General features: G+C 36.4%; 7 protein-coding genes, 1 long non-coding RNA gene and 2 pseudogenes across 14 annotated transcripts in view; 4 read left to right on the forward strand and 6 right to left on the reverse strand.

Moving 5' to 3' along the window:
- The window catches only part of LOC137734935 (ACT domain-containing protein ACR12), a 7,147-nt gene extending 4,650 nt beyond the window's left edge, over positions 1 to 2,497 (forward strand). For both annotated transcript variants that reach the window (XM_068474268.1, XM_068474269.1), the window contains exons 5-10: positions 12 to 96; positions 217 to 276; positions 1,245 to 1,300; positions 1,650 to 1,755; positions 1,834 to 1,902; positions 2,120 to 2,497. In XM_068474268.1, the coding sequence (XP_068330369.1) occupies positions 12 to 96; positions 217 to 276; positions 1,245 to 1,300; positions 1,650 to 1,755; positions 1,834 to 1,902; positions 2,120 to 2,182 (439 nt within the window). In that variant the 3' untranslated portion in view covers positions 2,183 to 2,497. The remainder of the gene's footprint in view (positions 1 to 11; positions 97 to 216; positions 277 to 1,244; positions 1,301 to 1,649; positions 1,756 to 1,833; positions 1,903 to 2,119) is intronic.
- Positions 2,498 to 3,896: 1,399 nt separating this feature from the next.
- Positions 3,897 to 4,799, forward strand: LOC137735181 (germin-like protein subfamily 3 member 2). The gene has a single exon (XM_068474576.1). It carries the CDS (start codon positions 3,990 to 3,992, stop codon positions 4,629 to 4,631), a length of 642 nt encoding a protein of 213 aa, XP_068330677.1. The 5' UTR covers positions 3,897 to 3,989; the 3' UTR covers positions 4,632 to 4,799.
- Positions 4,800 to 4,930: 131 nt separating this feature from the next.
- On the reverse strand, positions 4,931 to 7,209 carry LOC137735180 (protein trichome birefringence-like 36; annotated as a pseudogene).
- Positions 7,210 to 18,488: 11,279 nt separating this feature from the next.
- LOC137733800 (diphosphomevalonate decarboxylase 2-like) lies at positions 18,489 to 24,030 on the forward strand. Its single transcript, XM_068472988.1, has 10 exons — positions 18,489 to 18,871; positions 19,622 to 19,820; positions 20,515 to 20,578; positions 20,894 to 20,957; positions 21,081 to 21,161; positions 21,952 to 22,038; positions 22,363 to 22,520; positions 22,647 to 22,695; positions 23,287 to 23,411; positions 23,565 to 24,030. Exons 1-10 carry the CDS (start codon positions 18,656 to 18,658, stop codon positions 23,776 to 23,778), a joined length of 1,257 nt encoding a protein of 418 aa, XP_068329089.1. The 5' UTR covers positions 18,489 to 18,655; the 3' UTR covers positions 23,779 to 24,030.
- Positions 24,031 to 24,368: 338 nt separating this feature from the next.
- Positions 24,369 to 26,573, reverse strand: LOC137733802 (uncharacterized). The gene is made up of 5 exons (XM_068472993.1): positions 26,305 to 26,573; positions 25,586 to 25,877; positions 25,282 to 25,493; positions 24,906 to 25,179; positions 24,369 to 24,800 (listed from the first exon to the last, which is right to left on the reverse strand). Exons 2-5 carry the CDS (start codon positions 25,844 to 25,846, stop codon positions 24,504 to 24,506), a joined length of 1,044 nt encoding a protein of 347 aa, XP_068329094.1. The 5' UTR covers positions 25,847 to 25,877; positions 26,305 to 26,573; the 3' UTR covers positions 24,369 to 24,503.
- A 5,573-nt stretch (positions 26,574 to 32,146) lies between these two features.
- Positions 32,147 to 36,631, reverse strand: LOC137733801 (uncharacterized). 4 transcript variants are annotated; one of them, XM_068472992.1, is made up of 6 exons: positions 36,503 to 36,631; positions 34,904 to 35,079; positions 33,331 to 33,626; positions 33,033 to 33,244; positions 32,661 to 32,934; positions 32,147 to 32,566 (listed from the first exon to the last, which is right to left on the reverse strand). In XM_068472992.1, the coding sequence occupies exons 3-6, from the start codon at positions 33,589 to 33,591 to the stop codon at positions 32,273 to 32,275; spliced, it is 1,041 nt and encodes a 346-aa protein (XP_068329093.1). In that variant the 5' UTR covers positions 33,592 to 33,626; positions 34,904 to 35,079; positions 36,503 to 36,631; the 3' UTR covers positions 32,147 to 32,272. The 4 variants fall into 4 exon arrangements, with proteins under 4 accessions (XP_068329093.1, XP_068329092.1, XP_068329090.1 ...); XM_068472991.1 differs by having other exon boundaries at positions 33,331 to 34,180; XM_068472989.1 differs by having other exon boundaries at positions 34,873 to 35,079.
- A 311-nt stretch (positions 36,632 to 36,942) lies between these two features.
- Positions 36,943 to 38,715, forward strand: LOC137733803 (uncharacterized). Its single transcript, XR_011068530.1, has 2 exons — positions 36,943 to 37,251; positions 38,185 to 38,715. It is a non-coding gene; the product is annotated as an uncharacterized lncRNA (long non-coding RNA).
- Positions 38,716 to 43,178: 4,463 nt separating this feature from the next.
- On the reverse strand, positions 43,179 to 46,130 carry LOC137733620 (uncharacterized). Of its 3 annotated transcripts, XM_068472757.1 has the most exons (6): positions 45,947 to 46,130; positions 45,129 to 45,206; positions 44,363 to 44,659; positions 44,065 to 44,276; positions 43,693 to 43,966; positions 43,179 to 43,598 (listed from the first exon to the last, which is right to left on the reverse strand). In XM_068472757.1, exons 2-6 carry the CDS (start codon positions 45,135 to 45,137, stop codon positions 43,305 to 43,307), a joined length of 1,086 nt encoding a protein of 361 aa, XP_068328858.1. In that variant the 5' UTR covers positions 45,138 to 45,206; positions 45,947 to 46,130; the 3' UTR covers positions 43,179 to 43,304. The 3 variants fall into 3 exon arrangements, with proteins under 3 accessions (XP_068328858.1, XP_068328859.1, XP_068328857.1); XM_068472758.1 differs by lacking the exon at positions 45,129 to 45,206 and having other exon boundaries at positions 45,947 to 46,129; XM_068472756.1 differs by lacking the exons at positions 45,129 to 45,206; positions 45,947 to 46,130 and adding an exon at positions 44,966 to 45,122.
- An 877-nt stretch (positions 46,131 to 47,007) lies between these two features.
- LOC137733599 (uncharacterized) lies at positions 47,008 to 49,344 on the reverse strand (annotated as a pseudogene).
- Positions 49,345 to 53,398: 4,054 nt separating this feature from the next.
- Positions 53,399 to 56,463, reverse strand: LOC137733621 (uncharacterized). Its single transcript, XM_068472759.1, has 5 exons — positions 56,439 to 56,463; positions 54,668 to 54,961; positions 54,366 to 54,577; positions 53,989 to 54,262; positions 53,399 to 53,889 (listed from the first exon to the last, which is right to left on the reverse strand). Exons 2-5 carry the CDS (start codon positions 54,926 to 54,928, stop codon positions 53,596 to 53,598), a joined length of 1,041 nt encoding a protein of 346 aa, XP_068328860.1. The 5' UTR covers positions 54,929 to 54,961; positions 56,439 to 56,463; the 3' UTR covers positions 53,399 to 53,595.
- Between the last annotated feature and the right edge of the window lie 13,216 nt (positions 56,464 to 69,679).

Below are 69,679 nucleotides of genomic sequence, written 5' to 3' on the forward strand. Positions count from 1 at the left end.
GCGAATGCTAGAGACACCGGGCGCAAAGTTGAAGATCCTGATATGTTAGAGAGAATTCGACTTACCATCATCAACAATCTTTTGAAGTATCATCCAGTAAGAATGCTCAATCATAATATTTTATGTGAAGTGTGAGACAGTTCATTGTATTTTTAAATTGTTGTCAAATGATTTGTTGTTTTCAATTTGATTTGCTAACTTTCTGCTTGACTATAGGAATCTAGTCAGCATCTAGCAATGGGTGAAGCATTTGGAATAAAAGCTCCAGAGAAGAAGGTGATGTTCTTAACCTTTTAGCCTTAGGATCATAACTTTTTCAGCTCTATGCCCGTTTTACAGTTCTTATTTGTTCGTCTCTACTGTGGACGTCCCTCTTTTGGGCTTACCTTCCAGTGCTGAACGGTGTATGTCCAAATGAAACTCAATTATGGGACTGTCCTGCTGGTCACTCTTGGCTTTTGCTCTGATGCCATAATAGTCACAGGGTTGGAAATATTATGCTTCCATAGCCTATCTATCTCCTTTATCGGGCCAAATTGAATCTGCACCGCACAGAAAAATCTGCATGCTATATTGTAGTCAGCTTGTCATCAGTTGTTGTCTCAATGGCTTTATATGATTCCTTTAAGGCTGAAAAGAAGTTGATTGCTTTTTTGTGGTTCTATTTATTTTTCAAGATAATCTTAATAATAAAATATGTTTGAGGTCCTGTTGCCAAAAAAGTGTTTTGTTTTTTGTTTGCCCACTCGCTCTCTCTCTAAGTGGACTAATTTTTTAGTCTTTTTTTGTAGGGAGTGTGCTGATTGTATTATATGATTTTGTTTGGTATTGTTGTATTAGCTGTTGGACTTGTAGTCATTTCACCTTGTATTTTCTTCACTTTGTGTTTATCATAAGAGAAAAGCCAGGATCACTTTTAGTCATCTCACTTTGCGTTTTCTTATGCTTAATATGATGAGAAAGACAGGATCTCTCTCTCTCTCTCTCTCTCTGTGTTTTTTAAGTTCTATAACTTGCTTTGTTCTCAATTATGTGTAAGCAACTTCATTTTAGTACTAAATGCTTTGCAGCCAGTATTTAGTTTTTGTGTCGAAGACTCAAAACATTTCCACTGTAATTAAGTTTGTTTTACTTCACTGCAGTCAAGTATGATTTTATTGTTGAGACGCTTTTAGTTCATACATGTTTGTATATCCTTTTTTATGACAAACTTGTTTGTAATATACTGATATTGTTGATTGCAGCTTGATGTGGATATTGCAACTCATATACATGTGAAGGAGGATGGACCTAAGAAGAGGTTTGCAACATATAATTGAGAATAGCATTTAGCATTACAATTTCATTTGTTATCTTCTATTTCAGTTTCAGTGTTACATTCCACACCACATTGGGTTGCGGAATGAGTACTCTCATCTCTGAGAAATTTTTCAGTGTTCCCGCAATATGGAACACGGGCCGGTACACCACATATCATAATGCAAGCGGAGGGGCACTTAAAAAAAAACGTCTCTCCGCTTATATTACTGGCTCGTGTTCTGGGCACATGAAGAAACCTCTCGTCATCCCTAAGCTTTCATTACATTTGTTTATCGTGATGGTTGCTTGATTTAGATTTGCTCATGCATTTATATTATCCATATCACCAGCTTGCTTTACATAGAGACAGCAGATCGACCTGGGTTGCTAGTAGAAATCATAAAAATCATTGCTGATGTTAATATTGACGTGGAATCAGCCGAGATTGATACGGAAGTATGCCCTTCCCTAATTGCTTTCTCTCCTCCTTTCCTCCCATTTACCCGTGGTTAACTTTCTTCTCTCGTCTTATAGGGGTTGGTAGCCAAAGATAAATTTCATGTTAGCTACAGAGGGGCAGCATTGAACAGTTCCTTGTCTCAGGTAATTGATTTGGTTTTGTCTTGCCAATTCAGATTGTGTGACCATCCGATTTAACCAATATTTATAGCTCCAATCGTCATTGAGAGAGCTGTTGATCACCTTAAAGTTTTAGGTTTATTAATTTGAATTCTGCTATAACCGGAAAAAAAAAAATTCGGGTTTTGCATCGTAAGAACCTCGTGCACTATCTGTTATAAGATTTTTTTTGAATTTTCAGGTGTTGGTGAACTGTTTGCGTTACTACATCCGGAGGCCAGAAACAGATATAGATAGTTACTAATACCTGGATAAACTGCATTTGTTCGTAAAGCAAACTGTAGCAAACAGTCACCTCAAAGTGACTTGCTGATGCGCTAGTTTTCGAGATTTTGAGTTAATGTTGCTGCAGCATGGGGGATTTTCTGTATGAGCATCCAGTGATTCCTATGATTTATATAAATGTTGCTATGCATTTGTCTTCCACCCGACACCTTGTCGAGTGGTGATCAAGCAGTTCGAATATGAACTTTTTCTCCTTTCAATTGATGTATTCAGCCTTCTATGTGTCTACGCAGCAAAGACATGGTTAATGATTTAAGAGGTTTTTTTTTTGCTATTTTTGATGATTTCGTATTAAAGCTTGGAACAAGCTTTTTAGTAAAACGTCTTACAAATCGAAACTTGGTCTTTTAAAGCATAATTCAAAACATGCAGATGTTATTTTCCCGAAGACTGAAAACACACCATTAGCTTATTTCGTGGTCTTGTTCGAATCTTTTATTTTCAATTATCGCTTGTATAAAAATGAAAAATAAAACAGAATTAGCTGCCTACCATGTCGTAAACCACCATATGTGGTCCACTCCATAGCACCTAAAAAGTGAGAACAACATTTTTGGTAGGCCAAGAAAGTGATTTTCTGCTCCACTATCGCTTGTATAAAAAATAAAAATAAAAACAAAAATGAAACACACAATTAGCTTCCAATCATGTCATAAACCACCGTATATAATGTACGCACCTAAGAAGTGATAACAACTGTGTTCTAGGCCAAGTAACTCTAAAGTGAAATTGCCTTCAAGGCACTAAAAATGCCATCTTGTTTTAAGAGTAGCAGGTACAGGTCAAGACAGAGGAGAGGAATACACGAGATTATGTAAAAGTCTGCGAGTTTTTTATTCTTTCTTTGGTTGCTTACAGTGGCAAGTTCAGGAAAATTTCTTGGGAAGGAAGAGGGGGTCAGTAAGGAAAAAGTTGGTGCCATTTTTTGGCCGGAAACAACACGTGAATTTGTCAATGTGGCATTTCGTTGATAGGCCATAATCATTTGCAAAGCTATGGTGTGCAGGTGTCATAGAGATGCCCACAACGTTTGAGCGAGTCTGTCGATTGATATCAGCATAAAATTCTATCGTTTGATGTTGACAAGCTAGGTCATGTCGAGTCTCACTCATGCATTTTGTCCGTATGTGCACGAATTGGTTACTACCCGGACAACCAATGGGTCATCAGAGGCAATCCACAACTTTTCCTGCCGCCAGGGCGTCAACTGACCACGTTGACCTCTTGGTGGATCCGCCACTGGTTGCTAAGTGTGGATTCTCTACTATGTTCCGGTGTATCTTACATGTCAGAATTTTCGGCTATTAGATCTTTAGACAAGGATCCAATGAGCAAAGATCTAACCGGAGCATAGTAGAATTTTCAGACACGTAGGATAGTTATTCGTGCTAAGCTAATAAGACCAAACTTTAATGATAATGAGAGCCATAGGCACAGGTCATCCCCCCACTAGAACCAACTCTAATCTCCACCAGAAACAAGAAGAAAAATCAAATTACATGTTGGTGGATGCAGTCATTTCTGGCTAACTAATTAATCCTCGATTCTCACTTTATTCCCAAGCAAAGTTGGTACATGTAAAAGGCCTAAAGGGCAGGTAGAACCACCAACTCTATTATTTTAAAATTATTTTTTAGTGTTTTGTTTCCTTATCTAGCCACAACATTTGTTGTTTGATGCCATAATTTTCAGATCAAAGTGGTTGAATGTCTGAAAATTGAAACACCAGTTCTCCTCCTTCATTCTTGATTTTTTTTATACCAAAAATGGTTTACAAAACGGTAGTCCTTTTCGTTGTCCTCCTCTTCAACATGAGCTATGTGATTTTCGCTTCTGATCCGGATCCGGTTCAAGACTTCTGCATAGCCAACACTGAGCCTGCAAGCCATTCCAGCCAATGCAAGAACTCATCCCTCGCAACTGTAGAAGATTTTGTATTTTCCGGCATTAAGGTTCCTGGAAAGTTTGGTCCTACCGGGCTTTCTGGCGTTTCGGTGAACTCAAATGTCTTTCCAGGACTCAACACACTCGGCATGTCATTTGTCCGAGCTGACTTTAAAGTTGGTGGAGTAAACGTGCCACATTTTCACCCGAGAGCCACGGAGACTGCATTCGTGCTCGAAGGAAAGATTTATTCGGGGTTTGTTGATACGAATAACAGGATTTTCGCCAAAGTGATCGAAAAAGGTGAGGTGATGGTGTTTCCAAGGGGTCTACTGCACTTCCAAATGAATGTTGGCGATACTCCGGCAACTATATTGGGCAGCTTTGACAGCCAAAACCCCGGATCCCAGAGAATCCCCGCTGCAATTTTCGGATCCGGTATCAAAGATAAGCTCTTGGAAAAAGCTTTTGGATTGAGTTCTAAGGAGATTTCTAAGTTGAAAAAGAAGCTTGGTTCACATTGATTGAGCTTGCTAGAAGAGTACCTGCAGTTTCTTTTTTTTTATTATTTGATTTTATTAGTTTGAATGTGGTGACTGCATGTAGTATAATTATGTGAGCAAATTATAAATTGATGAAATAAATGATTCAAATAAGGTATATTTTTTTAGGACTGTTGGCAAAGGCAGTACGCTGGCCTCTTGCGCCTGAGTTTGATTATTTTCGTGAAATACTGTAGTATAAATATCATGTCTGGTACTCAACATGATAAAGATTATTTCTTACTGTAAAAGCAATTTAAATAAATGTCAATTATTACGAGGTCATGGCTACAAAAGTGAAGATAACATCTCTTGCCTTTTTGAATTGAAAACTTTGGTTCTTCAACCTTTATAATCATAGCCAGCCAGCATGCTTTGTTAGTTGCTCACCTCTCCCACTAGTAGCCTAGAAATTTGGTTATAAATTATTAAATGGATGCATACATGAGCGTAGTCGAGTTGGCTAAATCAGCAGGTGCTTTCCCAACCTAAGTTCGATCCCCCCTCCCTGTAGCTTAGGTTAGATTCGAATGTCGGTCAAATAAAGAAAAGAACAAAAAAGGCAAAGAGACTTTGCTACCAAGCATATTATGATGAGCGAGGACCATCTCACATTGTTCTACAACCACCCCACCACAACATCATAATTAGCATTACAAACTTTAATCTGCAGAAAAGTAGAGTTACTCTCACACTCGACCTAAATTTTTAATCAACACAATTAATTAAGTCATACTTAAAGCAAGGCACTCAACATCTCATTCCAACTATCAGGCACCCCAGGAAGGCACCAATGGCTGCAGTCAGAGGATAAACCTCCTGGGTGCTGCCTCTCTTCTTGCCCCATGGCCCTTCTGTAAACAGAAGGGTGCCCGTCTCTTCGAAAAGCCGACATGGTAGTTATGTCCTGAAGATATACTGGAAATCTCATATTTCTCAATACAGTTTGCAGCACTATCAATGGCTCAGGAACATGTTGGTGACTGAAGTAAGCCAGTGGCTGCTTCTGATTATAGCATCTCCAACCATTTTCTCTGCCGAAAAAGCGAATAACACATAGAAGTATGTATAAAAGAATTCTGTGAATTATATAATTGCATCATAACTGCATTAGAGATCTCATATTATGTACCTGTTGTGCCTAGGCGACATGCTTCGAAAAATCACTCGGGTTTTTCGAGGATCTAGGTTTAAATCGATCCATTTAGCCCATGTAGTGAGTCCTTTTTGGTATGCAACCATTGGATTAATGTTTGTATACAGAGAGTGCCCTTCCATGTAATAATCCCACCTGAAACATGTTAGAAGAACTCTTCAATTAAGATCATAATTAAGAACATCCACAATGCTACCACTTCTGAAGCAAAGGAAATGAGCAAAGGTGACTCGATGAATGCGAATTTTCTCTTACGAACTCGATTTGTCAGAGTGAGTCCACCAGTGAGCAGAATCAAACACAAGAACATCAACCCCTCTCCAGTACTTTGCATTCTCTTCTATCAAGTCCAAATGCAAAATTCTCTTTTTGTCAGCTCCTTTGTTCAACTCCACTAGGAGTGGAGCCCATGAAAACTCAATTGATGTCTCAAAATCCTGTGTGTGAATTACATTTACTATTTATGTTAATGCAAGATTTAATAACAAGGATCAACTTTTGAGGCTTTCCCTCAAAACAATGTAAAACAATTTAGTTAATGAAAACTGAAACCAGTTATAAAACGAGTTTTCAGTTTTTTTTTTTAAAAAAATGAAAACTAAAATCTGAAAATTAAAAACGAAATGGTTATAAAAAAAATACCTAAAGTTCCAAAATAATAATAATAATATTAATAATAATTGTACCATTGCATGGAAGGCCATAGAAGGACCATTGTAGGTCACTCTTTTTCTGCCAGTTGGAACAACTCCTTGTACCAAGCACACTAGAGATTCCCACTGATTCCTCATTATAGAATCACCCACCAGCATTATTCTTTTCCTTCTCATTTTCCCAAGAAATTTTAGTGCATCAAACCTTCAATGAAACAAAAAACCAAGAAATCACATTACTAAATGATTTTAAATTACTTGGATGCAGAGGAGAGCTGCTCTAGCAAACTTGGCTAAGTTCATGCATGCGGATAGATTATTTAGTTAAGTTTTGGTTTACCTTGGAATGGAGCAGCTGTTTGGCTTCCACCTCCACTTTTCGTAGTCGGAATCCGGCCTTCCATTCTTTTGACAAGTCACTGCAGTGCTAAGATATGGACAAGTCGAGTCATAAAGAGGGTACGATTGATCGTAAACCCATTTTCCGTCAGAGAGCTCACATCTACTCCTTGAATTTTGGTGGCTCTGAACCATGTTCACTGCATCATCTTCATCGTCAAGCCAAGAGTCATCTTCTAGCTCAAGATGTGATGACTTCCCATGAAAGAAGCATAGAAAGACAATGAAGATGCTGGAGAAGAAGAGGAGTTGAAGCTTTGGTTTGCTCATTGATTTCCGAATTCCAAAGCTAGGGAAAGCTTGAAGTAGCTAGTGTCCCCAGTGAAGAAAACAAGCATTTTATAAGCTGCATGCAGGTCCCTGATGATTGTATATGATTAGAACTGTAGCATCAAAGGCATGACTTGCGGGGTGGTGGCACCATATCCAATTATCTATATGCAATGCTTTTTGAGAATGACTTGTATGATACAAATACGCTATCATAGTGACATTTTGTATCAATAATAATGTGTTAGTTTTTCTCTACTTATAATCCTATTACTAACATAAAATATTACTAGAATGGTGTTCTTATATTATTGACATGAAACGTCATTGCGATAATGTATTGATGCCACAAATTACTCTCATAGTGAGGAGGGGTGGTAGAAAGTCGAAACAAGGGATAAAAAGTAAGAAATTAGGTACCCGTAACTGGCGGATGTGTAGGCCATGCACATCAATGGTTTTGCTTTTCAAAAGTCATAAAGGTTAAAGAGATCATTTGACCAGTTTACTTTGCAAAAAATTAAGGATCGTTGCACCAAATATAAACACCAATATCTCATAAACAGTTTTAAAAATCCCCCCGCCTGGTCATTTAAAAATTAAGAAAGGATGCCTAGACCTGCTGAGGCACCCCGCTAGACCAACTACGCACCCACCTAGTCAACTGCCTAGATTGCAACCCACTTAGATAGAAAATAAATAACTTTTCTTTTGCATTTTATTGTTTCTAATAAATTGTAAGAGACTTATTGAACACTTAAATAAACACACATTATATGATTATATGTTTGCTCCCCATGTTGTCATTATGTTCCAATACTTCATAATATATATGTCATTCTATTTTCTAGTTTATGATGAAATTATATATATTTTAAGTATAAACAAATACTTATTTACACAAAATACAATGTATTTACTTAAATCCGCCTAGGCGCCCATCTAGCCGCCTAGGCGCTAGGTTCTAGTCTGCCGCCCGACTAACGCCTAGCATATTTTAAAACCTTGCTCCTAAATATCGACGTCAGATGAATAAATATTTAGCAAATATCGACGCTACATCAACAATGCCACCCAATTGTTATAGAACCTTAACCTTGCCAAACCCCTCGTTTTCCTCTACCCTCCAACTCTGGTAGCACAAATCCACTGAAACATTAGCACCCCCAAGACGTACACAATACTGAACAACTAACAACAAATCCATCAAGCATGAGTGGAATGAGCTGCCGCTTCAATTCGGCCTCTTTCTCGCGAATCTTCTGCATATGGTGTGCTGTTCGTTCTTGCACTTTCATGGGAGGCAGAACTCAGCCTGCTTGTACATCTCAACTTGTATAAATAGAAAAGTACCTTGTAGTCATAAATCACTTTCGAAGTTTCAATATTCACATATGACCATACACTTGTTGATGTTTAGGATTGGTTTGGCTTGAACAATTCACTAAATTCAATGATTTTTTTTTTTTTTTTTTTTTAACAAACGCTATTATTATGAGGAGAGCCTAGCCTAATTATGAATTAGGAATAATGTGGTTCAAATTTGCTTTTGACGAGAATCATACCTAAAACATCTCACTTACAAACGAAGATGAATGCCATTAAACCATAATACTAAATTGCAAATTTAATGAATGTTGAATGAAAATATAGATGCCAACTTACATGGTAAAGATATAAAATGGTGAAATCATTTAAAGCTCCATATTCATAAGAAAATATAGATACCAGTTTTTTTAATAAATACAACCATTTAAAACTTTATATTAATAAAAAAATTAACATTTGATAACTTAGTTGGAGAAATATAAAATTTGACATAAAACTTTAGATTACCATATCACCCAACAATTGTAATTTGACTATTATAATTTAGCATTTTCGATGATTTTAGAGCATCTCTAAAAAGATGTCAAAATATCTAAATCAGCAGTAACAGTAAAAAAAAAAAAAAAAAAAAACATATTTTCCAACCGAGAAGCCAAATCTAATGTAGCATGACATGAAATGTTAGCTCTCTCTTGCTGTCAAATTTGACAGCTTCAAGTATTTTTTATTATTTCTTTATCTACAACTCTCCTCCTTCAATGGGGTCCATGGCCCCTTCTCGAACATGAACGGGTGGTGGCCGATGGCGCTAATCTGAAGGTGAACGAATATCGAAGCCTCGATCCAACCGCATGCCCAAGGAGCTGCGCATCCGGAGCTGAAGAAAGACGAAGGAAGCCGTACATTCATGACGATCTCGAACTCGGCTTGTGTGGTTCCTCAACTGACGTCGCCTTTCCCTCAGAATTCTTGCTCCTCCGTCATTTCCATGTCCGCCGCCAGTGGGTACTATAAGCTCACTGAGCTTTCAGTTTTGTTCATTTCTTTCTGGGTACTCCAAACCCAGAAAATAATAGTTTAATAAAATAAAAAGAAAAAAAAAATGGTATAATAAAATAATATTTAATTTGATATATCGATGGAGAGTAACATCTTAAAAGATATCAAAATATCACATAAGCTGTCAAATTCAAATTTTATATTTAAAATTTGATATCTCTTTTGAAGATACTTTAGTATATTGGAGATGCTTTGAGCAGCCTAATAAATAAAGAAAAACTAAAAATAAGGGTAAAATAGGAAGTTGGTTGAGATATTTTATGAAAATTCAAGTGGCGCGCTTATATAAAAGCTTCCCTCGCCTCTCCTCCCTCTCTTCTTCTATCCTATTTTCTGCAAACTGAAACGCCATTTCCTTTCACTTATTTCTCACTCAAATCTACTCAATCTTGTCTTTGTAATCAATTATTGACGATGGGTAGAGAGGCCGATGAGGATGTTGGTGGTGTTGGTGACAGGTTCAAGGACGCCGAAGCACTCAATCGCTACAAGAAAAACTTCCGACTGTGTTTTCTGAGGACCGATTGGCAAGAGTACCTATTGAGCGATTTCGAGGATTTTGGGATTCCCTCTGTCTTCGAATCACACGGTTGGCTCTTCGTTGTAGGACGTGCAGAGCCTGCTAATATCCAGATTATTCAAGAATTCTACTCCAACATCCCTCCTCTTACTGCTGATCGGCCATTCCCCGACTCTTTCGATGTCTACCTACGCGGTAAGACCCTTAATTTCTCCGTAAAAAGCATTGCCCGGCTGCGTAAACTTCCAAGCCGGATGAACCCGGTTTCGATTATCATCAGCTTGTTGCTAAGCTTGACATGAATATTTTCAGGCCTACCTTAGTTGGCCCCTATAAGAGATTGCAAGAACTTTACTCTGTAACCCGTCTCATTGACTTCTACAAAATACATAACTGCATTGTGGTTGATAATATTGATTCTCTTCCTCTTCTTTCATTACTCCTGATAGAGTGCGCCTCCTTTATGCTATTGGGACCAATCTGCCAATTGATCTGCCCACCTACATTTTCTGTGTAAACTGCCGATCTGCAAGTTTTACCTATGGCGACTTGCCTTTCGGGTCCTTAATAACTCGGTTCGCCATGGATTCTCAGGTGCGAATTGATCCTACGGATAGGCTTCGATGTTCTTCTGTGCCAGCTCTGAAGTTGGATTGTATACCTTATGTTAAGAGACGTGTCCCGTCTTCTCCTGCATTTAGACCACGCGCACCTGTGCCTCCTATTAACAACGTGATGCTTCATGGCAAGATAAGTGTACCATCTTCTCCTACAGTTAATCCAGCACCAACTGCTTCTGAGCCAACTCCACAGCTTAATCAGCCTCCAATCGTGAGGCAAGACAGGACTAGGGATGTGCAACGGTTATGACAGACTGGTAACCGCGGTTATTTACCCATAACAGTTTATGTTCATGCCCGCATGATCGTTTACTCGTTGGGTAATTGCATAAATGGTTATATCATACCCATAACCGTTTATAAACAGTTAACCATACTCATAACTATGTATCCATTTAAGCATAACCATTTACCCATTTTTGAACCCGTTTATCCTTTTTTTAAACCCATTTATCCCTTTTTTTCACCCCTTTACATTTTTTTTAACAACTTGGAAATATAAAATTTAAAATTTATCATAATTTTTGTTTTCTGGCAATTAAACATCGTTATAGGTACATTTTAGCATGCATTTTCGTATTTTAATCATTTAAATCCTCATACATTTTCAATAATTGAAATAATAGCTTACGAATGATATTTTTCGAAAACTAAGCAAGTCTTTAATTATAATTCATATGATTACAAAGTAAAGCTTCTAAAAACAAAAAGTAGTCATTATCTTGAATACTAGATAATTCAAAACTTCAAAATATTATGAAACTAAACACTTTCGAATACTAATGCTTTACCACGTTCAAAGTCTCATCAATTCGTTGTCACCAAAAGAGGCCTACAAAAGAAATAGGGCAAAAGACTGTTTACTACCCTTATGTTTCATGGTTTTCAACATTTAGTACATCAAGTTTTTTTCATCCCAGAGTCATATCTAAAGTGTAAATTTTGGAACAGTCTCATACATCCGTTAGTCAAACTGTTAAGTCTCCCATTAACTGTGACGTGACGCTCATGTAGACAATGACTGAGCACTATGTGTCATTAAAAATATTTAAAAAATTAATTTAAAAAATAATAAAAAAAAAAAGATAAAACCAAATCACCACCCATGCCCACTCACCCGTCTTCCACCTCCTTTCCTTCTTCCCTTTGCAACACCTTCTTCAGCTCCCCCTTTTCTCTCCCCCATTTTTATCCCCCCTTCTCCACAACCACCACCTCCTCCACCATTCCTCTCCTAACCCCACCCCTTATTCCTCCTCCTTATCCTGCACCTCGTACGCAAATCCCATTTCCCCAAATCCAATTGATTTTACAACCACCCAATTTCCCAAAATTTCAAATTGAATTAGAAAAATAAATAAAAAAAATAAATTTTTTGAGCTGCTTTAATGGCGTTGTCGGAAAACATGGTGAGCATGATGGCGTTGGCTTTCCTTCCCTCAACCCCTGACGCACTCAATTTAAAAAAATAAAAAAATAAAAAAAAAAGGTTTCTGGGCACCCTACATCCTTTCTTTTCCCTGAATCCATGGTGACAGCTGCACTGTAAGCTAAGGAAGTTCCAGACCCTCGCGGTCCGCGGCGTTGAATGATTGCTCCAGTTCAGGTCATGGTGATGAAGACGAAGGAGGAAACGACCTCGCACTTTGAAATCGTACGGCTCAGATCTGGTCATGGTGATGAAGACGAAGGACGAAACGATGTCGCCGTTCTTCACGACGCTGTCGGAGTACATCGAGAGCTCGAAGAAGAGCCAGGATTTCGAGATCCTGTCGGGTCGGTTGGCAATGGTGGTTTTCGCAACGACGGTGTTGGTGGTCCTGTGGAGGTGGTGACCGGTAGGGGTGAGTGCAAAGGAGGTGGGGAGAATGAGGGAGGGGGTCGGTAGGGGTGAGTGCAGAGGAGGGGAATGAGTGGGTGTGCGGGGAAGAGGGGAAGAGAAAGGAAGGAGAATGAGGGAGAATGAGGGAGGGGGAAAGATGGATGTGCAGAGGTTGGGCAGGTGCAGAGAAGAGAAGGGAGGAGGGGTCGGGGTGGGGAAGACAATAGGGTTCTGGGTTTTTTTATTTTTTTATTTTTAATATTTAATTAATTAATTAAATATTTTAATGACATGTGACGTCTAGTCATTGTTCACATGGACGCCACGTTATCACTTAACGAGAGAATTAGCAGGTTGACTAATGGATGTATGAGATTGTCCCAAAAAGTAACATTTTACGTATGACTCTGAGACAAAAAAAAAAAAACTTTATGTAGTAAATGTTGAAAACCACAAAATTTTAAGATAGTAAACAGAGTTTAACCCAAAGAAATAACTACTGATATGAACTCACGACATGCTGCAGGTGAGGTGGGCAGCTTAAATCCTCCAGAATCCAAAAGGTTTAGAGCAAAAAGAACAGGATTGTGATTCCACAAAAAATGAATGTATTTTAGTTCCTGCAGATGGAGGCCTGCCAGATAAGCAATGCCTGGAAACTGGTTTGATAAAACATGAAGGGAAAAAGACTCATCTCGACCTTTGAAAATCAAAGAACAAGATGGAGCTTATCGTTCCTTGTCGTGCTTCAATGAGACTAGCTGGAGAAGAACGGGGACGGGGCGTTTGAGACTCTAAGTCAGATGGAGAGATTGAAAATTTAGGATTTTTATTTTTATTTTTTAATTTTACATATATTAAATTAAATAGGTAAATGAATATCCATTATAACTACGGGTAATACTCATAACCGACCATTTAAATTTCATAGATAAATGATTATACCCATAAGCATTTGTTCTTCTAAACGGTTACTCATAACCGTAATCCTGAACTTTAAATGAACGGGTAACCGCGGTTACCCAAATCCATGGTATTTTGCCCATCCTTAGACAGGACCCAACTTACCGTCGCAGAGCTCCGGGGTGATTCGTCTGCCGTTTACGCACACCCCAAATCCCCATCTCCAATTAATCTGCAGCAATCTACAGGTCAGTCAAATATTTAGCTTCATGGGCTTGCTTGACTGTAATTATGGCTTTTTGCTTAATTTTCCCTCTATCTTGAACTCTTGTTTGTAATTCATTGACGATGTATGAAATATGAGCGTTTAACATAATCTATTTATGAAATGTTAGGGTTTAGCATTACCTGTAACTATTTATCAAATGAGAGAGAGAGAGAGAGAGAGAGAGAGAGAGAGAGTTGAGCATTATATACAAACTTGGACTACATGTAAAATGATTATGATGCAAAGGTTTACACGTTGTAGCTAGCACCCTTAAGATTCAAGGGAATTTGGCCTGTAAATGGGCTTGAGTTTATTAATCTGTATCTCATGTAAAAAGGTTCAGCGTTATTTATTAACTATTTATGAAATGTGCGTGCGCGTGCGTGTGTGTGTGTGAGAGAGAGAGAGAGAGAGAGAGAGAGACGTGGGCTTGCGTTTTTCAACAAGTGACTCGCATCCAAAAAAGAAAGCGAAAAGAGATCCCATCGCGGATGCAATTGGTGAGATGGCAAAGTCAGTGAAGGAGTTTTTGGCAAGTGAAACCGCGAGCGAGACTTGAAAGAAAGGAGGTACTTGATGTTGTTTTGAAGGTACCAAAACTTAGTAGACTGCAAGTTATGAAGGCTGTACGCATATTACTGAATGGTAATCCAGAAGAATTCTCTCTAGTGAAATCTCTTAATGATTCCCCGAAGAGGGAGTGGATACTGTTTATTATTACTCAATCTGAAGTATGAACCAAATGAAGAATCAAAGTGGCATGACTTCAAAATCTCTTTAAAATTAGTTCTATCTCTTTCGCTGTTGTTTTCATTTACTTTATATCTAGTGAAGTGCTGGTTTTCTTCAATGATTAGAAACACTTGCATGTAAATGTGTATTTGTAAGCAGACATCTTTGCTGATATATTATTGTACTGTTCTCTAAGTGGTTGTTTTTCCCTTTAGTTTATTTATTTCACTTTTTTGAAAACTGAAACCCGTTCGGTTATTACTTTTAGTTTTTAATTTAAAAGAAAAGAAAACTGAAAATTACTTTCTTGAGTTTTTAAAATTTAGCTGTCAGATTTGGTTTTTAGTTTTCATTTTTTTAAAGTAGTTAGCAAAAGAGTTTTCAGAAAACTAAAATGGTTATCAAATGTCTCATAAATTTAGTTGCAAACTTACAATCAATTTATTAATAGAAAAACTATTGTCCATCTAATAATCATTTTTATTTTAGCTTTCCTATTTTTGTGTGTTAGAGATAGAAAGAAAGTATATGAAGTAAAGGTGGGATATAGAAGAGTGAAAGGGCGGTGGGATGGAAGAAGAAATGTAAAAGAAATGGCACACACAAACAAAACAAAAACTCAAAACCATAGATTTAGGTCAATTTCCAATAATGTGATGTTACAGTTGCTCGTATCTAAATCCATTTGTTGTCAACTTGAAGGAAGAAAGGAGCACACAAATGGATCCTTAATTTTAATCAAAAGTCGACCTGTTTAGTGTTTAGCAACCGAGTTAGGTCTGGGCGCCGTGCAACTTTGAATGTTCAAACTCAAACCACAAGCAAGCTTCGCTGTATATGCCTTGTGTGGTCCTCTTCTTATTCAAATGCAAGGATTAAGATTGCTCAATAAATTACTTTTTCGCTCTTTTGCTCTACCTGTTGGCCAATTTAACTAATATTTTGATACTAGAAGTAGATTGTATCGTGTAATGTGACGAGTGAGAAGTAGAGAAAGAGATATATTTGAATTACATTCAAGATTTTATTTTTTTTAGGAGTCTTGTCACAGGATATTTATTTTCGTTCATTAATTAGTGTAATTGTCAAGTCATTGATTCCTCAATTCAATAAGTTTTGATTCTTCAATTGATTTCTCCTTGTTAAATTAGGAGTATTTGTGTAATTTTCTAGGATAGTTAGTAAAAAGATTACTATACCTCACATATATTCATACATATCATGTACTTTTTCCAATGAGAGAACTTTAATATGAAACGAAGTGAGTGGGTTGAAGAGCATATACTGTCATGAAAGTTGATAATTGAATTATTATTTAAACGTTGATAAACGTGCTCATTTTCTATTAGTGACATATCATTTAATTTGTAAATTTTATCTACAAACTTAGTCTCTTCAGTATTACTCTACTGTCAATATTCTGTATGATTAAATGTATATAAATAAGTAAGATAGATAGATAAATAAATAAATAAATAGAAGTTAGTGAGAGGCGTCCTAATGTATAATATCCCATGTCAATGATGTCGTTGTCAATATAAATTAGAAGAAAGCCAACAATGGAGGGCTGGCTGCCTAGGCTGTCGTATTTTGACTGAGAAAACCCATTTGTATATTTTATGACAGCACTTGCTGGTTGCTGCTGAGTGATAAGAGACACATTCGATGCAGCCAACTTGCTGACTGTTGAGCACTTGATTAATTATTAACTAAGAGAATCAAGTTTGTTACATGAATAATGAAGACGTTTTGTACTTGTGTTAAGTTCGATACTAAATTAGTTGTTGAAATATTGTGTGACTTAACGCAATTTCTCACTTTCTTTCCTTTAGACTAGAATATCATTGCATAAAAAATATGATATATTGACAATGTAAAAATGAAATTAAAAACTGAAAACGAAATGATTATCAATAAGAGTTGGTTGTTGGTCTACAACCTTCAACTTATGAATGAACGATTATACTACCTAACTGTAGTATTTAGTGACGATTAATAGCCACTTAGGTCTTAAGCATACTACTAGCCTTCTTAATACCTCTTAGTTGGCTAATTAGCTAATGAACCTCTCAACAAGGAAAAGACTAATTTTCGAATGTCCAAATATTTTTTTTTTGCCAAGTTCGAATGTCCAAACTGAAACCAACATTTTGGGCTCATCAGAAAAATTGGCTTTGGTTGACATTTTTTAATGTGTTATCTTGGTTGACAATAAACTGGAACATGTATGCCCACCTACCATGCATAATTGCACTTATTTTTTGAGAAAACTTATACTCGTATTTTAGGGTTTCAATTACAATAGTACGTACTACTTAATAGTACGAATTTTATGCAAAATTTTACTATTATTAAATTCTTATATACAATATTTAGCTGTTAATTTACTCAGCCATACGTACCATGAAGGAAAATTACATTTTTAAGTTTGGTCCCAATAGCTTACGTACTATATATATATATATATTTGGGAGCACCTGAAGAATATTATTAAAAGTTAATGGACAAATATACATGTGGTGAATCATTCCGCTTGCTTTGTTGAATTTTCTTGGTTGGACCTTCAAATGCTCATACAAATCACGCATGGTTGGGATACTACTTAGCATTTTCAACTCTTTTACTTTTGGAGTGAGAGTATATATCATATATGTATATCAATATGTATAGTCTTTAAGGGAAAGAATTTCCTCTTCTTTATTTTTTCAAAAATTAGGGTTGGTTGTGGGCTCACACCACATCAAACTTTAATGATTTGTACCTTATAGATTATCCTTACAAAATATTAGCCAAATTGGAAATATTTGAGATATCTAATTAAGTTCAAAGAAATTGACGAACACTATGGTCTAAGAATCATCGAAATTTCATCGTGATAATTGAATAGGCAAATGGTTTCGGATTGAATTGAATTTTCACAAGGATGATTTATGAATTGAGATTTACAACATAGAATGTTCGGATTGTTGAAGTTTAATATGGAGTGGGTGCCATAACTAATCTCCATTTTTTTTCCAAAAAAATGATGATTCCTTTCCATAAGGAGCATGTATTTATATATATGGATGTGTGAGTATACCGTTCAGACTAATATATTGCACTAAATTTGGTCAATTTTCAGATTTTCACCAACCTACCAACCTTGAATTCTTCCATATTCACACCCACTTTGGTAAAAAACATTGTTTTCATCTTTACTTATTCCCCCAAAAGAGAGAAAAATAATGTCAAAGATTCTACTATTTGTACAAGGACAAGTGCCAAGAAAAGCCCATTAATTTAAATGTAAATTAGAATTGCTAATGGATGAGAATTTTTTGAGCATTTTTCTTTAATTTAAATGCAACGATAATATGATCTCAGATTTGAGTATTTTTGGTAGATATGATTTTTGAGGGAAGATCGGAAAGATAGACGATTCAAATCGTTGAAACATTACAAAATGGGCCACACAAAAATGTTTTTAAAAAATTGTGTAAAAAAAATTGGTATCACGAATCCGTCCCCTATATATTTATATTTATATGAAGTTTAATAAATGATAAGTGGTGAATTGCCTAAAAAAAAAACTTGAGTTAATTTGGAGAGGTTTACAAGTGGTGAATTGTCTTATTAGGTAATGACCAAGAGGAATCAAAGCTAAGACGTAGAGTAAATGATGTTATTCACTTGAGTTACAATAACTTTGCTCTAATTGAACTAAAAAAAATTGTTTCATAATTAGCTGTTCTAATGATTCTATAACATTATCACTTACTATTACGATCCAGTGTAGGTTTAATTTAGCCAATTACCCTAAAATATTTCAACAAAATGATAAAAGTAGTTATTCATATAAATTTATATCATTTTTTTGTTTAACAACTTTATAATCATTTTGTTGGAACTGAAATTTAGTCAAAGTTAGGTGAACATTTTTATTTTATTTTTCCGTTCTTTTGGCTAAGAAAATTAAGAATCGAAGTCCAAGAAGGGCGTCCAAATCCGAAACCCAAATCCCCATCCCATTGACATTGACAGCGTAGCCTAACAGACAGCGCCCAGGTGGGCGCCCACCACCGATGCCTCTCTCTCCTACAAATTATATCTTTCAACTGTGAAGTATAAATCCTTCCATTTGGCTTCTTCCTCCGCCCGCCACTCCATTAAACTGCACCACCAACTGCCAATTCCCTCTCAGATTCACATTCCTCATTAGACCCATTACAATTTAGATCTCTCTCTCCGTCGCCCAGCTTTTTCCCGGAAAATCTTCGTGTTTTTTCTCAGCATTCAATGGCGGATGAGACGCAGAAATGGGTGCTGATGGTGACGGCTCAGACGCCCACCAACATCGCCGTGATCAAGTACTGGGGGAAGAGGGACGAGAAGCTCATCCTGCCGGTCAATGACAGCATCAGCGTGACGCTTGATCCGGCCCACCTCTGCACCACCACCACTGTCTCCGTCAGTCCTACCTTTGACCAAGATCGGATGTGGCTCAATGGCGAGGTATACCTTTTAGTCGCCTTTTCTTTTTTCTCTTACAAGTTTCTTTACTTCTGTTTGGTTCCCGGCAAAGAAACAGGAGCACTTGTTTGGGATCAGGGGTTCAGAGAAGCTCTTAACTTTGACATAAACGACTTGGTGGGCCTCCATGGGGAGCCATAATTTTGTGGGTTTTACAAACTCCATTTGGTCACCAATGAAAGGGAAATTATAGAATTTTAGATACTGAAAGTTAATGATTATCAATTTGTAAGAGATTGAGGAACAGAGTCTTTTCACTATGTAGCAGCTATATCACTGATATTGGGGGTTTTGGTTTTTTTTTTTTTTTTGGGGGGGGGGGGTGGGGGTGGTGGGAGAATTCGAAGTGCCTCGGGTGTAAGGGAGAATGCTCTTAGCGAAATGAGCTACAAGTCCATCGCCATTGTGTTTTATCAATTTAGTTCGGATTGGCTGTTGAGTGACAGTAGGTGATGAAATGAAGAGATTAAAATTTGAAACTTTGAATAATGTGTATATCTTTAGATCTGTCTTCAGGAAACAAGAGCCAGTTTTTTTTTTTTTTTGGCTAATTAAGTTGGGTTTTTCATGTGTTGAAAAACGATGGTAGTTGGATTTTACAACTTGCACTGTTGGTTTTTTTCCCACAAAAATCATCAGGGGTTTGATGTTTACTTTCCACATAGACATGAATCATGATCCTTTTGGAATTTCACTGATTCATTGCTCTCATGTTTTTTCCGGTTAGTGTAGGAGATATCCATTTCTGGAGGCAGATTCCAAAGCTGTTTAAGAGAAATTCGCAGTCGAGCTACCGATGTTGATGATAAGGAAAAGGGAATCAAGATTACTAAGAAGGATTGGGAAAAATTGCATGTACATATCTCTTCTTATAACAATTTTCCTACTGCTGCTGGATTGGCTTCCTCAGCTGCTGGTTTTGCTTGTCTAGGTAATTAATAATTACCCTAATTTTGCCCTATATTATTGTTAATTTCTTGTTATATGATTAATGCTTAATGGTGTCTTTAGTTTGAGAACTCACGACTGTATTAGTAATGATACATGGATTGCCCTAAATGCTTAAGTAATTCAAGGTCATCCGGGATTTGCATTCTTTATTATTTATTTTACAGGAGATTTTTATCCATTATAACTTGGAAGTAGTTTACCTTAGCAACCAAATGCGTTTTGTGTTTTTTAGGCTGAATTTTCTTTTCATAACTCAACTGCTTTTTTGTCTACAACGATACATATCCAAAATACGGGCAATCCAACTGACATTACTGCATAATAATCCAAAAAAATAGCAATTTGAGAAAGTGGAAGGCTGGTTGTACAAATTGGTATTACTGGATGAAATTTTTTTAGAATACATAAGTTCCACGTATCTAGATGCACATATATGAATGTTATATAAGTTTTAGTAAAAGATATATAAAGACTCTGACAAGTATCTATTTTCTGCTCTTACCAATATCTTTTGGTATTAACACTTAATACTTGGACATTTCTTTTTATCTTTTCTTAATATTTTGGAATACTTTTTTTCCTTTCAGTTTGTAGATTACTCTTTTTTATCAATACATATACATAGTAATTAACAATGAGCATATGATAGCTAAGTGTCTGTTTATACTTTGCAGTTTTTGCCCTCGGAAAGTTAATGAATGTGAAAGAAGATCACAGCCAGCTTTCTGCTATTGCAAGGTAGTTGAGAGTTATTTAGATATCTCATTTCCAGGGTGCCTGTATCTTGTTTCAGTTATAATGATTACAATTGGGAACACCTTGCACTTCAGGTTCATCTGTCGTTCTTGTGGTTGTTAATGGAATTTTACGTTACATAAATATCAGCCACTATATAGGCCTCACTGAAGATGATTTACTCTGTTGCTTTATTTTTCGTTCATCTTAGAGGTTGTGTGTTTAAAATCTATGTTCTTCTTTATTCATATGATAGAGATTCTAGTATGCTGGTTGTAGTTCGTGGGAATAATTCCTTGAATTTGTTTGCTCATACAGGCAAGGTTCTGGTAGTGCTTGCCGCAGCTTATATGGGGGATTTGTCAAGTGGATCATGGGGAAAGTAAGCTTAATTTATATTTTCGATTTTTTTATTTTAATTTATCGTTTTCATTATGTCCTCTGTTGAAAAGCAAGTTTTCCAATGGAGCTTTAGTTCTGATTCTTGGTATCATGATCTATTAAGGATGATAAGGGAACCGACAGTCTTGCAGTCCAACTTGCAGATGAGAAGCACTGGGATGAACTTGTTATTGTTATTGCTGTGGTATGTGTTGTCTTTTCTTTTCTCGTTCTAGTAAATGATTGTATTGGTAAATTTTGGCCAGTGGACATTACTTTTATCTTGTCATTTTGTGTTCGGTTCTTCAAAGGTTTTTTCTGGGGTCTTTTGAATTTTCTACTTTCCATCTCTGCCATACATTTGTATTTTGATGCTTATACAGTACTTTGTATCTGTTCATCTCTGCATGTCTTCCTGGTTTGGTAGTATAAATTCTATGGGTCTTAAATGTGTATCCTTGGGCGATGATACCTTTTAAGTTATGCAAATACTGCCTATGAACTTAACTAGTTTGCTTAGTCATATTTCTATTCTAAGCTTCTTGATGCCACCGTTCTCTTCACCTGTAGTATTTGCATGAAAATTCGAGGAAAGTGGGAACTACATTTTTGAAGTCAAAATGTCAAATGTATGATATACGTGAAGTGAAGATGGTATCCTTTCACACAAAGAGTTAGGAAGATATTAAGTCAAAGTCAAGCATAAATTAAATTAAATAGAAAAAGAGTGAAAATTGCATCTAATAGAGTTAATAATTTGACAGACTGATCAGTTGTCACCATCTTAAAGAATACGTTTTTATAAGTGGAGTTAAGCCAGATAACTTATGATGTCATTAAAGTCCGATAACTTATGTTGTCACTAAAGTCCTATATATATATATATATATATATTCCGGGTGCTTATAATAGGTGCACATGCTTCTTCTGGAATGTTGAGATGCTACAACTGCAAAGAATCCTGTTATTTACCTTCTTGATTTTGTTTATTTCAGGTAAGTTCACGGCAGAAGGAAACAAGTAGCACTACAGGAATGCGTGATACTGTTGAAACAAGTTTGCTCTTACAACATAGAGCAAAGGTACGTTCTCACTTTCCTTTTCACTGTCCATCTTAAATAATAGGATTTGTCTTCGGTAGCAGCTGGTTGAGCGACTGAGCTCCATCGATTTACATCCAATTATGCTCAAGAGGTTAACTACTTAAGAGATTTATAGATTGTGGTTTAATTTCTGTCATTTACAAATTCCTCGGAACTTTTAAACTACCCCATCCAAATGCACTGCTATTATAGAAGAAAAAGGTGTCTAATTTCTTGTATGGTTTTTTATTTTTCTACTTTTTTGGGGTCATTTAAACTATGATCTAATTTGTTTCTCCTATCTCTTTTTTGATACTGTTACAGGAAGTAGTGCCAAAACGCATATTGAAAATGGAAGAAGCCATAAAAAATCGTGATTTTGCTTCTTTTGCACAACTGACTTGTACTGACAGTAACCAGTTTCACGCTGTCTGCCTGGACACATGTCCACCCATCTTCTACATGAATGATACATCCCACAGGCAAGCCCCGTTGCATTTGTGTCACTTGAAAAGCTTAGCAAGTAGATTAATTCATATATTTTTTTCGTTCATTGAGGCGATGCTATACACGTGAAAGTTAATACTGATGAAGTGCCTATGTTTCAGGATAATAAGCCTTGTTGAAAAGTGGAACCGCGCAGAAGGAACACCTCAGGTTTGAATTTTCAGGAGGAAACTAAATGATATTTAATGAGTATAAAATACTACTAATTGTTTGTCTTTCTAGCATGATACTCATCTTGAATTTGGCATTTCTGATTACGTATATTTTCAGTATTAGACCAAAAGTGATTATAATTTCAGTAGAAGTCCTTATGTCTATATCTTAAAGAGATTAATCTACATGGAGCTTCACTGCACATGTTTTCTTAATATAATGCCTCAACTAACACAACTTGCACAGCTACATATATGAAACAAATACAAGCTCTTAACGACTTACAAATTTTCTCGTGGAAAAGAATTTTTTTTTCACTTTGGTTTGACAAGTAATTTGGATCAGACTTTGTTCTCGTGATAAACCTAGTTCAGAGCATGCTTCTAAATCTGGACCTGCTTCTTCCCTTCTGGCACTGCTTCTACTTTTTATAAGTTTGTGGCATATAAGCATGCTACTAAATATTAGTTGGAAAATGATTTTACGCTTAAACGAAAATAATAATCTCAACTCTATAAGCTCTTGTTTGAGTTGCATACTGTTTATATTATTTGTTCGAGTAGCTGACAATATTGTAATAATCGATAGGTGGCTTATACATTTGATGCGGGGCCGAATGCAGTTCTAATTGCACGTAACAGAAAAACAGCTGCCCTTTTAATTCAGAAGTTGCTATTCTGCTTTCCACCAAATTCTGGTGCAGATTTGAACAGGTAATTTGAGTTTAGATGCTATCACGCTCTCATATCATCCACAAAGTTTTAAGAGATTCTTGTTTCTTCGAGTTTATGCATCAAGGATTTTTCTGACGGTGCCAACCCTGTTCTTTCTTCCTTTAATAATTATTTTCATATTTCATTTTCCAGTTTCGTACTTGGTGATAAGTCCATTCTAAAAGATGCCGGGGTTGAGAGCCCGGAGGATATTGAAACTTTACCCCCACCTCCAGAAATCAAGGATCCGTCCCAGAAATTCAGAGGAGATGTCAGTTACTTTATTTGCACAAGACCTGGGAGAGGTCCAGTTGTGCTGTCAGATGAAAGTCATCTTCTCAACCCTGAAACTGGATTGCCAAAGTAAGCGCAGAAGGTTTCTCTCGTTTGTTTCATAATGCTATTCCTTCTCAGGTCTATTCAAATGACTATGGATAATGCTTTTAGGCTGAACCGAGAACTTGGCTTGAAATGATTTTCCGAGTTGCTCGCAGTTTGACAGTTTCTGTTGCTTGTTTCATGCATTTGTAACTTATTTTTTGCTCTTTATTCCAATTATGGTCTTTGTACTCAGTCTTTGACACAATAATGAATAAATTTATCTTTTGTTCATTCAAAAGTATGGCGTTGCATCTTTCACTTTTCATAGGAATTTGAGATGGAAGATTGATAGACTTCACTGAAAATGATAGCTAGCGGTTACTAAAGGCTGGAAAATGGTGATCGAAACTTCTACAATAATTTTGGTGAGGAGGGAGTTTCGAACCAAGACGCATGGGAGGAAATCCAACACCCTATTCTGTAGTTTCAATTGTCGTGTTTCTAAAGAGATGCTTTACCTTCCAGGTGTTATATTTGCAGGAACCGCATTGCATCTGTCATTTATGTAGTTCCAACTTAGCCGTTCGTTCACCTTCTAGGTGTGAGTTCGCTGAATGTAACCACAAAAATGGCCTGAGCTTTGGAACATCACAATTGCCAATTATTTCGTCTATTTGAATCTGTAACACTACAAAGATTTGTCTGGCAACATAATTTGTATATAATGTAGCATCTCTGAGAGAGCTCCTCTGCATCGACGACGCCTATGGTCTACTTCTCTCCAATTAGAAGTGCCCTTAAGATGACCTCACTCATACCATCTGCAGCTGGCAACAAATGTCCACCACCTGGTACCTCATGGTAGTGAATCCATGGAAGCTTTTCAGCAATATAGCGTTGCAGCTCAACTGGGACAAGCTTATCTTCGTCACCCTGCCATAGATGGACCGAGCGTTCATTGCTGGCAAAAGGGTTCTTCAGATCCGTAGGACCAAATTCCCAGCTCCCAAATCCAACAATCATGTCGCGAAAGATGGACTCAGCTTCTCCTTGCTGCGTGACATGTGCCTGCCCAAACAAACAACAAAACAAAACAAAACAAAACAAAAATCATCAAAGCTGCTGAGTTTCGATAAAAGTCTTAAACACTTAGCGATCGAATAAGGAAAGTACCTTGTGCTTTTCGCTTCCAGAAACCTTTCCATTCCTAACGATTTCCCAATCTTGGCGGGAAAACACATTCTCTGGTTTACCGGATACAACGCTGGATGAAGGAAAGAATTTCTGAGTGTTCCACCAGTAGGTTAACCAAGGTATATAGTGAGCAACTCGAACCGCCCATTGATCCTGTGGAGGTTGCTTCTTATAGGCATAGGATGACAAGTTGGCAGGAAGTCCTGGCCACCAGTAATTGATCACAGGAGCGATTAACGCTGCTCCTGCTAGCCTGTTGTAATAAGCATCCCAAACATATCAAACTTTAGAGAAAAATTTCAGTACCGAACGATGCATCATCTGGTACCAAGGGAGGCTGGTTGTGAAGTCTTACCTATGAGGGATGTACTTGAGACACTTCCAAATGACCTGTCCTCCCATTGAGTATCCAATTACATAAAATTTGGATCCGAGTTCCAGCTGATCACCAAGCTCCTCTATATCTAACGCCAAGCTCTTCGCTGTTCGCTTAGGATCCGGATCACTTTCACCGTACCCTGGTCTGTCGAAAGACACAATGTACACACCTAAATCTTCAATAACTTCCTGAGAAAAAAAACAAAAAGACAACATCCGCCACGAAATCAACCAATATAGAGTTGAACTGAAGAATGACAGAGAACCAATCAAGGTAGTACCGGAGAGACAGATGTTGCAATGACTGGATCATGTCGGGAAGTACCGAAGGGATGAACAAAGATAATCTTATACTTGGCCACTTGTTTTGGAACACCATGTTCCTTGTAGGCCAAAAATCTTCCATCCCTTAGCCTTACTCTAGGCGCTGTGACGGGTGGACCGCCAGGCGAACCACAGATGTTCGGAGGGGGTGGTCGGGCGGCCTGATACTCCCACGCCAGCAATACAACCAACAAGATGAATGTGATCCTCTTAAACATCTTTGAGAACGAAGTACGAAACTTTGCTCAACTGCAGTAAAGAAGCAAATTCAAAAATAACATTACGCTTGAGGACATTATATAATAAGTTCTAATGGTATATTCCCCTCAATTGGATCACTCAATTTTTTAAGAGCTCAAATAAAAACAGGTCATCTAAATCAAACAACCATCAGAAAAAAGGGTGTAACGTATAAACAATACAAATACAAACACACTTTACATTTATCGAAAATGATATTCTAATATCTAAACAACAAGAGACGGATTCCAATATTTAAGAGAACGCGGTGTTCTAACCAACTTGGTTATACTAATTGTTTCTATAGCGACCACAATCAATAAATAAGTTGGAAATAAAAAGATGCACTCCTTTGTTTAACCGAAACCACAAGAAAACAGATCATATGCACATAAAAAATCATACTTCCTAATGTGCTTTTTTGGTAAAAACTTACCACCAACGCTCCTCCCTCTGTGATAATTATATGTTTATGCTGAAGAAAATGGCAGAAACGGGCTGAGTGAGCAGCTGCTTTTAGCTTTTGTGTGGTGCTGAAGCTGCCGATGTCGGTGGGCTGCTTGTTTTCGTATTGACAAACGAAGAAGATAGAGAAGTTATGAAGAAAATTTGTCCATCACAATGATGAGAAATCAGAAGGGATATAATTTTGTTAGACATTTTTTATTCATTGTGGTGTTTGGTATCGCGTTCCACCTAACACAACTAGCCACACAGAAAAATCCATCTACCGATGATTTTGGCCTACTTTCCCAGCTTTCCTTTTCACTTTTTTATCTTTTTCTGTATTGGGATTTTTATGGGTCATCAGTCATCACAAATGTGGTATTGGTTAATGCACTGCCATTAAGGGCACGTTTGTTTGGCTTCACTTACCTGAACTGGATAGGACTAATTTCTAGTGTAATCCTTTGTTTGTTGGCTACCAGGATTAAGTTTAATGGTATTAAGTGGGACTTGCTTTCACTAACTCCTTCGTTAGGTGGTCCTAGCGAGACCCCCCAAATACGAGCGGACTAGCTAAGATTGTCATTGTCCTCCTACTCGCTCGCCTCTTTGTGTTCGTCCTGTTCGTCCTGATTGATCTCATCCTGATTGCTGGACTAACTACATCGGCGACGCTCGCTCGCTCGAGTAGGCCAAGAAATCGTCAGTCTCTCTCTCACTCATCATTTACAAATTCCATTTGTTGTTTTGATTATGTGAAATCTAGATTGCTTTGATTTTGTGAAACCTAGGTTGGTCTTATGCTATGAAATTGCTTGTTCTTCAATGATTTTTGCTTCTGGGTATTTTATGATGTGGTTGTACGGATTTGATTTCTGCACTGTGAAATTGCAAATTCCATTTGCTGCCACACTGTAAGTTAATTCATCTGTCTCTCTTGATTCAGTCTTTGACTCCTGATACATTGTTTAGGGTGGCTTTTAAGCTCCTGCATGGAGCTACTTGATATTGTATCTGTCAATCTATGCGAGGTCCAAGGTTTATCTTTCTATTTACTAATTTATCTTTGGGGGGAATTTTGTCATAATGAGTTAGATAAGGGCGTTCTTGGGCTTATTTAGCATTATAATCAATTAATAAATGGATCATATGGATCATTATTGTTGCATAAAGTAGTTAATTGGTTATCAATATCATCTGTAAGGAGTGATGTCTGGATTAAGCTTGCAGCTATGTTCCTTTGTTTGGCAGTTTTGTATAGGTTGGATGTAAGTATGAATCCTGGATTGTAAGATTATGGTGCCCTTTAACTGAAGCTTGTCATGTATTTGATTGAAATAATATGAATTAAGCACAACAGGTTGCTGATGGTGATTCAATGTAGTTTTTGGGACCTAATGCGACAATGCTCTGGATACCTCAAACATCAGTACCGAAAATGAAACATGATTGAGAAAGTCTTAGAAAAACATCCTACCTTTATATATCGGTACATCAGATAGGCACACTCTTTCTTTTGCTTTATTCTTACAACCAATTCTCTGTTTCTCTCTGATAGAATTGATGATATCGGAGCAGTGATCTCCTTAACCTCCTTTCCTTTAATGATTGACTATACTTTCTGATGATATCAGAATAGGTTTTGCAGAAGGGGTATGGATGGTGGGCGTGAATTATGAGATTACAATGCCTGTTATGGAAACCAACCAAAACCCAATATTAGTTGACACAAAGACTTGTGTGAAAGATACACTTCCTGCCGAACCACAACGAAGAAATGGAAGGTATGCACCTTTATTAGCTTCTGTTTTGGGTTGATGTTTTGTTGCCGTTGATGAGGAAATACACCAAAATGAAGTGCAGAGTCTGCTGACTATACTAATACACCAAGTTAGAGAAAAGCAGTAGCATTGGTGATGTTTCAATCAACATCCTCAGTAAGTGTACAAAGAAGCACAATTCTTGGAGTTGCTTCTTTGGGGTAATTGCTGTGTTGGTTTTGCCATGAATGTATCGTTCATGTTGTATCGTAGCCGTTGTTTGATTCAATTTTTGTAAGTTATTCTTTGGACAAAATCGTTAAACAGGAGTTGTAAAATTCAATTGTTTTGCATGGAAAGCTACGCTCAAAGTGCAAAGGATGTCTCTCTATCAAATTTAGCAAAGTCATATAGTGATGTTACAATTGTATGTTAAAATTGGGATGAATGAATATGGTATTATTCATGGATTTTGGGAGGCTGTGAAGAAGAAATCGAAATTTTCTTCCTCCAAATTTGTGGTATGATAAATTAGAGTTTTTAACAATTTTGGGACATTTGGGTTGCTGAATGTTTACAAATTTCTCAATTTTAGAGGCTTAGGGGGATTTTAGACCAAAAAGTGAGAAAGTTTGATGTACTGATTCCGAATTCCTATGTTGTAGGAAAGCGCTGTTTGTTTTTGCAAATTGCAATGCTACAATGCACAAAATCTCAATATTTTCTTTCATTTCCAAGCAATTGCCGTTGAGTTTAATGTAATTATCATTTGATTTGACTGTGGGTATTTTGCAGTTGAGTTGGATGTAATTCTATCGTTAAAATTTGTAATTTCACTATTTTTCATTATCCTGGTTTTTAGTCCGACATTGCACCTAAAGCTTCACTAAATCAGTCCAGCTTAGTCCCTGAAGCTAGTCCAGTCTGAGATAGTCTGGTGCAACAAACGCACCCTAAAGCATCTCTAAACATGTTGTGAAACAAAAAAAAATTTATTTTAAGGAGTCAAATTTAAAAATACTATTGTTGTAGCAAAAAGCTGTCTTTAGTCTTGACGAATTTGATCAAGGTCAAAACCATGATCAAGGTTAAAGCCATACACATGCCCACGAGGTGGGGGTTTAGCCAATAGATCTCAGATGCCTAATCTAAAAAAAGTGAGTTTTTAGAGCTTAAGTGTGTAGCAAAAAGCTTACCAAAAAAAGGTGTAGATGAAGTATTTATAGGAAGGTGGGTAGCCATAAGGTTAGGGTTTTTCCTTACATATGACGATTTCTCATTGGCCACGGTGTGATATCCATAGGATGGATAAGGAAAGATTTATCCCGAAGATATTAAATGAGATAGTATCTTGGGATTATCAAGTATCCTTGATTGCTGGTGATGAGAATTCCTTACTTGTTTGAGTTGATTTTCAATCAGAAATGTATTAATGATGGAATTTGGTGACTAATCCTATCATTAATGTATTTAACTTTTCCATGTTACAACAAGAAACTTGGTGATGTTGTAGTCAATAGCTCAAGCCTCTAGGGATATTGAATTGCGCGTGTGAACATTTGTAGGCCCTACCCATTTAATGAGGGCTTTCTGGGTGTGTGTGTGTGTGTTTTTTTTTTTGAAATCCACATGTCATTTTCAGGATTTTTAGAATTATTTTTTGCTCCACACATATCTCTAACCAACTACATAAAAGAGTCTCTATTATAACATAAAGAATAGTCACTTTTCAAATTTATAGAGTAACTGTCCATCAACTAAATATTTAAAAAAAAAGAGAGTTGACCCTTGAGCAACGAAAAAAGAAAGAAAGAGATGTTGTAGAAATGGTTTTTTTACACAAGTAACACTTGAACTTGTAAGCATGTGCGATAATAATACCTAAACTGTCAATTTTTATTTGTTACCACCTGGACCCTCTTAAGTGTTGGAATATACCACGTATGTTACTTTTCATCTATATTGCTGTTAAAACATGTCACCTGAAGAGATTTTTTCATCAATTAACTTTATGGGGCTAGTTAGAATTAATAAGCTCCAAAATAATAGTGTCTGAGTTAATATTGCGCTAAAATTGCGGGTTTGTACAACTACAGTTTGGCAATTCCCTTTATAAAAGTTAGAAAAATTAATATTTGTATAAATTAAGATAAATCACACACCCACTTGCTGATTTAAAAGAAATAGTGAAAATACATTGTAAATGAAAGACTAGATTTTGTACAATTTCACTTCAATTCTTCAACAGTCCTTGCCAAAATCAAATCATAAATCAACTTCTTCTTTTCTCTTCATGACCTAACTCCAAGTCCGCTAAAAATTTGCCTAATAAAAATGAAAGTTCATGTGGTATTGGCGCACATGCTTGCAAGTTCAGGTGGTACTTGTACAAAATCCTCAAAATAAAAATAAATGAGTTGGCGTTGAATTGTTAATAACAAAATATTCAAAGTTTGTTAAAATGAAGAGTGTTGATAGAGATGGAAAGTTAAACTAAATAGCTAAAATAGTTTTTTGGCACTTTTGACTTGCTAGTTAATAAAAATTTAGAGTTTTTTTTATAGAGATGTTTATAGTGTTAGAGCATCTTCAAGAGACTTTTTAACATAACTAGTGGCGGATCCAAAATTCTACCATCGGATGGTCCTAATCAAGGCACGCTAGGATAGGCGCTACTCAGGTGGCGGGTTGGGGCCTCGCACCTATGCGCCTAGACGGGGGTCTAGGTGAACTAGGCAGATTCAAATAATCTTTTTATATATCATATAATAAGTGTCTATTTACACTTTAAAAAACTATACTTATGTTTAGGATTTGAGTTTATTATTTTAGATAGGTTTATTATTTGACATATAACATACAAAAACATCGGAATTTTTGCTTTAGTAATTTAGTGAATTAGATGGTATGAGATGAAAGTTTAAGTGATTATGAGATGCAGTATTTTACAAAATATTTTTTAAATGTCATATCTATAGTTAATTTTAAAAGAAATAACGGTATCAAACACGTGTTATAAAAAATATTAATTTAGTAATCCACCATCCCTTTATTATTTTATTCATTAAAATGATAGGTGGCACAGCCTAATTAGAGAACAATTTTTTAAAAGAAAAAAAGAAAAAAAAAAAGGAAGTTGGTCACGGGGGAAATGGAAAAAGAACGTTTTTCTTCAAATTGGGGAGTTGGTCACGTGGGATGTGTAGAGAGAAGGTTTTTCTTCTTCATTGGAACCAAGTCCAAGAACAGAAGAATCATGGCGGTATTCTCTATGTTCCTCTTCGTTTGAAATTAGATACTTCTTCTCAACCCTGAAACTAGATTGCCGAAGTAAGCTCGGAACTCTTTTGTTTCACAACACCCTCAGGCCTATTCAAATGGCTGTACGGATAATGCTTTTAGGCTGAACCGAAGAATTGGCTTGAAATGCTTATCCGAGTTGCTCGCAGTTTGACAGTTTCTGTTGCTTGTTTCATGCATTTGTAACTTATTTTTTGCTCCTTATTCCAATTATGGTCGTTCTACTCATTGTCTTTGACACAATAATGAATAAATTTTCTTTTGTTTATTCGAAAGTACGGCATTGCATCTTTCACTTCTAGCAGGAATTAGAAATGGAAGATTGATAGATTTCACTAAAAATGATAGCTAGCAGTTAGTAAAGGCCGGAAAATGCTTATCAGTAGAAGAACTAACAGAGTGGCGCTGGCATGTAAAAAGTTTGATTTTGGTCTCTATAGTTTATTTTTTAAATTATTATTAACTGGAGGGGGAGGTTCAAAACTATTACAATAATTTGAGAGAGGGAGGGGTGGAAATCCAACACCCTATCTACTAGGATATATTGGACCACATGCAGGTATTACATGGGTGGAAATCCAACACCTTGTCCCTGCAGTTTCAATTATCGCGTTTCTAAAGAGATGCTTTACCTTTCGAGTGTTACATTTGCACGAATTGCATTGCATCTGTCATTTGTGTAGTTCCAACTTTGCTGTTCGTTCACCTTCCAGGTACGAGTTCACTGGATGTAACCATAAAAATGGCCTGAGATATGGAACATCATACAACTAATTTCGAATCGACTCTCATTATTTCCCCTATTTGAATTGTAACATTACAAATATTTCTCTTGGAACATAATTTGTATATAATGTAGCATCTCTGGAGCTGCCCTGTATCGACGACATCAATGGTCTACTCTTTAATTAGAAGTGCCTTTAAAATGATTTCACTCATATCATCTGCAGCTGGCAACAAATGTCCACCACCTGGTAACTCATGGTAGCGAATCCATGGAAGCTTTTCGGCAATATAGCGTTGCAGCTCAACTGGGACAAGCTTATCTTCGTCACCCTGCCACAGATGGACCGAGCCTTCGTTGCTGGCAAAAGGGTTCTGCAGATCCATAGGATCAAATTCCCAGCTCCCAAATCCAACTACCATGTCGCGAAAGATGGACTCAGCTTCTCCTTGCAGCGTGGCATGTTCCTGCCCAAACAAATAACAAAACAAGACAAAAATCATCAACGCTGCCGAGTTTCTATAAAATCCTAAACAATTAGCGATCGAATAAGGAAAGTACCTTGTGCTTTTCTCTTCCAGAAACCTTTGCATTCCTAACGTTTTCCCAATCTTGGCGGGAAAACATATTCTCTACTTTCCCGGATAAAGCGCGGTGCTTAGGAAAGAAATTCTGAGTGTTCCACCAGTAGGTTAACCAAGGTATATAGTGGGCAGCTCGAAGCGCCCATTGATCCTGTGGAGCTTGCTTCTTATAGGCATAAGATGACAGGTTGGCAGGAAGTCCTGGCCACCAGTAGTTGATCACCGGAGAGATCAATGCTGCTCCAGCTAGCCTGTCGTAACAGGCATCCCAAACACATCGAACTTTAGAGAAAAATTTCAGTACCGAACGATGCATCATCAGGTAACGAGGCTGCTTGCAAAATCTTACCTATGAGGGATGTACCGAAGACACTTCCAGATGACCTGTCCTCCCAGTGAGTATCCAATCACATAAAATTTGGATCCGAGTTCCAGCTGATCACCAAGCTCCTCTATATCTAACGCCAAGCTCTTCGTTGTCCGCTTAGGATCCGGATCACTTTCACCGTACCCTGGTCTGTCGAAAGACACAATGTACACACCTAAATCTTCAATAACGTCCTAAGGAAAGAAAAAAAACACCCACCACGAAGTCAACCAATATAGAGTTGAACTGAAAAATGACAAAGAATCAAGCAAGGCAGTACCGGAGCGACGGCTGTTGCAATGATTGGATCATGTCGGGAACTAAAGAAGGGATGAACAAAGATAATCTTGTACTTGGCCACTTGTTTTGGAACACCATGTTCCTTGTAGGCCAAAAATCTTCCATCCCTTAGCCTTATTCTAGGCGCTGTGACGGGTGGACCGCCAGGCGAACCACAGATGTTCGGATGTGGTGGTTGGGCGGCCTGATATGCCCACGCCAGCAATCCAACCAACAAGATGAATGTGATCCTCTTAAACATGTTATGAGAAGATGGAAAGTACGAAACTTTGCTCACTTGCGGTAAAGAAGCAAATAGAAAAATAACATTACACTTGAGGACATCATTGTATAATAAGTTTTAAAGTGCTTTTAGATTTAGGTAAAAAAAAAAAAAAAAGCTGTTTTCAGAAGTGAGTTCAGTAATCTAATTAAATGTTTTTATACTAATTTTACCCTTTTGGATAAAAATATTTAAATTCTTTAATTAGATAATACAATTCCTAAGTATTTAAAATAGAAAATCGATTTACGTGGTAAGTAATCAAATGATCATATATTTAAAACTAAATATACACCTTTTTTCGTAGGCATAAAAACATTATGATACATTTTGAGAAAGGAGATGATGGTTTGTGAGAGAAAAGAAAGATTGAAGATGTTTGAAGTTTGAAACGTGAGGAACAAAAACACAAAGATACAATAAAATGAGTTGATTAAAAAGAAAACAAGAAATAAAAGAGGAGAATGCTTCCATGGTGCTTTGGTGCCACCTGTCTCATATTTGTTGGGTTGGTTGGAGTGCTTTAATCAGACTTGACCAAACGAGATTCAATAAGGGGAATTCATTTCTACATTTAAGAACAAAGCAGTAGCAGATGCCATACAAAAATGAGAAAGAAGAACCAAAAAAAGAAAAAAAGAAATGCAAATTATTCTCACTACTCTATTTATTATCGTAAAATTAGTTTAAATTTTAGATATGTGTAGTAAATAGATACAGACCTCAAAATTTAAATTCATTAAACGATGGTAAATAGAGTTGTGAGTGTTATCATCACTTGATAATGATGATTTGTGAGCAAAAATGCACCCGAAAAGAATTTATGAAGATAAAACGAGCCGTGAGAAGTAAGTCAGGAAGAGATTTAATTCCTAATCACTGAATTTATTTCAACAAGTAAACTATTCTTAATAACAGTTTGAAAAATTAGACTTATAGCAAGTTTTCTCGAGTTTTTTAATTTGCTACTTCCCCTCAATTGATGAAAGGTCATTTAAATCAAACAACAACCAGAAAAATGGACAATCAAGTATAAAGAAAACAAATACACACACACTTTACTTTTATCAAAAACGATATTACAATATCAAAACTATAAGATGCGGATTTTAATATATACGAGAGACACAGTGTTCTAGCTAATTTGATTATACTAATTGCTCCTGTAAATGCACACAATCAATAAATAAGTTGCAAATTAAAAGATGCACTCCATTGTTTAACCAAAACCACAAGAAAAGAAATCATAAAAAATCATACTTGCTAATGTGGTTTTTTGGTAAAAACTTACCACCAGCGCTCCTCCCTCTGTGATAATAATAAGTTTATGCAGAAGAAAATGGCAGAAACCAAGCTAAGTGAGCGGCTGCTTTTAGCTTTTGTGTGGTTGTTAAATTACGTGATGGAACCCACCTTCACCTATTTCAGGGCTCGTTTCTTTTCTAGAACTGGCTTGACTTGGACAATCTGCTGGATTTAAAAAAAAAAAAAAATAGAAATATGAAAGTCAGATTGCATAATTTGTCAAAGTGACGAACGTAGATGGAGACGCGAAGAAAAATTGTCATCTTAATCTTAAACTTTTTGTAAAGATTAGGAGGAATAAGTTTTGTTGATAATTTTAATGAGATATTTGTCGATCTCCTTCGTTCTGAACTTGTAAAAAGTTGTTAAATTTATGTATAAACTTTAATTTTAATCGATTACTCGTCTGAATTGTTATAATTAGCTAAATTTTCCCTTAATGTTAGATTTTGGAAATTTCTTCTATTTTGGTCACAACAAATGTTTGTGGGCAATAAAATAATTTTATTCTTGATGTGGACATCAAATTGCTTTTTGTTTTTTCCTTCTCCACCTTCTCGACACGGTTCACTCTCTAATTGAATTAGTAGCTGCAAAGTATTAGCTTTGCACCCAATTTACCAAAATAAAATTACCTTTTGGCCTTCATATAATTGTCATATGTTGTTTGCGTGATCAAAATAAAGAAAAAAATTTAAAATCTAACAAGGAAAAATTGGTTATTTATAATAGTTTAAAATAATAATCAGTTAAAATTAAATTTCAAAAAAAAATTTTTGCATAAAAGGTCGGAGGCAAATCAAGAAATATGTCAATTTTAATTAATGGCATATTATAAGTCGGCAACCTTCCTCTTCACTTTTAATTCTTTTTCTCTATTGGGTTGGGATTTTTATGAGTCAGCACTGAACAGGCAGGCAGAGGCAGGGGTGGTTGTTGGTTAGTCTAATCCAAAAGTTGGAGTATGCTCAACAACACGACATAATAGACGACATAATAGACAAGTATACATGCGGGGGTTGTTAGTTGTCCTAATAAGAGTAGATAAATGCTAATGAAATTCTCTTCAAAGTGAATTTTTTTTATCGATTGTTTGACATTTTACAGTTTAACATCAATTATCGTGCGAACGTTATAAAATATTATGTAAAAAACATGAAGTATAGAGAGCCCATTGAAAGTCTTACTATTGTTTGACATTTTACAGTTTAACATCAATTATCGTGCGAACGTTATAAAATATTATGTAAAAAACATGAAGTATAGAGAGTCCATTGAAAGTCTTACTCTTGAGAGAGTTCCTTTATCATTTCTATAAAATTTTGGTTATAACCATACCATTAGAGCATCTAAAAAAAAAACAGATATTCTAATATCTAAACAACAAGAGACGGATTCCAATATTTAAGAGAACGCGGTGTTCTAACCAACTTGGTTATACTAATTGTTTCTATAGCGACCACAATCAATAAATAAGTTGGAAATAAAAAGATGCACTCCTTTGTTTAACCGAAACCACAAGAAAACAGATCATATGCACATAAAAAATCATACTTCCTAATGTGCTTTTTTGGTAAAAACTTACCACCAACGCTCCTCCCTCTGTGATAATTATATGTTTATGCAGAAGAAAATGGCAGAAACGGGCTGAGTGAGCAGCTGCTTTTAGCTTTTGTGGGTGCTGAAAGTTGCCGGTGTCGGTGGGCTGCTTGTTTTCGTATTGACAAACGAAGAAGATAGAGAAGTTATGAAGAAAATTCGTCCATCACAATGATGAGAAATCAGAAGGGATATAATTTTGTTAGACATTTTTAATTCATTGTGGTGTTTGGTATCGCGTTCCACCTAACACAACTAGCCACACAGAAAAATCCATCCACCGATGATTTTGGCCTACTTTCCCAGCTTTCCTTTTCATCTTTTTATCTTTTTCTGTATTGGGATTTTTATGGGTCATCAGTCATCACAAATGTGGTATTGGTTAATGCACTGCCATTAAGGGCACGTTTGTTTGGCTTCACTTACCTGGACTGGACTGGACTAATTTTTAATGTAATCCTCTGTTTATTGGCTACCAGGACTAAGTTTAATGGTATTAAGTGGGACTCGCTTTCACTAACTCCTTCGTTACGTGGTCCTAGCGAGGCCCCTCAAATACGAGCGGACTAGCTAAGATTGTCATTGTCCCCCTACTCGCTTGCCTCTTCGTGTTTGTCCTGTTCGTCCTACTTGCCTTACTTGTCATGCTCGTCTTGATCGTCCTGATCGATCTCATCCTGATTGCTAGACTAACTACATCAGTCAGGCTTGCTCGCTCGAGCAGGCCAAGAAATCGTTAGTCTCTCTCTCACTCATCATTTACAAATTCCATTTGTTGTTTTGATTATGTGAAATCTAGATTGCTTTGATCCTTTGAAATCTGGGTTGGTCTTGCTGTGAAATTGCTTGTTCTTCAATGATTTCTGCTTCTGGGTATTTTATGATGTGGTTGTACGGATTTGATTTCTGCTTCTGTGAAATTGCAAATTCCATTTGCTGCCACTGTAAGTTAATTCATCTCTCTCTTGATTCAATCTTTGACTCCTGATACATTGTTTAGGTGGCTTTTAACCTCCTGCATGGAGCTACTTGATATTGTATCTGTTAATCTATGCGAGGTCCAAGGTTTATCTTTCTATTTACTAATTTATCTTTGGGGGGAATTTTGTCATAATGAGTTAGATAAGGGCGTTCTTGGGCTTATTTAGCATTATAATCAATTAATAAATGGATCATATGGATCATTATTGTTGCATAAAGTAGTTAATTGGTTATCAATATCATCTGTAAGGAGTGATGTTTGGATTAAGCTTGTAGCTTTGTTCCTTTCCTTTGTTTGGCAGTTTTGTATGGGTTGGATGTAAGTATGAATCTTGGATTGTAAGATTATGGTGCCCTTTAACTGAAGCTTGTCATGTATTTGATTGAAATAATATGAATTAAGCACAATTGGTTGCTGATGGTGATCCAATGTAGTTTTTGGGACCTAATGAGACAATGCTCTGGATACCTCAAACATCAGTACCGAAAATGAAACATGATTGAGAAAGTCTTGGAAAAACATCCTACCTTTATATATATCAGTACATCAGATAGGCACACTCTTTCTTTTGCTTTATTCTTACAGCCAATTCTCTGTTTCTCTATGATAGAATTGATGATATCGGAGCATTGATCTCCTTAACCTCCTTTCCTTTAATGATTGGCTATACTTTCTTATGATATCAGAATAGGTTTTGCAGAAGGGGTATGGATGGTGGGCGTGATTGATGAGATTAAAATGCCTGTTATGGAAACCAACCAAAACCCAATATTAGTTGACACAAAGACTTGTGTGAAGGATACACTTCCTGCCGAACCACAACGAAGAAATGGAAGGTATGCACCTTTATTAGCTTCTGTTTTGGGTTGATGTTTTGTTGCCGTTGATGAGGAAATGCACCAAAATGAAGTGCAGAGTCTGCGGACTATACTAATACACCAAGTTAGAGAAAAGCAGTAGCATTGGTGATGTTTCAATCAACATCCTCAGTAAGTGTACAAAGAAGCACAATTCTTGGAGTTGCTTCTTTGGGGTAATTGCTGTGTTGGTTGTGCCATGAATGTATCGTTCATGTTGTATCGTAGCCGTTGTTTGATTCAATTGTTGTAAGTTATTCTTTGGACGAAATCGTTAAACAGGAGTTGTAAAATTCAATTGTTTTGTATGGAAAGCTACGCTCAAAGTGCAAAGGATGTCTCTCTATCAAATTTAGCAAAGTCATATAGTGATGTTACAATTGTATGTTAAAATTGGGAAGAATGAATATGGTATTATTCATGGATTTTGGGAGGCTATGAAGAAGAAATCGAAATTTTCTTCCTCCAAATTTGTGGTACGATAAGTTAGAGTTTTTAACAATTTTGGGACATTTGGGCTGCTGAATGTTTACAAATTTCTCAATTTTAAAGGCTTAGGGGGATTTTAGACCAAAAAGTGAGAAAGTTTGATGTACTGATTCTGAATTCCTAATGTTGTAGGAAAGCACTGTTTGTTTTTGCAAATTGCAATGCTACAATGCACAAAATCTCAATATTTTCTTTCGTTTCCAAGCAATTGCCGTTGAGTTTAATGTAATTATCATTTGATTTGATTGTGGGTATTTTGCAGTTGAGTTGGATGTAATTCTATCGTTAAAATTTGTAATTTCACTATTTTTCATTATCCTGGTTTTTAGTCCAACATTGCACCAAACGCTTCACTAAATCAGTCCAGCTTAGTCCCTGAAGCTAGTCCAGTCCGAGATAGTCTGGTGCAACAAACGCACCCTAAAACATCTCTAAACATGTTATGAAACAACAAAAAATTTATTTTAAGGAGTCAAATTTAAAAATAATATTGTTGTAGCAAAAAAGTTGTCTTTAGTCTTGACGAATTTGATCAAGGTCAAAGCCATGATCAAGGTTAAAGCCATACACGTGCCCACGAAGTGGGGGTTTAGCCAATAGATCTCAGATGCCTAATCTGAAAAAAGCGAGTTTTTAGAGCTTAAGTGCGTAGCAAAAGCTTACTAGAAAATGGTGTAGATAAAGTATTTATAGGAAGGTGGGTAGCCATAAGGTTAGGGTTTTTCCTTACACATGACGATTTCTTATTGGCCACGGTGTGATATCCATAGGATGGATAAGGAAAAAATTATCCCGAAGATATTAACTATGAGATAGTATCTTAGGATTATCAAGTATCCTTGATTGTTGGTGATGAGAATTCCTTACTTGTTTGAGTTGATTTTCAATCAGGAATGTATTAATGATGGAATTTGGTGACTAATCCTATCATTAATGTATTTAACTTTTCCATGTTACGACAAGAAACTTGGTGATGTTGTAGTCAACAGCTCAAGCCTCTAGGGATATTGAATTGTGCGTGTGAATATTTGTGGGCCCTACGCATTTAATGAGGGCTTTCTTGTGTGTGCGTGTGTGTGTGTGTTTTTTTTTTAAATCCACGTGTCATTTTCAGGATTTTTAGAATTATTTTTTGCTCCACACATATCTCTAACCAACTATATAAAAGAGTCTCTATTATAACATAAGGAATAGTCACTTTTCAAATTTATAGAGTAACTGTCCATTAGCTAAATATTTAAAAAAAAAAAAAAAAAAGTTGACCCTTGAGCAACGAAAAATGAAAGAAAGAGAAGATTGTTGTAGAAATGGTTTTTTTACACAAGTACCACTTGAACTAAACTGTCAATTTTTATTTGTTACCACCTGGACCCTCTTAAGTGTTGGAATATACCACCTATGTTACTTTTCATCTATATTGCTGTTAAAACATGTCACCTGAAGAGATTTTTTCATCAATTAACTTCATGGGGCTAGTTAGAATCAATAAGCTCCAAAATAATAGTGTCTGAGTTAATATTACGCTAAAATTGCGGGTTTGTACAACTCCAGTTTGGCAATTCCCTTTATAAAAGTTAGAAAAATTAATATTTGTATAAATTAAGATTAATCACACACCCACTTGCTGATTTAAAAAAAATAGTGAAAATACATTGTAAATGAAAGACTAGATTTTGTACAATTTCACTTCAATTCTTCAATAGTCCTTGCCAAAATCAAATCAGAAATCAACTTCTTCTTTTCTCTTCATGACCTAACTCCAAGTCCGCTAAAAATTTGCCTAATAAAAATGAAAGTTCATGTGGTATTGGCGCACATGCTTGCAAGTTCAGGTGGTACTTGTACAAAATCCTCAAAATAAAAATAAATGAGTTGGGGTTGAATTGTTAATAACAAAATATTCAAAGTTTGTTAAAATAAAGAGTGTTGTTAGAGATGGAAAGTTAAACTAAATGGCTAAAATAGTTTTTTGGCACTTTTGACTTGCTAGTTAATAAAAATTTTGGGCTTTTTATAGAGATGTTTATAGTGTTAGAGCATCTTCAAGAGACTTTTTAATATAACAAGTGGCGGATCCACAATTCTACCATCGGGTGGTCCTAATCAAGGCACGCTAGGATAGGCGCTACTCAGGTGGCGGGTTGGTGCCTCGCGTGTCACATCCCGACCCGGGGCGGATCACTTCCCGAGCCGGATCACTTCCCAGGCCCACTCCACCACCGTAGCACGATATTGTCCGCTTTGGGCTTACCATTCCCTCATGGTTTTGTTTTTGGGAACTCACGAGCAACTTCCCAGTGGGTCACCCATCATGGGATTGCTCTAGCCCCCCTTCTCGCTTAACTTCGGAGTTGCTACGGAACCCGAAGCCAGTGAGCTCCCAAAAAGCCTTGTGCTAGGTAGAGATGAGAATATACATATAAGGATCACTCCCTTGGGCGATGTGGGATGTTACAATCCACCCCCCTTAGGGGCCCGACATCCTCGTCGGCACACACGCGACCAGGGTTAGGCTCTGATACCAAATTGTCACATCCCGACCCGGGGTGGATCACTTCCCGGGCCCGCTCCACCACCTAGCACGATATTGTCCGCTTTGGGCTTACCATTCCCTCACAGTTTTGTTTTTGGGAACTCACGAGCAACTTCCTAGTGGGTCACCCATCATGGGATTGCTCTGGCCCCCCTTCTCGCTTAACTTCGAAGTTCCTACGGAACCCGAAGCTAGTGAGCTCCCAAAAGGCCTCGTGCTAGGTAGAGATGGGAATATACATATAAGGATCACTCTCTTGGGCGATGTGGGATGTGACATCGCGCCTATGCGCCTAGACGGGGGTCTAGGTGAACTAGGCAGATTTAAATTAATTTTTTATATATCATATAATAAGTGTCTATTTACACTTTAAAAAACTATACTTATGTTCAGGATTTGAGTTTATTATTTTAAATAGGTTTATTATTTGACATATAACATACAAAAACATCGGAATTTTTGCTTTAGTAATTTAGTGAATTAGACGGTATGAGATGAAAGTTTAAGTGATTACAAAATATTTTTCAAATGTCATATGTATAGTTAATTTTAAAAGAAATAACGGTATCAAACACGTGTTATAAAAAATATTAACATACAAAAACATCGGAATTTTTGCTTTAGTAATTTAGTGAATTAGACGGTATGAGATGAAAGTTTAAGTGATTACAAAATATTTTTCAAATGTCATATGTATAGTTAATTTTAAAAGAAATAACGGTATCAAACACGTGTTATAAAAAATATTAATTTAGTAATCCACCATCCCTTTATTAGTTTATTCATTAAAATGATAGGTGGTACAGCCTGATTAGAGAACAATTTAAAAATAAAACAAAATAAAAAAAAAAGGGAAGTTGGTCACGGGGGAAATAGAAAAAGAACGTTTTTCTTCAAAATGGGGAGTTGGTCATGTGGGAAGTGTAGAGAGAAGGTTTTTCTTCTTCGTTGGAACCAGGTCCAAGAACAGGAGAATCATGGCGGTATTCTCTATGTTCCTCTTCGTTTGAAATTAGATACTTCTTCTCAACCTTGAAACTAGATTGCCGAAGTAAGCTCGGAACTCTTTTGTTTCACAACACCCTATTCCTTCTCAGGCCTATTCAAATGGCTGTACGGATAATGCTTTTAGGCTGAACCGAAGAATTGGCTTGAAATGCTTATCCGAGTTGCTCGCAGTTTGACAGTTTTTGTTGCTTGTTTCATGCATTTGTAACTTGTTTTTTGCTCCTTATTCCAATTATGGTCTTTCTACTCATCGTCTTTGACACAATAATGAATAAATTTTCTTTTGTTTATTTGAAAGTACGGCATTGCATCTTTCACTTCTAGCAGGAATTAGAAATGGAAGATTGATAGATTTCACTAAAAATGATAGCTAGCAGTTATTACAGGCCGGAAAATGCTGATCAGTAGAAGAACTAACAGAGTGGCGCTGGCATGTACAAAGTTTGATTTTGGTCTCTGTAGTTTATTTTTTAAATTATTATTAACGGAAGGGGGAGGTTCAAAACTATTACAATAATTTGAGGGAGGGAGGAGTGGAAATCCAACACCCTATCTACTAGGATATATTGGACCACATGCAGGTATTACATGCGTGGAAATCCAACACCTAGTCCCTGCAGTTTCAATTATCGCGTTTCTAAAGAGATGCTTTACCTTTCGAGTGTTACATTTGCACGAATTGCATTGCATCTGTCATTTGTGTAGTTCCAACTTTGCAGTTCGTTCACCTTCCAGGTACGAGTTCTCTGGATGTAACCATAAAAATGGCCTGAGATATGGAACATCATACAACTAATTTCGAATCGACTCTCATTATTTCCCCTATTTGAATTGTAACATTACAAATATTTCTCTTGGAACATAATTTGTATATAATGTAGCATCTCTGTAGCTGCCCTGTATCGACGACGTCAATGGTCTACTCTTTAATTAGAAGTGCCTTTAAAATGATTTCACTCATACCATCTGCAGCTGGCAACAAATGTCCACCACCTGGTAACTCATGGTAGTGAATCCATGGAAGCTTTTCGGCAATATAGCGTTGCACCTCAACTGAGACAAACTTATCATCGTCACCCTGCCATAGATGGACCGAGCCTTCGTTGTTGACAAAAGGGTTCTTCAGATCCGTAGGATCAAATTCCCAGCTCCCACATCCAACTATAACGTCGCGAAAGATGGACTCAGCTTCTCCTTGCTGCGTGGCATGTTCCTGCCCAAACAAATAACAAAACAAGACAAAAATCATCAACGCTGCCGAGTTTCTATAAAATCCTAAACAATTAGCGATCGAATAAGGAAAGTACCTTGTGCTTTTCTCTTCCAGAAACCTTTGCATTCCTAATGTTTTCCCAATCTTGGCGGGACAACATATTCTCTATTTTCCCGGATAAAACGCGGTGTTTAGGAAAGAAATTCTGAGTGTTCCACCAGTAGGTTAACCAAGGTATATAGTGGGCAGCTCGAAGGGCCCATTGATCCTGTGGAGCTTGCTTCTTATAGGCATAAGATGACAGGTTGGCAGGAAGTCCTGGCCACCAGTAGTTGATCGACGGAGCGATCAGTGCTGCTCCAGCTAGCCTGTCGTAAGAGGCATCCCAAACACATCGAACTTTAGAGAAAATTTTCAGTACCGAACGATGCATCATCAGGTAACGAGGCTGCTTGCAAAATCTTACCTATGAGGGATGTACCGAAGACACTTCCAGATGACCTGTCCTCCCATTGAGTATCCAATCACATAAAATTTGGATCCGAGTTCCAGCTGATCACCAAGCTCCTCTATATCTAACGCCAAGCTCTTCGTTGTCCGCTTAGGATCCGGATCACTTTCACCGTACCCTGGTCTGTCGAAAGACACAATGTACACACCTAAATCTTCAATAACGTCCTAAGGAAAGAAAAAAAACACCCACCACGAAGTCAACCAATAAAGAGTTGAACTGAAAAATGACAAAGAATCAAGCAAGGCAGTACCGGAGAGACGGCTGTTGCAATGATTGGATCATGTCGGGAACTAAAGAAGGGATGAACAAAGATAATCTTGTACTTGGCCACTTGTTTTGGAACACCATGTTCCTTGTAGGCCAAAAATCTTCCATCCCTTAGCCTTATTCTAGGCGCTGTGACGGGTGGACCGCCAGGCGAACCACAGATGTTCGGAGGTGGTGGTCGGGCGGCCTGATATGCCCACGCCAGCAATCCAACCAACAAGATGAATGTGATCCTCTTAAACATGTTATGAGAAGATGGAAAGTACGAAACTTTGCTCACCTGCGGTAAAGAAGCAAATAGAAAAATAACATTATACTTGAGGACATCATTGTATAATAAGTTTTAAAGTGCCTTTAGATTTAGGTCCAAAAAAAAGCTGTTTTCGGGAGTAAGTTTAGTAATCTAATTAAATGTTTTTATAATAATTTTACCTTTTTAGATAAAAATATTTAAATTCTTTAATTAGATAATATAATTCCTAAGTATTTAAATTGGAAAATTGATTTACGTGGTAAGTAATCAAATGATCATATATTTGAAACTAAATATACACCTTTTTTCGTAGGCATAAAAACATTATAATACATTTTGAGAAAGGAGATGATGGTTTGTGAGAGAAAAGAAAGATCGAAGATGTTTGAAGTTTGAAACGTGAGGAACAAAAACACAAAGATACAATAAAATGAGTTGATTAAAAAGAAAACAAGAAATAAAAGAGGAGAATGCTTCCATGGTGCTTTGGTGCCACCTGTCTCATATTTGTTAGGTTGGTTGGAGTGCTTTAATCAGACTTGACCAAACGAGATTCAACAAGGGGAATTCATTTCTACATTTAAGAACAAAGCAGTAGGAGATCCCATACAAAAATGAGAAAGAAGAACCAAAAGAAGAAAAAAAGAAAAGGAATAGTTCTGCTTACTATTCTTAAGTGAAAGTAATTCTCACTACTCTATTTATTATCGTAAAATGAGTTTAAATTTTGCATATGTGTAGTAAATAGATACAGACTTCAAATTTTAAACTCATAAAACGATAATAAATAGAGTTGTGAGTATTATCATCACTTGATAATAATGATTTGTTAGCAAAAATGCATCCGAAAAGAAATTATGAAGATAAAACGAGCTTTGAGAAGTAAAGAGATTTAATTCCTAATCACTGAATTTATTTCAACAAGTAAACTATTCTTAATAATAGTTCAAAAAATTAGACTTATAGTAAGTTTTCTCAAGTTTTTTAATTTGCTACTTCCCATCAATTGATGAAAGGTTATTTAAATCAAACAACAACCAGAAAAATGGACAATCAAGTATAAAGAAAACAAATACACACACTTTACTTCTATCGAAAACGATATTACAATATCAAAACTATAAGATGCAGATTTTAATATATAAGAGAAACACTGTTCTAGCTAATTTGATTATACCAATTGTTTCTGTAAACGCAAACAATCAATAAATAAGTTGCAAATTAAAAGATGCACTCCATTGTTTAACCAAAGCCACAAGAAAAGAAATCATAAAAAATCATACTTGCTAATGTGGTTTTTTGGTAAAAACTTACCACCAACGCTCCTCCCTCTGTGATAATAATAAGTTTATGCAGAAGAAAATGGCAGAAACCAGGCTGAGTGAGCAGCTGCTTTTAGCTTTTGTGTGGTGCTGAAGCTGCTTTTCGCTTTTATGTGGTTGTTGAATTACGTGAAGGAACCCACCTTCACCAATTTCAGGGCTTGTTTCTTTTCTAGAACTGGCTTGATTTAGACAATCTGTTGGATTTTAAAGAAAAAATAATAATAGAAATATGAAAGTCAGATTGCATATTTTGTCAAAGTGACGAACGTAGATGGAGATGCGAAGAAAAATTGTCCATCTTAATTTTAAACTTTTTGTAAAGATTAGGAGGAATAAGTTTTGTTGGTAATTTTAATGAGATATTTGTCTATCTCCTTCCTTCCTTCTGAACTTGTAAAATGTTGCTAAATTTATATATAAATTTTAATTTTAGTCGATTACTCGCTTGAATTGTTATAATTAGCCAAATTTTCCCTTAATCTTAGATTTTGGAAAATTTCTTCTATTTTGATCACAACAAATGTTTGAGGGCAATAAAGTAATTTTATTCCTAATGTGGACATCAAATTGCTTTTTGTTTTTTCCTTCCCCACCTCCTCGACGCGGTTCACTCAAATTGATTTTTGTTTTTTCCTTTTCAACTTCCTCGATGCCGTTCACTCTCTATTTGAATTAGTAGCTGCAAAGTATTAGCTTTGTACCCAATTTACCAAAATAAAATTACCTTTTTGCCTTCATACAATTATCATGTGTTATTTGCGTGACCAAAATACAGATAAAAATTGACTATTTATAACAGTTTAAAATAATAATCAGCTAAAATTAAATTTCAAAAAAAAAAAAAATTAACAGTTGCGTAAAATTAATAGACAAGTACACATGCGGGGGTTGTTAGTTGTCCTAATAAGAGTAGACAAATGCTAATGAAATTCTCTTCCAAGTGAAATTTTTTATCGACTTTCTGATATTTTACAGTTTAATATCAATTATCATGCGAACATTATAAAATATTATATAAAAAACATAAGGTATAAAGAGCCCGTTGAAAGTCTTACTCTTGAAAGTGTCCCTTTTATCACTATAAAATTTTAGTTACAACCATACCATTAGAGCATCTCCAAAAAAAAGATAATGTATCGTTTCTATAATGTAGCATCTCTGAGAGAGCTGCCCTGTATCGACGACGTCAATGGTCTACTCTTTAATTAGAAGTGCCTTTAAGATGACTTCACTCATTCCATCTGCAGCTGGCAACAAATGTCCACCACCTGGTAACTCATGGTAGTGAATCCATGGAAGCTTTTCGGCAATATAGAGTTGCAGCTCAACTGGGACAAGCTTATCTTCGTCACCCTGCCATAGATGGAGCGAGCCTTCGTTGCTGGCAAAAGGGTTCTGCAGATCCGTAGGATCAAATTCCCAGCTCCCGAATGCAACTACCATCTCGCGAAACCTGGACTCAGCTTCTCCTTGCTGAGTGACATATGCCTGCCCAAACAAATAACAAAACAAAACAATAGAAAATCATCAACGCTGCCGAGTTTCTATAAAATCCTAAACAATTAGCGATCTAATAAGGAAAGTACCTTGTGCTTTTCTCTTCCAGAAACCTTTGCATTCCTAATGGTTTCTCAATCTTGGCGGGAAAACAAATTCTCTACTTTCCCGGAAAAAACGCTGTGTTTAGGAAAGAAATTCTGAGTGTTCCACATGTAGGTTAACCAAGGTATATAGTGGGCAGCTCGAAGCGCCCATTGATCCTGTGGAGCTTGCTTCTTATAGGCATAAGATGACAGGTTGGCAGGAAGTCCTGGCCACCAGTAGTTGATCGACGGAGCGATCAGTGCTGCTCCAGCTAGCCTGTCGTAACAGGCATCCCAAACACATCGAACTTTAGAGAAAATTTTCAGTACCGAACGATGCATCATCAGGTAACGAGGCTGCTTGCAAAATCTTACCTATGAGGGATGTACCGAAGACACTTCCAGATGACCTGTCCTCCCATTGAGTATCCAATCACATAAAATTTGGATCCGAGTTCCAGCTGATCACCAAGCTCCTCTATATCTAACGCCAAGCTCTTCGTTGTTCGCTTAGGATCCGGATCACTTTCACCGTACCCTGGTCTGTCGAAAGACACAATGTACACACCTAAATCTTTAATAACGTCCTGAGGAAAGAAAAAAAACACCCACCACGAAGTCAACCAATAAAGAGTTGAACTGAAAAGAATCAAGCAAGGCAGTACCGGAGAGACGGCTGTTGCAATGATTGGTTCATGTCGGGAACTAGAGAAGGGATGAACAAAGATAATCTTGTACTTGGCCACTTGTTTTGGAACACCATGTTCCTTGTAGGCCAAAAATCTTCCATCCCTTAGCCTTATTCTAGGCGCTGTGACGGGTGGACCGCCAGGCGAACCACAGATGTTCGGAGGTGGTGGTCGGGTGGCCTGATATGCCCACGCCAGCAATCCAACCAACAAGATGAGTGTGATCCTCTTAATTAAACATGTTATGAGAAGATGGAAAGTATGAAACTTTGCTCACCTGCAGTAAAGAAGCAAATAGAAAAATAACATTACACTTGAGGACATCATTGTATAATAAGTTTTAAAGTGCTTTTAGATTTAGGTCCTAAAAAAAGTTTTTTCGGTAGTGAGTTCAGTATTCTAATTTAATATTTTTATACTAATTTTACCCTTTTAGATAAAAATATTTAAATTCTTTAATTAGAGAATACAATTCCTAAGCATTTAAAATAGAAAATCGATTTACATGGTAAGTAATCAAATGATCATATATTTGAAACTAAATATACACCTTTTTTCGTATGCATAAAAACATTATAATACATTTTGAGAAAGGAGATGATGATTTGTGAGAGAAAAGAAAGATCGAAGATGTTTGAAGTTTGAAACGTGAGGAACAAAAACACAAAGATACAATAAAATGAGTTGATTGAAAAGAAAACAAGAAATAAAAGAGGAGAATGCTTCCATGGTGCTTTGGTGCCACCTGTCTCGTATCTGTTGGGTTGGTTGGAGTGCTTTAATCAGACTTGACCAAACAAGGTTCAATAAGAGCAACTCCACCGTAGGTGGATGCTCGGGGGACAGACCAAAGAAAAGGGGCATAAGGCTCTATGGACCAGCTCCAGCGTGAAGGAGCCTGAGTGGAGGTGGAGGCCAGAGTTCCGGGCCAGTGAAGAATTACCAGCCTGAGAGTCCAAATGGATGTGACGCTAGGGCCGACGTCAGGCCTTTTTTTATTTTTTTTTCTGTTAGGCAAGTGCATCCCACTTGCGCGTGGGGGCGCGTCGCCGACACAATTTTAGAAAAATCAGTCACTTTTTCAGTTACCGTTGGGAAGCCACGTGGCTTCCCATGGTCCGTTCGATCTCTACGGCTCTTTAACTTGGATTGTTCGATCTCAACGGTAAAAAAAATTAAAAAAAGTCTTAGTTAATATCCACCGTTCGATCTGAGATCAACGGTCAATATTAATATGCTTTATAAATAAATAAATAAAAGAAAAAATAGTTTTAAAATTAAGAAAAGTTACCGTTGTGACACGTGGCACAATCTGGAGTGTTGGAATTCAAATTTTTTTATATCCAACGGCAGAGATTAATTAGTTGAATAAAAATTCGAAAAAAAAATCTGAAATTTTTTTTAAAAAAATTGTTTTTACTTTTCTATAAATATGGAGGATTTAGAAAGGATTAGGTTGTAGATAATGCCACGTGGCATTCCATCATTCGTTAAAAATCTGATGGAAATCTATCCTCAAATATTGTAAACAGATTATGACACGCTGTGCGACATGTTTGGTTAAAAATCTTATCAGAAATCCATCACTAATAATTGTATTTTCGGATAATGACACGTGGTGTAACGAGTACGATTAAAAATCTTATCAGAAATCCATCCCCAATAATTGTCTTTTCGGATTTTATGACAAGTGGCGCAACGAGAACGATTAAAAATCTTATCCGAAATTACAAATAAAATTATTTTGTATTATTTAATAATACTTTGGATAATGACACGTGGTGCAACGAGAACGATCAAAAATCTTATCCGAAATTACAATTAAAATTATTTTGTATTATTTTATAAATAAATAAAATACTAATATTTTATTGCCTATTGCCAGGGCTATTGAAGTGTAACAGTGGAGATGCAAAAGGCGATTATTGTTCATTAAGGGCAGTTACTGTTCACCAAGTGGATTGAATATTGAATAGCCTAGGGGTAGGGCTCCAACACTGGAGTTGTTCTAAGGGAAATTCATTTCTACATTTAAGAACAAAGCAGTAGCAGAAGCCATACAAAAATGAGAAAGAAGAACCAAAAGAAGAAAAAAAAAGAAAAGGAATAGTTCTACTTACTATTCTCAAGTGATAGTGATTCTCACTACTCTATTTATTATCGTAAAATAAGTTTAAATTTTATATATGTGTAGTAAATAGATACAGACCTCAAATTTTAAACTCATCAAACGATGATAAATAGAATTGTGAGTATTATCATCACTTGATATAATAATGATTCGTGAGCAAAAATGCACCCGAAAAGAAATTACGAAGATAAAACGAGCCGTGAGAAGTACGTCAGGAAGAGATTTAATTCCTAATCACTGAATTTATTTCAACAAGTAAACTATTCTTAATAATAGTTCAAAAAATTAGACTTATAGTAAGTTTTCTCGAGTTTTTTAATTTGCTACTTCCCGTCAATTGATGAAAGGTTATTTAAATCAAACAACAACCAGAAAAATGGACAATCAAGTATAAAGAAAACAAATACACACAACTTACTTTTATCGAAAACGATATTACAATATCAAAACTATAAGATGCAGATTTTAATATATAAGATAAACACTGTTCTAGCTAATTTGATTATACCAATTGTTTCTATAAACGCAAACAATCAATAAATAAGTTGCAAATTAAAAGATGCACTCCATTGTTTAACCAAAGCCACAAGAAAAGAAATCACAAAAAATCATACTTGCTAATGTGGTTTTTTGGTAAAAACTTACCACCAACGCTCCTCCCTCTGTGATAATAATAAGTTTATGCAGAAGAAAATGGCAGAAACCAGGCTGAGTGAGCAGCTGCTTTTAGCTTTTGTGTGGTGCTGAAGCTGCTTTTAGCTTTTATGCGGTTGTTGAATTACGTGAAGGAACCCACCTTCACCTATTTCAGGGCTCGTTTATTGTCTAGAATTGGCTTGACTTAGACAATCTATTGGATTTTAAAGAAAAAAAATAATAGAAATATGAAAGTCAGATTGCATATTTTGTCAAAGTGACGAACGTAGATGGAGACGCAAAGAAAAATTGTCCATCTTAATTTTAAACTTTTTTTAAAGATTAGAAGGAATAAGTTTTGTTGGTAATTTTAATGAGATATTTGTCTATCTCCTTCCTTCCTTCTGAACTTGTAAAAAGTTGCTAAATTTATGTATAAATTTTAATTTTAGTCGATTACTCGCCTGAATTGTTATAATTAACCAAATTTTCCCTTAATGTTAGATTTTGGAAATTTTCTTCTATTTTGGTCACAACAAATGTATGAGGGCAATAAAGTAATTTTATTCCTAATGTGGACATCAAATTGCTTTTTGTTTTTTCCTTCTCCACCTCCTCGACGCTATTCACTCATATTGCTTTTTGTTTTTTCCTTCTCCACCTCCTCGACGCGGTTCACTCAAATTGCTTTTTGTTTTTTCCTTCTCGACTTCCTCAGTGCCGTTCACTCTCTATTTGAATTAGTAGCTGCAAAGTATTAGCTTTGCACCCAATTTACCAAAATAAAATTACCTTTTTGCCTTCATACAATTGTCATGTGTTGTTTGCGTGACCAAAATAGAGAAAAAAATTTTAAATCCAACAAGAAAAAATTGACTATTTATAACAGTTTAAAATAAGAATCAGCTAAAATAAAATTTCAAAAAAAAAAAAAAATTAACAGTTACATAAAAGTTCGGAGGCAAATCAAGAAGGGTATATTATCAATTTCCCCCCTGAACTTGTGACCATTAGCCAATTTCCCCCCTCAACTTTAATTTTGGCCAATTTCCCCCCTCAACTCTCATGATTAGTCAATTTCCCCCCTCAACTTTAATTTAGCCAATTTCCCCCCTCAACTCTTATAATTAGTCAATTTGCACCCTACTGTTAAATTTTTAATTTGATCATAATTAAACAAGTGTGTGTAAGAAACTAAATAAGATGTATGTTAATCATGTTCCTATATCTTTATCCTATTACAAATAGATTAAAATTTAGAATTTTACAATTTATCATAGATAGTATTATTAGTCATAATAAATCAGTATGGAGTAATTTTATTTGATTTTTGACTATACAAAATTGATAACAAAAAGGATTGATGTGTAAATTTTTGTATGTGAATACAATTTTCTTTATAAAAGTGAAAGCTAAGTTCAAGTAAATTGCGGAGAATCGAGCTTTAGTAAAAAAACGGCTAGTCTATTCATAATTTTCGACTCCTTATTAAGAATAACCCATTTTATTGAAATAGGTTTGATCCATGAGTTTAGGATTATTATTTCTTTTTGTTATTATTTCTTCTTCTACATGCTTTAAACCCGATTCATAACTTTTTCTTATAATCAACCCATGTCACATACTAATTGTATTATGTTTTTGTATATTTTACCCTATATTATGCAGGTGAGTTTATGTTAATTTTAGTACTTTGTTGGAAGCTATTAGAAAGATTGAAAATTAAGAAAAGAATAGATGGAAAATTAAAAAAAAAAAAAAATTAACAATAGGATGCAAATTGACTAATTTTGAGAGTTGAGGGGGGAAATTGGCCAAATTAAAGTTCAGGGGGGGAATTGACTAATTATGAGAGTCGAGGGGGGAAATTGGCCAAAATTAAAGTTCAGGATGGAAATTGACCAATGGTCACAAGTTTAGGGAGGAAATTGATAATATACCCAATCAAGAAATAGGTCAATTTTAATTAATGGCATATTATAAGTTGGCAGCCTTCCTATTCGCTTTCATTCTTTTTCCCTAGTGGATTGGGATTTTAATGAGTCAGCACTGAATAGGCAGGCAGAGGCAGGGGTGATTGTTGGTTAGTCCAATCCAAAAGTTGGAGTCTGCTCAACAACACGACATAATAGACAACTATAAATGCGGGGGTTGTTAGTTGTCCTAATAAGAGTAGACAAATGCTAATGGAATTCTCTTCAAAGTAGAATTTTTTATCGACTTTCTGATATTTTACGGTTTAACATCAATTGTCAGGCGAACGTTATAAAATATTGTGTAAAAAATGTGAAGTATTGAGAGCCCATTGAAAGTCTTACAAATGCTAATGGAATTCTCTTCAAAGTAGAATTTTTTATCAACTTTCTGATATTTTACAATTTAACATCAACTGTCGTGCGAACGTTACAAAATATTGTGTAAAAAACATGACGTATAGAGAGACCATTGAAAGTCTTACTCTTGAAAGAATCCCTTTATTATTTCTATAAAATTTTCGTTACAACCATATCATTAGAGCATCTCCAAAAAAAAGATAATCTATCATTTCTATAGTGTAGTATCTCTGAGAGAGCTGCCCTGTATCGACGACGTCAATGGTCTACTCTTTAATTAGAAGTGCCTTTAAAATGACTTCACTCATTCCATCTGCAGCTGGCAACAAATGTCCACCACCTGGTAACTCATGGTAGTGAATCCATGGAAGCTTTTCGGCAATATAGCGTTGCAGCTCAACTGGGACAAGTTTATCTTCGTCACCCTGCCACAGATGGACCGAGCCTTCGTTGCTGGCAAAAGGGTTCTGCAGATCCATAGGATCAAATTCCCAGCTCCCAAATCCAACTACCATGTCGCGAAAGATGGACTCAGCTTCTCCTTGCTGCGTGACATATGCCTGCCCAAACAAATAACAAAACAAAACAAAAGAAAAATCATCAACGCTGCCGAGTTTCTATAAAATCCTAAACAATTAGCGATCGAATAAGGAAAGTACCTTGTGCTTTTCTCTTCCAGAAACCTTTGCATTTCTAATGATTTCCCAATCTTGGCGGGAAAACATATTCTCTGGTTTCTCGGATACAACACTGGATTTAGGAAAGAATTTCTGAGTGTTCCACCAGTAGGTTAACCAAGGTGTATAGTGAGCAGCTCGAAGCGCCCATTGATCCTGCGGAGGTTGCTTCTTATAGGCATAAGACGACAGGTTGGCAGGAAGTCCTGGCCACCAGTAGTTGATCACCGGAGCAATCAGCGCTGCTCCTGCTAGCCTGTTGTAATAGGCATCCCAAACACATCAAACTTTAGAAAAAAAAATTCGGTACGGAACGACGCATCATCTGGTACCGAAGGAGGCTTCTTGTAAAATCTTACCTATGAGGGATGTACTGAAGACACTTCCAGATGCACTGTCCTCCCATTGAGTATCCAATTACATAAAATTTGGATCCGAGTTCCAGCTGATCACCAAGCTCCTCTATATCTAACGCCAAGCTCTTTGCTGTTCTCTTAGGATCCGGATCACTTTCCCCGTACCCAGGTCTGTCGAAAGACACAATGTACGCACCTAAATCTTCAATGACTTCCTGAGAAAAGAAAAAGAAAAAAAATCCACTAGGAAATCAACCAACATAGAGGTTAACTGAAAAGTGACAGAGAATCATGCAAGGCAGTACCGGAGAGATGGATATTGTAATGATCAGATCGTGTCGGGAACTACTGAAGGGATGAACAAAGATAATCTTGTGCTTTGCCACTTGTTTTGGAACACCATGTTCCTTGTAGGCCAAAAATCTTCCATCCCTTAGCCTTATTCTAGGCGCTGTTACGGGTGGACCGCCAGGCGAATCACAGATGTTTGGAGGTGGTGGTCGGGCGGCCTGATAAGCCCACGCCAGCAATCCAACCAACAAGATGAATGTGATCCTCTTAAACATGTTTGAGAAGATGAAGTATGAAACTTTGCCCAACTGCAGTAAAGAAGGAAATACAAAAGTAAATTACACTTGAGGACATTATATAATAAGTTTTAAGATAATTTTTTATTTAGGTCCAAAAATATAAGTTGTGTTTTTGGAACGAGTCGAGTAATCTAATTACATGTTTTTATACCAATTTTACCCTTTTAGATAAAAATATTTAAATTCTTTAACTAGAGAATACAATTCCTAACTAGCAGGTATTTTACCAAAATAGGAAATTGATCTACGTTGCAGGTAGTCTAGAAAAATATATTCCATGTAATTTATATGCTCATTACTCTATTTATCACTGTAAAATGAGTTTAAATTTCAAGATATACAAAGGCGGAGCCAAGTACAAGGCTACCCTGGGCTATAGTCTAGGTAGCTCTTGTGGGTACAAACCAATTATTCCCTATATTTCATTTATTTTTACATTCATCTCACTATTAGCCCATGGATTTATTTTATTTATTTACTTCATTAACTAATACTATTTATTTCCCAACAAAATCTATTTTATAGTTCATATACTATCCATTTATGGTAAATCATGACAATAATTACTTACTTTAATGGTGCTTTTAATTCTTTTCAAAAGCAACTCGTTGCATGATTCAATTTTTGCATTATTTTACAGTAAATTATATTTTCATATTTCAGGCTGGGGATCTATTTCAATTCCTTACAACATCTTCAAAACATTTCATTTTCATACCTTAAGTATTATTTTATTTAGAAATAGACCTCAAACCTGAGGTATGAAAATGTAATTTAACTATTATTTTATGCATGATTTTTATCTATTTAAATTTTTTTACAGTGTGTTAAACTTTTTCTGTTTATTTATGTATATATTTGCCATATTGAAGGTTGATGAACATAGAATAATTGGACAAGCTTTTCTTATAAGATTAGCGTATAGTCATTTTTCAAAAAAACCAACTTTTTTTTTTTATATACTTCTTGGCTAGCCCACGGGCCGTAAATTTTCTAGCTCCACCTTTGAAGATATGTGGAGTGGACAGACACATATCTTAAAATTTAAACTTATAGGATGTGAGCATTATCACCACTTTGATGATAGTAAGCAAAAGTGCACCAGAAAAAAAAATTATGAAGATAAACCCAGCTGTGAGAGGTAGATGAGGAAGAGATTTAATTCCTAATTACTGAACTTACTTCAATAAGTAAATTATTCTTAATAATAATTAGATTTATATTAAGTTTTCTTGAGTTTTTTAATTTGATATTTCCCCTCAATTGAAAAATGGTTATTCAAATTAAACAACCAGAAAAATTTAGACTTTTATGAAAATAATATTCTAAAATCTAAATTACAGGAGACGGATTCTAATATTTAAGAGAAGTCCTACTTGATTATACTAATTGTTTCTGTAAACCTCAATAAATAAGTTGGAAATTAAAAGATGCACTACATTGTTAAAACCAAAATTACAAGAAAAGAAATCATAAAAAATCATACTTGCTAATTTGCTTTTTGGGTAAAAACTTACCACCTCCGCTCCTCCGGCTGTGACAATAATACGTTTATGCAGAAGAAAATGGCAGAAACAGGCTAAGTGAGCAGCTGCTTTTAGCTTTTGTGTGGTGCTGAAGCTGCCGTGTTTAGTGTCTCTGAGCCGCTCGTTTTTGTAATACCAGTTAATTTTTGCTCCTTTCTTAACCATAGTTAATTTTTTCAAAATTGGAAAAGAACATTTATTATTAAAATTAACCAGTCACTTAGTATTATAGTCTAGTAGTATTCATCTTCACATGTAAATGAGAGGTCTTAGATTTAATTCTCACAGAAAACGAATTTGTACCAAATTATTGCTAGCCCATTGTGAAGCTAAGTTTATCCCCTCCCCTTTAGTGTAAATAATATCGTTTGTTAAAAAAAATTTAAAGTTAACCAGAATTAATTAAAATGACATGTGTCAAATGATAAGGTGTATTGGTGGTGAGTAAAATTTTAAAAGTGTTCAAGTTATTGTTAAAGGAGTAGGATTCTCTTCTCTTATATTCTCATACCCTTTCCTTCTCCCCTCTCACATATTGTTTTTTGTCTTATTGTCTCTATAAAAAAATCAATATAAGATGTTGACGGGACTAAACCATAACCGTTCAAATAGAAAAGGAGAAAAGGGAGAGAGATATTAGAAAGGAAGAGAATCCTCCACCATTGTTAAATTACGTGAAGGCCCCACCTTCACCTATTTTAACGCTCATTTGTTGTCTATGACTGACTTGGCTTAGGTCACCCGCTGAATTTAATGAATATCAAATAGAAATATGGACTAGATTGCATATTTTGTCAAAGTGACGACCGAAGATAGCAAAGTCACGAAAAAAACTTGGTCAATTTCAATTTCAATTTTTTTATAAAGATTGGTAGGGATAAGGTTTGTTGTGTTATAAAAGGGTTAAAGTTTGAGAGATAACCTTTTAAGTGGTAGGTGCAAGGTAGATGTAAAATGCCACACTAAAATTATAGCACAGGCAGATAACAAATAAAAAGTAGAGGAATAGATGATGTTACTGATATTTCTCTCTTGTTTTCTTTCTTCTTCTTATTTTCTTGTAACTTACAAACATGCGGAGTGCTCTATTTATAGAGCGTCTCCAAACTGATGCAGTTAATGCATCCTGAAATTTATGAAATTTCGTCTGACTATACAATCTTTCACTTTGCATGGGCATTGAAAACTTTGCCCATGCTGAAGACTTTTGGTTTGTGGGCATTCATTGCCATCATACAAGAGACTTTTCAACACTCCCCCTTGGATGCCCACATATCAACATGAGTTACCTCGTTAAAACCTTGCTTGGAAAAACCCAGTGGGAAAAAAAACCATAGCGAAGGAAAAAGAGTACAACTTTTCCTGGATCGTTGATATAGTGTCAAGTATGCTTATGTTGCCTCGTTAAAACCTTGATAGGAAAAACCCAGTGGGAAAAATCCTAATCGAAGGAAAAAGAGTACAACAAGCATGTATCAGGGATACTCCCCCTGATATGTATCTCCCCCTGATTCCGCATTCTCCAAATTTAGCTGTTTGGTAAGTCGACGTAATCCGATGCCTTGCACTAACTTCTGAAATGTACACTTTGGTAGAGATTTGGTGAACAAGTCTGCCAGATTTTCATTTGAACGGATTTGTCTGACTTCAATAACTTTAGCCTTCTGAAGCTCATGTGCACTGAAAAACTTTGGAGATATGTGTTTAGTCTTATCGCCCTTGATGAATCCTTCCTTCATTTGGGCAACACAGGCTGCATTATCTTCATGGATGACAGTTGGATTGTCTGTCTTCGAAGTTAGACCACATGAATTCCGGATATGATGGATTATTGATCTTAACCAAGAACATTCACGACTTGCTTCATGTAAAACAAGTATTTCTGAATGATTTGAAGATGTAGCAACTAATGTTTGCTTGGTTGAGCGCCATGAGATTGCTGTATCTCCATTCTTAAACACATATCCAGTTTGTAAGCGGGCTTTATGCAGATCAGAGAGGAAGCCAGCATCTGCATATCCAACAAGGACCTGGTCATCTGTGGAGTTCTTTGAGTAGAAGAGACCCATGTCTGTTGTCCCACGAAGGTATCGCAATACATCTTTGATACCCTTCCAATGGCGAATTGTTGGAGCAGAGCTATACCTTGCTAACAAATTAACTGAAAAAACTATATCTGGTCTAGTACATTGTGCTAAATACAACAAAGCACCTACTGCACTCAGATATGGTACTTCTGGACCAAGGACCAGCTCATCATCTTCTTTTGGACGAAATGGATCTTTCTTAATGTCCAAAGAACGAACGACCATTGGTGTGCTTAGTGGATAAGCCTTATCCATACCAAATCGCTTCAGAATTTTTTTAATGTAAGCTGATTGGTGGACCAAAATTCCACTAGCACAATGCTCGATCTGCAGGCCGAGACAATATTTTGTTTTTCCAATGTCTTTCATTTCAAATTCGCTTTTCAGATATTCAGCAGTTTTATTGAGCTCTTCAGGAGTCCCAACTAGATTCATATCATCAACATATACTGCCACTATAGCGAATCCAGAATTGGATTTCTTAATGAACACACAAGGGCAAATAACATTGTTGATATACCCTTCTTTGATCAAATACTCACTGAGACGATTATACCACATTCGTCCAGATTGCTTCAGACCATACAATGATCGCCTTAATTTGATCGAGAGCATACCTCGTGGTTTATTACTTGTTTCAGGCAACTTAAGTCCTTCTGGGACTTTCATATAGATGTCAGCATCTAATTTTCCATATAGATACGCAGTGATGACATCCATAAGTCGCATGTCAAGTCTTTCTGAAACCACTAAACTTATTAAGTAACGGAACGTAATTGCGTCCATTACAGGAGAGTATGTCTCCTCATAATCAATTCCAGGTCTTTGAGAAAAACCTTGTGCAACGAGTCGTGCTTTGTATCTTGTGATCTCGTTTTTCTCATTGCGTTTCCTTGTGAGTACCCATTTGTAACCTACGGGGTTTACACTAGGCGGGGTTTGGACTACTGGTCCAAAAACATTCCGCTTTTCCAAGGAATTAAATTCTGCCTGGATTGCATCTTTCCACTTAGGCCAATCCTGTCTCTGTTTGCATTCATCAACAGAGCGGGGCTCAATATCATCACTTAGGATGATTTCAGTGGCTACTGCAAATGCAAATATATCATCAATGATTATGTCATTCCGATCCCACAATTCATTTGTACATGCATAATTTATGGAGATTTCTTTGCTTTCATGTACTTGTGTCTCTTCAGGGACAGATGTCTCATCAAGGACATTTTCTTTTTCTGGAAGTCCAGAATTATGAATTGTGGATGTATCATTCATTTTCTCTTCCTGAATGATTTCATTTGGATTCAGTTGTGCCCTCGACTTTCTCTTTCGAGGAGCTGAATCTTTTGAACCTTGGGGTCTACCACGCTTCAGGCGTGCACCAGATGACTCATTTGCTGCCACTTTATTTTGTCCAACAGGGACATCAATTCTTGCAGGTGCATTTGCAGCTGGTATATGTGATTTTGTCACTTTCATAGCATCATTAAATGCATCTGGCATTTGATTGGCAATGCTTTGAAGATGAACGATCCTTCTCACTTCATTTTCACATTGAATGCTGCGAGGATCAAAATGAGACAAGGTGGGAACAACCCATGTCAGCTCTTTCCGTTCTTCTGCAACGGTCTTTTCTCCCCCTAACGACGGGAAAATTGTCTCATCAAAGTGACAATCAGCAAAACGAGCTGTAAACATATCACCTATCAAGGGTTCCAAATATCTAATGATAGATGGTGAATCAAAACCCAAGTAAATTCCCAGTCTACGCTGAGGTCCCATTTTAGTGCGTTGCAGTGGTGCAATAGGCACATAAACAGCACAACCAAAAACTCGTAAATGGGAAATGTTTGGCTGATGTCCAAACACGAGTTGTACTGAAGAGTATTGATGGTTGGCTATAGGTCTCACTAATGATGCAGCATGTAAGATGGCATGTCCCCATGCAGAGACTGGCAATTTGGTTTTCATAAGCAGAGTGCGAGCTATTAACTGAAGCCGCTTGATCAATACTTCTGCTAAACCATTTTGAGTATGGACATGAGGAACAGGGTGTTCAACATCAATGCCCAATGTCATGCAATAATCATCAAAGGTTTGAGACGTAAATTCACCAGCATTATCAAGTCAGATTGACTTAATGGGATAATCTGGGAACTGCGCTCGTAACTTAATTATTTGAGCAAGAAGTCTCGCAAAGGCTACATTCCGAGTAGACAAGAGACAAACATGTGACCATCGGGTAGATGCATCAACCAAAACCATAAAATATCGAAATGGTCCACATGATGGTTGAATAGGCCCACAAATATCCCCTTGAATTCTTTGCAGAAATGATGGAGATTCAGCATCAACCTTTAGTTGTGATGGTCTAATTACCAACTTCCCTTGAGAACAAGCTTTGCAAGGGTTATCATTTAAGGCAGCAATGTGTCTGCTCACTAATGGATGTCCATTAGAGTTGGTAGTGATCCTACGCATCATGGTAGATCCTAGATGACCCAGACGGTCATGCCAAAGCATGTAAACCTTTGAATCAATGAACTTCTGGTTCATGACAGTATGTGATTCAATTGTCCTTATGTATGTATAATATAATCCACTCGACATACCATGCAACTTCTCCAATATATGCTTCTGGGTATCATTGGAGGTAATGCATAGATACTCCACATTTTCTGCACTTTTTGTTTCAATGTGGTATCCATTTAGACGTATGTCTTTGAAACTCAACAAATTTCGAGTAGATCGAGTAGCATACAATGCATTCTGTATGGACAATATTGTTCCATTTGGTAACATAATCTGGGCTTTCCCTGAACCTTGAATTACATCTGAAGGTCCTGATATTATTGTTACCCCTACTCTTGTAGGTATTAAGCTTGAGAAATACTTTCGATCACGAAGTATTGTATGTGTGGTTGCACTGTCTGCAAGACAAATATCTCCGCCATTTCTCATGTTTTGAGAATAACCACAATTTTTATCCATGCTCTCTGAGTAAGAGAAAAGCAAGTTATAACAAGAAAATTTACATGCCACTTTTATTGAATCTGAAAATACTACAAGTTCAACATAATAAAAGTACATTAATGATTCAATCGGACCGATATACTTCATTTCCCCTTTCCACAATATAGTCTGAAACATCTAGATGAGTTGTGTTCAACTGCCCTGATAAGTCGAACACTGGATCAGGTATATCCATTGGTCTAGCCTGGTCGAGAAAGTTGGTCTCGACACCCTTCTCCTCGAGGGAGGCTTGATACAGATCCACTAGATGTTTTGGGGTACGACAAGTATGCGCCCAATGCCCATTTCCACCACACCTATGGCAGGCTCCTTCAGAGTTTCTAGGAGCATTGTTCATATGAGCTTTGCCTTTGTGGCGATTCGCATTTTTGAAGCTCGGGCCTGAATTATGCCTCGGAACCTGGTTGTGAAACTGAACTCCATGGTTCTTGGCTTTCCTATTCCATCGACCTCACTTGTGGCCACGTCCTCGTTTATGATTATCACCACTAGAGGATGTGGCGTTCACTTCGAGGGAAGCGGCATTCACTTCTGGGAATGGTGCAGATCCAGTAGGTCGGGAATGATGGTTTTTCATCAGGAGCTCATCATTCTGTTCAGCTACAAAGAGCACAGATATCAGCTGGTTGTACTCAGTGTAGCCTCGCGCTCTATACTGCTGCTGCAGGAGCATGTTGGAGGCATTAAATGTGCTGAGAGTCTTTTCCAGCATATGCTTCTCAGTAATAATATCCCCACAGAGCTTCATCTGAGAGGTAATTCTGAACAATGCAGAATTGTATTTTGCCACTTTCTTGAAGTCTTGAATCCTTAGATGAGTCCACTCATAGCGGGCCCTTGGAAAAATCACCGTTGTCTGGTGATTGTATCTGTTTCTCAAGGCATTCCAGAGAGCTAACGGATCTTCAACCGTTAAGTACTCGCTCTTTAGCGCCTCATCAAGATGGCGGCGAATGAAAATCATGGCCTTTGCCCGATCTTGAGAGGATGAGTTGCTCTCTTCCCTGACCAAGATTCCCTGCTTCCAGATGGATCTTGGTATCCAGTACCCAGGTCAGGTAATTCTTCCCGGTAATATCCAGGGCAGCAAATTCAAGCTTCGCCAAGTTCGCCATTTTCTTTTCTGAAAGAAAATGAGATGTGTAAGAACTTGCAATAATATGTATTCCTGGGGGGAATATGATGTTAGAACTTCTGGTTCTTACAAATTTTTTCATTTTGATCTTCAGGCCAAAATGATAAGCACTCGAAACTTCTGGCTCGAGATTTTCAGGATGAATGAGAAGGGCGATTGTACCGCACCATTCTCATTGAAATAATGTAATATAGAATGGGCGATTATTCCGCACCACTCAAGTAACAAGAAAATTAAATATGCAGAACAGCGTGGGCGATTATACCGCACCACATAAAATTGCAATGAAATTAAACAGCAAGTAAATTCAAATATGCAGGGTAGGGTGTGTGATTATACCGCTCCACCTAAAAATTGCAGTAAAATTAAATCTGCAGTCCAAGATAGGCGATGATACCGCACCGTCTTGGATCGCAGTAAGAATAAATTTGCAATTCAAGATGGACGATTGTACCGCACCATCTTGGATTGCAGTAGAATAAATACTGGGTTAGTAATCAATTTCTACACCAAACAAGTAATCAAAGATGTATGTAACCGTTAGTTGGAGAACTAAGAGCAGGCATGGAGCAAACAACTCGTCGCGAGGGTACACAGCGCAGTTGAGGCAGAGGAAGAAGATGAACAGTAAAAACCTTAAAGGAAACATTTTTTCTTTCTTTCGTTCGTTCGGCGAAGAGAGATGAGAGAGTAATTATATTTAGAGACTCGTGCTGATAACGTGTTATAAAAGGGTTAAAGTTTGAGAGATAACCTTTTAAGTGGTAGGTGCAAGGTAGATGTAAAATGCCACACTAAAATTATAGCACAGGCAGATAACAAATAAAAGGTAGAGGAATAGATGATGTTACTGATATTTCTCTCTTGTTTTCTTTCTTCTTCTTATTTTCTTGTAACTTACAAACATGCAGAGTGCTCTATTTATAGAGCGTCTCCAAACTGATGCAGTTAATGCATCCTGAAATTTATGAAATTTCGTCTGACTATACAATCTTTCACTTTGCATGGGCATTGAAAACTTTGCCCATGCTGAAGACTTTTGGTTTTTGGGCATTCATTGCCATCAGACATGAGACTTTTCAACATGTTGATAATTTTAATGAGTTATTTGTCTATTCTCTCCTCCCCAAGCTTGTAAACAGTTTCTAATTTCTGTATGAATTTTAATTTTAATCAATTATTTGCCTGAACTTTTATGATAATCAATTTTTAATCCTAAGATTAGATATTGGATTTTTTTCATTCAAAACAAATGTTTGAGACCAATAAAGTAATTGTATCCCTAATATGGACTTCAAATTGCTTTTTTTTTCTTTTTTTTTTTTCCCTTCTTCTCTTCCTCTAGTTGACTTCAAATACTTCTGTTTGAATGATTGAATCAACTATGGGAGTCCAATTAGCAGCTATAATGTATTGGTTTTCCACTCAATTTACCAAAAAAATTTACCTTTTTGCTTTCATACAGTTGTTATGTATTCATTGTTCGCATGACCATGATGAATGAAAAAAAATTCAAAATCTAACTGGGAAAAATTGTTTATTTATAAAAGTTTTAAAATGTAATCAGTTAAAATTAAAGTTAAAAAAAAATTAACAACTTTGTAAAAGTTTGGAGAGCAAACGAAGAAACATGTCAATTTCAATCAATGGTATATTATATTAAACATCATTGTGGTATTTGGTACTTGATATTGCGTTCCACCTAACACAACCACACAGAAAAATGCATCCATTGATGGCCATGGTTCGCAGCTTACCCTTTCACTTTTTTTCATTTTCTCGAATTGGTATTGGGACTTTTTATGGGTGAGCACCGTAGAGGCAGGCAGGGGTGGTAGTTTGGTTAGTCTAATCCAAAAGTTGGAGGCTGCACAACAACACGACATAATAGACAAGTCTAAATGCGGTGGTTGTTGTCCTAAATAAGAGTAGAGAAATGCTAACGGAATTTTCCTATAAATGGAACTTTTAATCGATTGTTTAACATCTCACAGTTTAACATTAATTTTCGTACAAATGTTTTAAAATATTGTGTAAAAAACATGAGGTTGCAGATAATCCATTAAAAGTTTCACTTTTGAGAGAGTTTCCTTAGCATTTCTATGCTTCACATATGTGATATTGGTTACATCAATTTTATTAGAGCATCTCAAAAAACAAAAAAACAAAAACAAAAAACAAAAAACTGTGAAACAACTAAAATTCTATTTTAAAGAGCCAAATTTAAAAACACACATCTTCGACAAACTCTATTAAGGAGTCTTTATTACAGCAAAATAAGAGTCGTTTTTTAAATTTAAAGAGCAACTGTTTATCAGCTAAATATTAAAATAATAATAAAATTCAAGAGTGGACCCTTGAGCATCGAAAAAAAGGAAGAGAGAGAAGGTTGATTTAGAAAATAAGTAGGGCTGAGTTTGAATTGTTAATAATATATTCAAAATTTGTTAAAATAGAAAGTGTCGTTAAAGATAAAAAGTTAAACTGAATAACTAAAATCATTTTTGACACTAGTCACTTGTTAGTTTACAAAAATTTAGAACTTCTCTTAGAAATGCTTGTAGTGTTAAAGCATCTTCAAGAGATTCTTTAAAACAACATTAGTTACCTATTTTAGCAAAAAAAAACTAACAAAACATTGTTTCAAAATACTATATTTAAACAAACATTATTGCGAATAGTCAATAAACTTATGAAGGAAGAGAGAGAGACATTAACGTCATCCGACTATTAAAGAATTATTAAAATCTCTAACTATTCCTCTCTCTCTTAAAGAACTAATAAAAAATTAGACTTGTTAAAATACAGTCTTGTTAGAGCAGCTCCAACGGGAGCTCCTGCTCGAGGGACGGGCTCCGGAACAGGTTTGGATTGCCCGAGGGAGGAAGTCCAACGTTGGCTGGTGAGGGAGCCCGAGCAGGCTCGAGCGCCAGGCCCGTCGATTCGTGCCGGCCCGAGCACCCGAAGGCAATCTAACATGGGCTGACATCAGGACGACATCTCCACGCTTTTTTAGGGCCACGGAGACGTGGGTTCCGACGAAACCGAATTTGACGGCTAATAAAGGTTGCTGCTGCTGTTCGGGGCAGCCGCGGCGCTGGTGAGCCTGAGCTCGCTTCAAGGCGGCCATGAAAACATTAGAGATGGGGGGCTCCATGCCGGGACTCATGTTTTGGGCAATGGGCAACCGCTCCAGAGCCACACTGAAGCAGAGCTCCAAAGCTCGGCACTGCAGAAGGTGGGAGGCATTGTGGTGAGATTTGATGCATGCTTGGCGAAGGAAGCCGGTGGTGGAGAACAAAAGGGTTGCTGCCACGTGTAGCGGTGTCGTCTGGCAGTGGTTTTGTCGACCTGCTCCAGCAATCGAGTGGTTCAAGATGCTCGCCGCCTCTAGGGTTAACATTTGCTGGATCGTACTCAGCCCCGCTCTCATTTCTTGGAATTCAAAGGAGCAAAAACACTAAAAGCCAAATCCAAATCAAAATCCAAGGAATTTGATGTGTGATGGAGTTGAGTTTTGAGCAGAAAAACGCCAAGAAAAAGCAGAAGCAGGCAGCAGTAGCAAAAGCAGTTTCTTCAGAGCGTTTGCTTTTCGGAGGGTTGTGTTTGTTGCGAGAATTCAAGCTTATCAGCAAAGGATGTACCCCACCAAAGGCAGAGGCAGAGACAAAGGCAGCAATAGCAAATGAAATCAAAATGGTTGTTGTTTACAGAGAGAGGTCAGGTCCAGGTGTGGATGCTGCCTTCAAATTGGACAAATTTGCATTTTCACAGAATACCAATCTACAAAATTAGCTTTTTCATACAAACCCAAAAGAGTCAAGGACACAAACCGATCTCTCTTTCTCTATCTCTTCTCCATCTCCCTCCTCCTCGTATGGGAGCTCGGCAAAGCTCTTAATCTCTTCCATGGAAGCTTCTTCGTCCACGGTGAAGACAAGTTTTGTGAAAAAAAATACTATTATTTTATTGTCTATTGCCAGGCTATTCAAGTGCAACGGTGGAAATGCAAAAGGCAGTTACTGTTTATTAAGGGCAGTTATTGTTTACTAGGTGGATTGAATAGTGAATAGCCTGGGGGGATGGCTCCCACACTGGAGTTGCTCTTAGAGACATTTAGTCAAATTGACTAACTAAAATAGTTTTTTGACACTGTTCACTAGTTAATACCATCTTCAAGTGTAGTCACAAAGATTACATTTTGTTAAGTGGAAGTTTCATCTTGTAAATTCAATCCTCAACGTAGTTGATAAATTCAATCTCGAGGTTCTCTAAATCTAGAGACTCTTCAACTCACTCTATAAGGGTTAATTGTACTAAAACCTTGAGGTTTATCGATTTTTCATAAAATCCGCTCACGTTTAAGGTATTACACTAACAACCCCTCATGTTTAATTCTTTTTCATATAACCTCTTGAAAAAATTTGCTTATAAATTTACTAATTTACCCTTATTAATTACTTGAACTTAATTTAAAAAAAAAGCTTTATAGTTATTTATAAAAAAAATTATAAAACATTAAACAGTAAAAAAACTAGGCAATATGTCATAAAAGGAAGGCTTAAATGTCAACATGGTCCCTGTGTTTTACTCTATCAACCAATTTAGTCCCTGTGTTTTCAATTCGACCAAATTGGTCCATGTGTTTATATCTGTTAGCCAATTCAAGACAATCAGTTAAAGGATTGTGTGTTTATATCTGTTAGCCAATTCAAGACAATCCGTTAAAAGATTGTTAAAATTGATATGTGCTAGGCACGTGAGAGGACAAAAACGTAATTTTATTGTACACCCACTAAATAGATACAATGCATATCTTTAAGAATTGATGTTTCATTCGTTTAGTTCACTTGAATACTATGTGATTTAGGGTTTCAACATCCATTAGGTCAGAGTTGTGGGGTTGCCGATTGAGATTTTGCTGACTACTCCTGAGAAGATGACAAGTAGACGAATTGAACCAAACAACCAAGGTGATGATCGTCTTTGGTTTTCAATATTGTTGGGGGCTACGGTTTGATTTGTTGGATTTTTTGTGTGCTTTTATAATCAATTGAGATGACTTGGTAGACTGGGTAGGAAAATAAGGATATCACTTTACTTGGTTTTTATTGGTTGCAACTTGTCGTATGAAACCATGACTACCAAAGTTAGCTCCTTTGAATTTAGATGTTTTTTTCTAATAACCATAGCATTTTGTAATCAACATATGTCTTTCTTTAATAATAATGCATATTTCATTTTATGTTACAGATTTCCCTCAAGTTATTGAGGATTTAACCCAACTACCATTATCACAAACTCAAATAAATTATGAAGAATCATTCAATGAATTCCCTACAAAATATTTATTCAGGTTGATGAAAACAGGTATTACCCAAATGGTTTCAACAATGAATTCTTATTTCAAGAAGAGAGAAGTGCTTTGTATCATGGTAAGCCTCAATATTATTATGATGTACCGACACAAACTGAGGAGTGTGAATATGATGGTGATGGTGATGGTGAGCAAAAATCTAATACAGAGAATTCCCTTTATGAGGAAAGCGAATATGATGATGACACTGGTGATTTTGATACAGACACTTCCTTATATGATGAAGATAATGATGCAATGCTTGAAGATGACAATTTCAATGACAATGCACATGCACCAAAGAGTTTCATTGGATGCAGTAAGAAAAAAAAAAACAATTGGGAAACAGATATACAGGTTGAGGATTTGAACATGGAGGAGAAGCAATATAACTTAGATGAATTACATTCGCCATTGAACTCTGATGAAGAAGGACATGGTCGTAGATACAAAGAGTTTAATGTTGACATTGATATGGAAAGCCCGCAATTTGATGTTTGGATGAAATTTCCAAGTAAAAAGGTGTTAAAGTAGGCTATACAAAAATATGGAGCCCTAGGATCATATGAATGTAAGATAGGGAAGAATGATATGATCAAGTTGTCTGCTAAGTGCAAGCAAGGTTCCAATTGGAGGTTGTTTGCTTTTGTGATACAAGGTGAAAATACTTTTCAAATCAAGAGCTACACTCCTGGTCATTCATGTTCAAAAGGTTTCTCTAACAAAAACATAACTTCAACTTTTCTTTCTGGAAGATATATGGGTAGGATTAAAGATGATCCTAAGATTAAGAAGACAACGCTTTAGTAAGAGATATACAGAGACTTGGGATGAAGTCTCAACATACCAATGTTACAAAGCTAAGAGAAAGGCTATAACTTTAATTGAGGGGACTTATGCTCAACAATATGAAAAGTTATGGGAGTACTGCGAGGAGGTTAGATAGACAAATATAGGCAACACTATGATGATGAAGGTGGATCCTCCTTATTTTCAAAAACTTTATGTGTGCTTGGATGCATGCAAACATGGGTTTGTATCTGGTTGCAAACCTTTGATAGGTGTAGATGGCTGCCACCTTAAGGGAAGATTCCAAGGTAAATAATTAATTTGTAGTTTTATTTCGCATCAACTCATGGAGACGTGGTACTAATTTAATATAACATATATATATATATGTGTGTGTGTGTGTGTGTGTGTGCATATTAATTCGATACCTTGGTAGGGCAATTACTTGTGGCAGTGTGAATTGATGCAAATGATAATATGTATCCCATTGCTTATGCGGTTGCTGAATTGGAGACTAAAGAGTCATGGTGTTGGTTTTCAACTTTTGATTGAGGACCTTGGTTCAGTAGTGAACATGGGTGGACCTTTATTTCAGATCAACAAAAGGTAATTATTTGCTTTAATTTCTTTGCTATAATAATATTGAGATGTTAAGAAAAAAACTTTATATCATTTATTGGTGTTAAGAGTTGTATATATAAAGTTATATGTAAAGCTTTTATGTTGCTTGATTGATTAACAATGATGTATAATGTATACCTTCTTATATATATATATATATATATATATATATATATATATATA

This window comes from Pyrus communis, chromosome 5 (genome assembly GCF_963583255.1).
Source record: "Pyrus communis chromosome 5, drPyrComm1.1, whole genome shotgun sequence".
NCBI lineage: Eukaryota > Viridiplantae > Streptophyta > Magnoliopsida > Rosales > Rosaceae > Pyrus > Pyrus communis.

What these genes read in the sequence shown, in the direction of transcription:
- LOC137735181 (XM_068474576.1), top strand. Translation starts at nt 3,990, where the DNA reads ATGGTTTACAAAACGGTAGTCCTTTTCGTTGTCCTCCTCTTCAACATG.
- LOC137733800 (XM_068472988.1), top strand. Translation starts at nt 18,656, where the DNA reads ATGGCGGATGAGACGCAGAAATGGGTGCTGATGGTGACGGCTCAGACG. An exon ending in ATGAATGATACATCCCACAG is followed by an intron (nt 22,521 to 22,646) that starts GCAAGCCCCGTT and finishes CCTATGTTTCAG; the next exon opens with GATAATAAGCCTTGTTGAAA. An exon ending in TCTGGTGCAGATTTGAACAG is followed by an intron (nt 23,412 to 23,564) that starts GTAATTTGAGTT and finishes TTCATTTTCCAG; the next exon opens with TTTCGTACTTGGTGATAAGT.
- LOC137733802 (XM_068472993.1), bottom strand. Translation starts at nt 25,846, where the DNA reads ATGTTTAAGAGGATCACATTCATCTTGTTGGTTGTATTGCTGGCGTGG. An exon ending in TTGCAACATCTGTCTCTCCG is followed by an intron (nt 25,494 to 25,585) that starts GTACTACCTTGA and finishes TTTTTTTCTCAG; the next exon opens with GAAGTTATTGAAGATTTAGG. An exon ending in CTGGAAGCGAAAAGCACAAG is followed by an intron (nt 24,801 to 24,905) that starts GTACTTTCCTTA and finishes TTGTTTGGGCAG; the next exon opens with GCACATGTCACGCAGCAAGG.
- LOC137733801 (XM_068472989.1), bottom strand. An exon ending in TTGCAACAGCCGTCGCTCCG is followed by an intron (nt 33,245 to 33,330) that starts GTACTGCCTTGC and finishes TTCTTTCCTTAG; the next exon opens with GACGTTATTGAAGATTTAGG. An exon ending in CTGGAAGAGAAAAGCACAAG is followed by an intron (nt 32,567 to 32,660) that starts GTACTTTCCTTA and finishes TTGTTTGGGCAG; the next exon opens with GAACATGCCACGCTGCAAGG.
- LOC137733620 (XM_068472756.1), bottom strand. Translation starts at nt 45,112, where the DNA reads ATGGAAGCATTCTCCTCTTTTATTTCTTGTTTTCTTTTTAATCAACTC. An exon ending in ATCATCTCCTTTCTCAAAAT is followed by an intron (nt 44,660 to 44,965) that starts GTATTATAATGT and finishes TCTTTACCGCAG; the next exon opens with GTGAGCAAAGTTTCGTACTT. An exon ending in CTGGAAGAGAAAAGCACAAG is followed by an intron (nt 43,599 to 43,692) that starts GTACTTTCCTTA and finishes TTGTTTGGGCAG; the next exon opens with GAACATGCCACGCAGCAAGG.
- LOC137733621 (XM_068472759.1), bottom strand. Translation starts at nt 54,928, where the DNA reads ATGTTTAAGAGGATCACATTCATCTTGTTGGTTGGATTGCTGGCGTGG. An exon ending in CTTCAGTACATCCCTCATAG is followed by an intron (nt 54,263 to 54,365) that starts GTAAGATTTTAC and finishes CTATTACAACAG; the next exon opens with GCTAGCAGGAGCAGCGCTGA. An exon ending in CTGGAAGAGAAAAGCACAAG is followed by an intron (nt 53,890 to 53,988) that starts GTACTTTCCTTA and finishes TTGTTTGGGCAG; the next exon opens with GCATATGTCACGCAGCAAGG.